The sequence below is a fragment of the Aulonocara stuartgranti genome, assembly GCF_965226115.1.
Source record: "Aulonocara stuartgranti genome assembly, chromosome: 19".
Lineage (NCBI taxonomy): Eukaryota > Metazoa > Chordata > Actinopteri > Cichliformes > Cichlidae > Aulonocara > Aulonocara stuartgranti.
Window position 1 is genome coordinate 9,241,218 of NC_138955.1, and position 60,948 is coordinate 9,302,165.

The window sequence follows — 60,948 nt, forward strand, 5'->3', positions numbered from 1 at the left end:
TCAGACTCGAGTCATTAATTTTATGACTTTAGACTTGACTTGAAAAAATGTTCTAAGACTTGTGACTTGACTTGGACTTTTACACCAATGACTTGGGACTTGAATTGGACTTGAACCGGTTTACTTGAAAAGACTTGATATTTTACCCCAAATATAAAATTTAACATGCATATTATATAGAGATTGAAAATGTGACGTCATTCACGGGTAGAACCGCAAAGGATTCTGGGAACTCGTGGCAAGCGGTACTAGCGCACGCAGGCTTTCAATTGAAATCAGTTATACAGCAATAAAAAGAAACACAAAAATGTCAAGAAGCTGTTGTATTATTAACTGCAATAGCCGGTCGCATGACAGCCACGAGAAGCTGACGGGTAAAGAGATCGGTTGTTATCGGATTACGTCGTTGAAGAGAAATTGTTCAAGCCATGTTTCCGAAGTAACAAAGAGGCGACGGATGGCCTGGATCGCAGCCATTCAAAGACCAAATATAACGTCCCAGAACACTCCAGCTCACAGGTTAGTCTGCTCCAAGCATTTACACGAAGGTCAGTGTTTTTTAGTAGTTAATACCTCATTTTCATAACATAATTAGTGATATAGGTTACAAGCAAGTCTGGCGCTGAACAGAAATTGTCGCGCTATGCTCCTTTATTTATTGTGCATAAATAGTGAATTGTCCTGACACAATATTGCGTTTCGCTTCTGTTATTATGGTACATTGACAAAAACATATACTTTTATTCACAGGATAAAACAGTTGTTTTGTATCACTAATTGCCCAGTACGATTACAGCATACAATATTATTGTCACTGCTACATTTCTGTGATGCTACCAGAAATTATTTCCACTACTAATTAATTACCGTTGAGCTCAAAGGTCCTATTAATAAACGGTTAAGGAATGTGTATTTATGACGACAATTTGTGAGACTGGTAAACTTATGATACGTACGATGGTCTTTACTTTCTACACGGTGCATTTCAAGGTCCTGTACCCATCCGTCGGTAAACTGTACCTGGGCTTGTTGCAGTGACCTGAAGTTACTAAACTTCATGAGTGTATGCACTCACTCCAAGAACCGTATGATTATAAATATGCATATAAATATGCTAAGATGAGATAGCTGACTTCATCTAACTAGCAAATGTTGTCCAGGCTACGTTGGTGATGCAGTTTTTTTTAATGTGTATGATATTTTTGTCATGCGATTTTAACATGCAGCTTATCTCAGAACTGTCGGTGAAAATTATTCTTGGAGCTAGGTTTAATTGAGCTGCATTTTAAAGAGGTGCAATTTCACAATTTGTGTATATTTTCTAAGTTCACTATTTTGTCATGTGTTGAGAAAAACACAGATTTTAAAATTACATGGTCTAATATTTACATTTAGCATAACTGCAACATTATTTTTTCTTTTTTTTTTTAAAGACTCGAAAGGACTTGAAATTCAAAGTTTCAGACTTGTGACTTGACTCGGACTTTTACACCAGTGACTTGAGACTCGACTCTGACTTGCCTGACATTACTTGAGACTTGACTTGAGACTTGAGGATAAAGACTTGAGACTTACTTGAGACTTGCAAAACAATGACTTGGTCCCACCTCTGGTGCTTTCAGTTACTCTTATATAGTTTCTGTCATTGGAACAAGCTCCCAAATGACCTGAGGTCTATTAGAACTGGGCCTGGATTAAAAAACAAACCTTCTTATTTTTATAAGTTTACATTTAATTATTGTGTGTATTTGTCTGCATGAGTGGCTTATTTCTTTGTAAAGTTTGTTTTGTTTTTATAGCATTAAGACATAAAACACTTACATCGGCTTTTATGTTTTTGTTCTTTAAGGGTAATCAAATGTGCTACATTAATAAAACTGACATTGTTTAGTGATGCAAGAGTGACTGGAAGTGTCATGTATTGTGGAATTGCAGGATGCAGAAACATGAAAGAGTTTAGTAAAACACAAGTTGAGTAAAAAGTTCAATTAGCTTCTTTGACAGCCAGGGGGCACACATGGAGAAGATACTGCTATTTATTTACATGACAGCAGGAGCAGTGGACACGGTGAGATGGCAGGTGAGGTAAACTAAAGTAAAGTAAAACTAAATGCAAAACACAGGCAAATAAGAAACAAAAAAGGACTATACTATAACAAGAGCTAACAGCTCCAAGTGTACCTACTCTATTTAACAACAGCACCAGGCTAAACTGAGCAGGAACTATACAATCAAAGCAAAAAGAAAGGACTCTGTGTAAATAATCTTTACAGCTTTTATAGGAATTAGGAAGATAACTAACAGCCAGGTGCTGATAATCAAATGATCATCACATTGATTCTCAGCAAGTGTGGATACAACTATAAAGGCAGCAGTCTTTTCCAGTTTGCTGGTCTGGAACATTCAGGTGTGTGTTAACAGAAAGCCATAATCTTCCCAGTAGTTAATATTTTATAAAGTCTATCTGTGGGGGACCATCTGTTAACAGTTAAAACTTGGTCAAAGTCAAGGTGTTGCAATTGTCCAGACATCAACCTAATTGAAATACTTTAATGAGTCCTTTAGAGAGATGTGCATAAACAAATGCCTGCAAACAGCAATAAAATTATGCATTGTTCAAACAAAGAGTGGGAGATAAAATCTGCCAACATTAAAAATCAATTCAGTAATGAGCATCAATCTACACTCTAACTAATATAAACAGGTTTTAATATTTTTAATATTAGTAATTACTGCTAATAACAAAAAAATGGTAGAAAATTATCCAGCTCTTCTGTTTTGGACTTCAATTTGCAGTCAGGTGGATTTTGTTTATTTAATTTAATTTAAGTTATTTATTTATTATTGTTTTATTCTTCAGCACACTAGCAAAAAATATTTGAAGCTTAAGAATATATACTTGGAAAAATTGCATAAACTATCCAGATCCAAGTGTGTAAGTCTTGTAGAGGTTTACTCAAAAGACTCAGAATTGTTGTTTCTTTTGTGGTTTTCATGCTGGTGAAGTCTTTGGTTCAAATATAGCACAGAGCAAGCGTAGGTTTTAGGCATGTGTTTCTCCTCAGAAATAGCAGAGCGATCTGTTCTGAAGCTGAACACTCTTAGAAATTGATCGGGATTTTGTTTGGGGCCTCGGAGGTTTAGGCAGCCAAACGAATTTTACATCTCAGGTGGAGCTCCATATTTATCCAGCTGCTCTCATGCTAACAAGTCATGTCATGCTGCGTGCAGCTGTTTACCAAAGTCAGAGGAAAGAATCGGATTAGCAGCTGGCCACTGTGCTTTCACAAAAATTTAATATGTTACTTAACAGATATAATGTTCATTTGAATTTTAAAAACTAAGCAAAATATAAACTAAATGTCCATCTGTGATGTTGGAGAGCTCTGTCTGCGGAGCCAAGAGGTGCAGAGGCTCCTGTGTTCTCTGCAGTTTTGCTCTCTCTGTTTTCTTTTTACCCACGTCTTGTATTTGCATCACTTTTGCATCACTGGCTATTTTAATTCCTGTCTTTTTGTCAACTTTGCTTGCCATACTCAGATGTGTTTTCTGGTTGTTACCTTGTGCATTTATACTCCAGTCCTCTCATTTGGTCTTATGGATCCACAGTTTTTCCCACAATAGTCTGATAGAATCCAAACCTAATGGCTTCATATCTAAGTGAGCACTACTTTTCAATAAAGTTGTGAAGGTAACCTAATAACATTTATTTTTGTAAATGCATATATCTTTTTCTGAGCTAATTATTAAGCCCTGCAGCGACATTCGTGTTTGAGCAGAGGCAGTGATTAGTGCAAATCATGGATTAATTATAAGGTCCGGACAAAGTCTGAGTAATCGAAAATTAATTCTATATTAGTGTAGCAGTCACTTTTCAAATACATGCAACACCGATCAGTGAACACTCATTTGTGATGCTGTAAGCTTTTGCACTGATGGAGTCATATTTGGCATCATGTTGGAAATGATGTGAAGATTTGTGATCAAAGAGGATTGTAGTAAACTTACTTTAAGATTATAAAATGTAGTTTACACTGAATACTTAAAACCAGGCTGCACACAGTCCAAATCAGTTTAATTTATGTTCACACAATAAAATACAGTCATTAAATGAAGTCAAGTTGTCTAAATATTTAGCTTGAAGTTTGAACTCAACTCATTTCCACCACAAATCACCAGTCAGCCATACCGGATGTGATCAGTCTTATACGTCTATAACTAAGCTGTCTTTCCATATTTCTTATCTTAATTTGCCGTCAGATTTTGTTCCAGTTTTTTTTCCAGTTGAAGACTTATTGTTTAGTCTTCCTCTACTCACTTTTTATTTAGCCTCAACATGTTTATTAAAGCTCTTTTTGCTTTACCTGAATGACTCCTGCATTACAGAATGTAAGTTCTTTAAAATATTCATTTAAATGTATACATGTAATGTTTGGGGCATTTTTAACAAATGAACAAGTTTGAGTGCGAATGCTTTGGAGAAGATGGGGAAGTCAACAAAAGATTAAATAGAGTGTGCAATTAGAACTATAATAACTATTTAGCAAAAAGAGGAAAAGGCACACCCATAAAATTCACAGTATTTAAAAACAAACTTTTTTTTTCTTCTTTGGACCTTTGCTGCAGATGTGATTGATTGAGGCAATTTTGGTTGTGAGTTTACTCCTGGGCTCCTGGGCTAGTTCCAGGAGGTGCTGCAGTAAGAAGGCTCGTATTTGCAAAGCTATATGATGATGTATGGACAATCTTGATTCAGTTATCACAGTTATTTTGGAGGGTGCAGGCACAGCAACAAATCATAGACATTAACTGTTGCTGTATTTATGTTTTTCAGAGCGGTAGGAGGCTCTCTCTCTCTCTTTTTTTCATATTCTATTTGTGTGCATGGCATTTTTTTCATTCGTTAGTAGCTGTATGTTTGACCATGGATGGTCATTACTGCAATGTCATAATTTATTTTATTTTATTTAATGTACAATTACAGGTAAATGCACATATTGCTCACTGAGCAGTTGACCTCGAGATAAGAAATCTATCATTTACCTTTATAGACCTTTTGTACATTTTTGCACAGTAGTGCAATGGTTAGCAATTGCTTCACTTGCAAGCTGCTGGGAGGCTTGGCCATGTTTGATGTGGACGTTTGCATGCTTTCCCTTGTTGTTATATGTTTTTCTGCTGCAGTCCAAAGATATGCATGTTAGGTCATCAGTCTGCACGCCTACAGAATCACCCAACTTGGGTGTGTCCCCTCCCACATCTCAGATAAAAGGTTCATAATAGACACCGCATGGAGCAGAGCAAATACACTTCAATGTCCACATTGGATTGAATGATTGCTGCTTTGTTACTAAGCTCTTTGCCTCCTTTTCCATTTGTCCTACTGCTTCCTTTAATCTGCCTCCAACTGCCGAGTGTCATTACTGATATGTTTAAACAGTGCCATGTTAAATTTCCTTTATTGTTCAGAGCAGCCTGTCCTGCTCTTACTGCCAGCATACTAGATTTCGCTGCCAGGCCACAACTCAAGCATGATTTTTGCTTCTTCTGCCCAGAAAATACAATTAATTTGTAAATGTATACTGTTAGCTAAAAACTGCTAAACATGAATATTGAATAAACAATGAGAGGAGACTACTTTTCACTAAAATGTCATCCTTTATTTAACACCGAACCATTACTCATTTGCATTAGTTATTTTTAAGTTAACATAGCTACAAATGTCAGTGAGATTTTAAGCAGTTGTCTGCAAACTTTAACAAAGTCAATATGTTTTTATCTTGTCTTTCTTTCCCTTTTCTTTTCTTGGCTTGTCTCTGTTCTCTTGTTCACTATAGGAACTGATGGGTCCCTCTAACCTAGAGGTTTTTATAACCTCAGTTCTGTTTAGCTGTTTCTTGAGATTATCCAGGGTATGAAGGTCCTACATTAAGATTGGCTCTAGAATAAAAAAGTCGGCACTCTCAGAAGAACCACGTTGTTGATCTATTGATAACTGAGATGAAACGGCATCCCAAGAGTTGGGAGGTCGCCTTGTAATCGGAAGGTTGCCGGTTCGAGCCCCGGCTTGGACAGTCTTGGTCGTTGTGTCCTTGGGCAAGACACTTCACCCGTTGCCTACTGGTGGTGGTCAGAGGGCCCGGTGGCGCCAGTGTCTGGCAGCCTCGCCTCTGTCAGTGCGCCCCAGGGTGGCTGTGGCTACATTGTAGCTTGCCATCACCAGTGTGTGAATGTGTGTGTGAATGGGTGGATGACAGGTTGTGTAAAGCGCTTTGGGGTCCTTAGGGACTAGAAAAGCGCTATACAAATACAGGCCATTTACCATATAAGTAACAGATAACACTTGTGAGACAAAAACAAACTGCCTCTGCTTTTGCTTACAAGAAGTTGAGAAAGTCCAGCCTTCCAGTCATCTCAGCCAGATCTCAGAGCCTACAGTGTCCCTCTGCTTTGATGTTTCTTTGTATTAACAAAGAGAAACTTGACTTGAGATGTTCTGAGTGTTTGTGTTCTTAATCCAATAAGATAAGATAACTCTTTATTGTCATTGCACAACCATACATAGTACAATAGTACAATGAAATTGGAATACTGAGTTATGATTATGATTACCTTCTAGTTCCTCATTGTTTAGTATTTGCAGTGTTTCCTAATATAGTTATTTGTGTTTCTAGTTCTTAGTCTCTTGTCTTAGTTCCCTCTCATGTCTTTTTCATTTTAGTCTTGTCTCTGTATGTGCTTCTTAGCATCTCCTATGTAGTCTGTCATGTCTCTGTTTGTTTACCTTTTTTCCATGTCCATCTATGTTAATGCTTCCTGTTTTATTTTGGTAAGCTTGTGTTTCTGGTCCGCTATTGTGACTTTTGCTTCCTATGTTGTGATTCTGTCCTGTTTTATTCTGCCCTGCTGTCTTCACTTCCCCTAATCGCCCTGCATGTATATATTGTCTTAGTTTACCCACGTCCTTTGTCAGAGTATATGCCATGTTCCTTTTCTTGTTCTCCATTCTTAGTGATCCTTAGTCCTATTGTGTTTCCTCGTTTTTAAGTTCTAGTCTAGTATTCAGTTCTCCTTTTTAAACGTTACCTGTTTATTTATTTAATAAACAGACCACTTTTTGTTAAATGTATTTCGCCTCTAAACATCTGCATTTGCATCCAGCTTACAACTGATAATCTGCATACCCCACACACACATAAGGGGATGTTGATGAGAAGCAGGTCAGAATTCAGTAATCTACAAACAAGAAAATGATTTATTATGAGCAGTAGAATTTTCCCCGGGGATGTGCATTGTCGTGTTTGTTGTTTGCATATATCTCCTTTTAAATGCGACCTTTTAGCTTCAACCCTGATATCAATCATTGGTTTTTGCTTTGATAATTGTTCTCCTTCCAGATGCAAATGCCGATGCATCTTGTAATTCATTCAAGAGAGCAGCATATTTTAAATTCTTGAAAGCAGCTGTAATAATAAAAATGTGTCAGAGCTCACTGTTTAGCTCTGCAGCCCACAGCCCACTTTAATGTTTTTTTTAGTTTTCACCTCGTAAAAGCCGAAGTGGGAAGCAAGCACAGTTGTTCAATAACTTGTTAATACCACAGCTGTTATGTAAAATGTTACTGATTTTAAGAAAGCTTGAAAAAGTTGCCTTAAATGGAGCTCAGTTCAGTACAAGCAACAATTTCTATGAGAGTTTTCTTGTAAATGGACAAAACCAATAGCTCTGCCTAATATTCAGTCTCAATTATCACGTGACTTTGTTAATCATGACACTTATGGGCGAGCTTATGAATTACTTATGAATTACACTACACTACAGTACTACCCAGTACTGCTAGTACTGCAGTACTAGCGATGTGTACCTTATAAAGATATACTGCACTTTATAAGGCATACATACTTGTACTGAGCTGGATTTCCTCTTTGCCTTCAGAACCGTCTTAATTCGTCATGTCGTAGATTCAACAAAGTGCTGGAACCATTCCTCAGAGATTTTGGTCCATACAGACATGACAGCATCACACAGGATCACATATCCATGAAGCAAATCTCCCATTCATTTACACGCAGCAGGGAAGGGAATGGGAGATTTTGCTCTATTGGATTGAAATCTAGTGACTGTGGAGGCCATTTAAGTACAATAAACCCACTGTCATGTTAAAGAAAACACTTTGAGATGATTGGAGATTTGTGACATGGGGCATTATTGAGCTGGAAGTAACCATCATAACATGGATAAACTGGTAATAAAGGAATGGACATGGACAGGAATAATACTCAGGCAGACTGATAGAACATAGGATAGATCCATGCCGTTACGTTGATTACATTCCCTTCTGATCGCATCATCTGAGCGTCACAATATAAACAGACACTCATCAGACCAGACCAGGAATGATTATTCCAATCTTCTCTTGTCCAGTTTTGCTGAGCCTGTATGACAGGAGCTGCACTCAGTGTGATTATACTGCTGTACTGAAGCCCATCTGTTTCAAGGTTTGAAGTGTTGTGTTGTGAATTCAGAGATTTTCTTTTGCCTATCTTAGTTGTAGAAGGTAATTATTTGAGTAACTGTTGCCTTCCTATCAGCACAAAACAGTCTGGCTATTCTTCTCCTCCCTCTACCATCAACAGGACATTTTCACCTATCCACCTTCCACTCACTGGATAAATTAGTTTCTTCAGAAAGTTCTCTATAAACCCTAGCTGTGTGGGGAAATCCCAGTAGATCAGAATTTTATGAAGTGCTGAGAGCTCCCGGTCACAACCATGTCACATTCAAAGGCACTTAATTCACCTTTTTTCCTCATTCTGAATCTTGATTTAAGTGTCAGCATGTCTTCTTGAATTTCTAAATGCATCAAATTGCTGCCAAGTAAGTAAAGATCATTTTTTATAGTACTTTTGACAGACATAAAAGTCACAAAGCTCTGGGAAATACTATATCAAAAGAGAAACATATTAAAACAGAACAAAAATAACTGATTAAACAGAAAAGTTTGTAACTATTTTTTCAAAGGAGTCCACAGGGTCAGCTAAATCAAGCTGGATTAAATATCTGCAATATCAAGCAGTCGAACAGTTGTACCTAACAAACTGGCCAGTGAGGCTTACATGTGATTCCTAGAGTTATAAAAGTAGAATGGCAGAAGGCCTGATAGCAGGGCATTGTGCTATCAGGCATCTCTGAACCATACCTTAGTTATGTTGCAACAGGCTTCTTTTTCACTCTCATACTCACTACAGAGGAGTTTAGATGAACTCCAACCTGCTGCTGACCTTCTACCGCTCGTCCATTGAGAGCCTGCTAACCTACTGCATCACGGTATGGTACAGCAGATGCACCAAGGCGGATAGAGTGAGGCTTCAGAGTGTGGTCAAGACAGCACAAAAGATCATCGGCTGCCCTCTCCCCTCCCTGATGGACATTTATTCCTCCCGCTGCCTCAGCAGAGCAGCAAACATTATCGAGGACAGCTCCCACCCTGGTTTCAACATGTTCAGCTACAGTTTCATCAACACAAAAACCCACAGACTCAAAAACAGTTTCTTCCCCAAAGCCATAACCACCCTGAACTCACACATGCACCGATAACACAGCCCCCCCCCCCCCCCCCCCTTCTTTTTTTCTTTTCCTTTTCTTCCCACTTCCTCTATGGACCACCACTGTGCAATACCAATTCTATGTGCAATAACCCAACTGTATATATACAACACTATTTATTACATATTACTTTTTTTTAAACCGGCTTGTATATTTGTACATTTTATATATATATATATATATATATATATATATATATATATATATATATATCTCTTTTCCCTCCGTTAATACTATCCATATGTATATAGCGCTGCAGAACTGTGCCCCCCCCCCCCAGCATGTTTGCACTGAGTAGGAGATGCTCTGTATCTCATTGTACAACTGTATAGTGACAATAAAGGCATTCTATTCTATTCTATTCTATTTATTGCAGAGTCCACCCACTTCGTGTCGCCAGGATTTTTTTCATCTGTAGTCACTTGAATCTTCCTTTTATGGTCTCTTGTCACCACTCTGTTGTGAAACACTAACTCATTGTAGCATGTTAAACGAATGCGTTTACTCATTACTAATGAGTAAACTCTGTCCTGCCTTGCTACTCATTAGTAATGAGTAAACTCTGGCTCACTTTCCATAGTTTGCCTTTTGTCTGTCTGCTCTTTCTTCTCTTGCCCCTCACCCCCAGCTGGTCACAGCGGATGGCTGCCCTCCACTGAGCCTGTGTCGGCCTGAGCATTTCCTTATCATTGTTGCCAAGTTCTTGCTCATAGGGGGGCGTGTGAATGTTGGGATTTCTTTAAAATGCCACAAGGCAGCTATTATTGTGAATTGGTGATATATCCTTCTGAAACCCAGCCTGTTAATTTATATCATCTTTAACATCTTTAAATATTAGCGACCCTAATACCCTCTTTTAGCTCCAAAGAGGCAGGACATCACAAAAACATTTAACCTGAAAGATGCTTGTTTCCTCAGTTCTTAAGAGGATGATTTGAATTGCCTGCATGGTACACAGATCTGTCATCCACTGTACAATGAAGCGATGTGTTTTTCATTTTTCATACAATACTGCTGAGTATGTTGTAAAACATACAGCATGCATCTGATTTTGTAGGACAGATGTACCTGTGTAATAATTAACCTCAGCCTGACGTCTGTGAAGGTTCTCAGTCATCCAGGTCATCGTAGTCAAAGGAGCTTGCAAAGAAAAGCGTCTGGACTTCTTTAAGTTGCTTGAAGACGTTTCACCTCTCATCCGAGAAGCTTCTTCAGTTCTAAGGTCAAATGGTGGAGAGTCCCAGATTTAAACCTAGTGGGAGTAACCCCCCACAGAGGGACAAAAGGACCCCCTGATGATCCTCTAATCGCCTGAGCCAAGGTGTGAAACTGGGTGTGGGTCCCAATCAGCCAGAGTTTCGGGTGAGTTCATTGTGAAACCTGGCCCCACCTTATCATGCGAATTCCTGAGATCAGCTGGCCCAGGATGTGAGTGGGCGTTAAGGCGTCTGGGAAGGGATCTCAAAACTGGATTATAGATGGCAGAGAGTTGGTGTCGTAAACCACCAGCTCTGTTCAAAGATGGTCGCTCACAGTGGACATAGATGGCTTCTTTCACTCCTCTTTCAAACCATCTGTCCTCTCTGTCCAAAATGTGAACATTGGCATCCTCGAAAAAGTGTCCTTTATCCTTAAGATGCAGATGGACTGCTGAGTCTTGTCCTGTGGAGGTGGCTCTTCTGTGTTGTGCCATGCGCTTGTGAAGTGGCTGTTTGGTCTCTCCAATGTACAGGTCTGAGCATTCCTCGCTGCACTCCATTTCAGACCCAGCAACACGCTCAGACAAAAACTGGTTCACCCGAAAGACAAAACGCCAAAACACAAACTTAACAATGTGGTGTATGCTGTACAGTGCAGCGAGGAATGTATGTATGTATGTAAATGTATGTAAATGTATGTAAATGTAAATGTAAATGTAGCCCAGCACCACGTTGATTACAAGCAGCATTTCACTCTCTGGCTGTATCCCAATTCAGGGTCTGCAGCCTTAAAGTACACATTTCAAGGCCGATTACGTCACAGCGGCGCGCCGAAGGCTGTCCCAATTCAAAGGCTGCTCCTTCATTTCTGTCAAACAAAGCTATGACACGTTTCCAGTGGTTAGTATCATGGTTGCTAGGCAACCTGGGGCCCGTTCTTCGTACGTCGCTTACTACATCCAAGATCAAATGACACATCCAAGATCAAATCATCGCGCTAACCGTGAGCTCGCTAATCCGGTTCCCCGAACACACCTGCTGTTGACGATTACTACAGCTGGACGCAGGAATGTGACATCACTGGGTGTCGTAAAAGGGGCTACGCATCGATAGTAGAAACATTGATCGGCAACCCGCTGATTGGTCGGCGAAAATGTCCAAGGGGCGTGCTCGGTATTTTCCGGCAGCAGAGCAAGAACTCATGAGTGAGGGATTTCAGGAGTTTCAGAGTTTAATTAAAACGCAAGAGAACACTGCAAAGGCTGCAAAAGCAAGGAGAGAGGGCTGGCAGAAAGTTGCTGACAAATTAAACTCGTAGGTAATTTAATAATAATAATAATAATGGATTGGGTTTATATAGCGCTTTCCAAGGCACCCAAAGCGCTTTACGATACCACTATTCATTCACTCCCACATTCACACACTGGTGGAGGCAGCTACGGTTGTAGCCAGGCTGCCATATCGCGCCATCGGCCCCTCTGGCCAACACCAGTAGGCGGTAGGGTAGATCTATCATATGACACTATATTGTCCAATATCATATGGCATTATATTATATTATAATATGTTATATTATATCCCCTTTCACATTAGAGCCACAACAGGACCCACAAGAACATGGGAACAAGTAAAAGTGGAATACAGGAGTATTCTACAGAATGGTAATATTCATCTCTTAGATTGCTTTGCGTCTCTTGGCAAGGTAATACTGACCTGTAATACTCTGTTAGTTTGTTCATAACAGCAACCAAGAAAAGGGCAGAGGAAAAAAAGACAGGTGGTGGTCCTGCACCCCCTCGTCAACAAGTTGGTTAAGTAAATAATACCCTCACGGGAAAATCGATATCTCTCTATGAGCACACTGTCGCGCTGAGCTAAAGGATCCTGTCTGTCCCGCAATATACGCTGAATTCTGAGGACTCTCCTTATCAATCTTGCACCTTCCGCAATGGGTTGGTCGCGTATACGGACAGGACATGGCTGCGACAGGCTTCCCAAATCCACCTTCGCTTTTATAGCCGTGGTCTCTCATCTTGATTACATGAAGTAATTTACAATTACTACTCTGAAATATGAATTACATCTGTAATAATCACATACATGTAATAGAATGTTAATAGTTCATTTCCCTTTTTTAGGAAATGACCTGTATGTATCTGTGTGACATCAATAAAAGGATCAAGTGCTGCATTATCTTTAGTTACATTGATAATATTTATTTATGGTGAAACAGTGGAAAAATATCGCTGTTGCTTTCGTATAAATGAAGCGGACATACCTGCGTGGCCGCGATCTAATCCTGTTTACATAAAGTAAACCTGCTCCCGAGCAGGTTTACGCTTACGGCTCTGTTGCTATGACAGCAAGTCCCGGATGAGCTTCGGGGAACCGACTGATCCAGGATCACGCGAAATCGTCAACAATCTAATCCGGCTAACCTACTTAGCGAGGTACGAAGAACGGGCCCCTGGGCAGCGCAACGGAGGCTTTTTTTTTTAAACTATTGACAAACAACAGTATCAGCGCAACGGAGGCTAGACCGTCCCATTACACAAGCCTCGCACTTCCGGCCTTAGCGGTCTTTGAGTACGCGGCCCTTGAGGATCGTTGGGGCTGCGTACTTTAAGGCTGCAGACCCTGAATTGGGAGACAGCCTCTGTCTCTCTCAGCTCGCCTGTCTCCATTAGCGATGGTAAATGCGATTCTTTTTACTGAATCGAGCTTTAATGAGTCACTCACCAAAGTGAATCGGGTTTCTTCAGTCATTTGAGTCACTGAGTCAGGTGACCAGAGAGTGCAAAAATGTACATTTTCACTCAAACTTAATTTGTTTCTCTTTTAATGTAAATCCTACTGCTGAGATGAATGATTGTAAAAGAAAACAACTATTTTATAGAGCAAAAAAGATCCCAAAAGTTCTAAAGGGAACATTTATTTATTTTTATTTTATTAGTATTTTCCTTAAATGTGTCAAATATATTTTCTCATCTAAATGTCCACTGAGCTGTGAGCCAGGGGGCGGTAATGCACCTTAACATTGGTTGCCAACCAAGAAGAAGAAGAAGCTGTGAGCCAGGAGGGAGTGAGTGATTCGTACTTGCTATGATTCAGCAAAAACCCAAATCCTGAATACAAAAAACAAAATCAAAAACTAGACACTAGAAACAAGGAACAGAAACTGAGAAACTAGGAAAAGGCACAGCAGTGCACACGGGGGATACACAGCAACAGGGGAGTTGTACGACACGACAACAAACAGGGGAAGACTGAGGACTAAAGTACACAGGAAGGTTAACAAGAGGATGGGGAACAGGTGGAAACACAGCTGGGACTAATCAGACATAATGAGACAAAGCAAAACTCAAACCACTGAACACAGGACACGAGACTATCAAAGTAAGACAGGAAACACAAGAGACATCCACAAAGACACAGACCTGACACTGAAACATGACTGACTGGGGAGGCACAGGGAACAAGGAACACAATTACAATAGTTAATACATATTGACCTTCACTAATAATCTACCAAGGCAAATTAGTGCCAGACCTCACCATAGTTAAGCTATTATCCATGTGACTGGCTGAAATTATGTCAAGAATGTGGAGATCCTTTGAACCTTCATGTGGGGTCTCACTGGAGAAATAAAGTCCCCCAACTTAACTCTTAATAGTTTGAAAAAGGATATATTTTGAGCTGGATAATTTATGAATGGGTGGGCTTTTAATTTGGTCTGATCTTTGTTTAAAAAAAAAAAAAGAAGAGGAACATTTTTACTGGTGTTTCTTGTTTACAAAAGTGGAAACCTGAAACTACACAGCAAAAACACGTTTTGGTAACGTATCATGCACATTTTGTAGTTTATTTGAAATGAATGAATATACCTCATCATTGACAAGGAAAGGTGATTAGACAAAGAGAATTTTTGAGAAGACAAAACCCCCACTCGGCAGTACCAAGTGTCTTATGACAGCTTACACAGAGCAACGAATGAGGCATTTGGATATGCATGTTTCTGGCATATTTAGAAGGCTCCATCGAGTCCCTCCGCCACCTTTACTGCTGTGCAGGTTATTTAAATAAAACAATTCCAGGTACAATTTTACACTACAGATAACTCTGGCTTTCCCTTTGTTACGATGGATGTCAGACAAACAAAGAGTGCATTTGACCATGCATAACTTCCAATGAAAAACAAAAAGGAACAATGGACAAATAGTCAGTTGTTCTCCTTATAGTGTTAGTAAATATGCTTGTAAATAGTAATATACCTAGTCACTAGTCAATGTTCCTTTAATGCAACTACCCTTATAACTATCTACTAGTGTAGGGCCTTGGAGAGAGTGAGACTACCCTTTTGTGCTCATGCAAATCTAAGAGTGCCAGGACTCGTGGATGACTGGCTGCTGGGAGTCCTGTGCCAGTCTTCTTTTATGCAGATCACAGTGTGCCAGACCTCGCGGACGATTGGCTGCCTGGAGATCCCATGACCACTCCATGACCAATTGACTGGCTGATTGTCTGCACCTGGGAGTATAAAAAGGCTGAAGATCCTTCACACTATGGGGAATTGCTGCGCTGAAGTGAACATGCAGTGTCCTCCTCGTCTGCTTTGCATGTGAAGCTTGTTTGTTAAAGCTGTTTGCTGTGTTGCTCTTTGTTTAAACCTGGTATACAGCTGAACTTAGTTTCATTAGAGTTTTGTGATGCTGGCTGGCTGTTACTCTTGCCTGTTCTTTTCATTGTGTATTAATTGTTTCCCCGGTGGTCTGTTGAACAGCCCTGTCGGTTTTCAGTTTAATGTTTGTAATAAAACCCCTTAGTTACTCAGATTTCGTGAGAGGGCTTGTGTATGTTTCTCCCCTCCTGTCGCCTAGCAGAGGGGGTCGTAACACTAGTCACACAAACATACTGCAACAGTAAGACTCAGTGATTAGACACAGGGGTTACAGGTGGGTCCCCAACAGTCAGCAAAACAAGTCATAAAAAACAATAAAGGTTGTTTTCTTAACAAGAGCATCCGAGGACACACACCCTAACGTTCACATAGAAAGGTGCACACCCCTAACTGTACCCCTATAGTTTCCACCTTTTTCTTTATCTCTGCATGTCAGAGGTCAACTGAAACAAAGTCCACTTATATAAAATCACCCCATCAGACACACGGTATTTTCCTCGTCATTTCACAACTGCCGCAAGGTATATCGTTTTAACTTTTTTTGTCGGACCCCAGACACAGTGGTGTGAGGTAGTTAGCACAAAATTTGGCCATGTAGAAAGCATCGTTTGTTTGGAACGCATCATCACTGTTCATAAGAGTTGAACCCTGGCTCTGGACATTTTCATGACAAGTGACAGCGCAGACATTTGCTAACACTGTGATGTGAAGCATCGTTAAAGTGTCACTTCAGTAATGTTGACTCATGTTTTTTAATAGATGACTTTAAAACACTAAACTCTAATTTCAGTGGTTTATTTTAAGTTTACATAATATAACATGTGATAAGACGATGAGTTTTACTTCTCACGGGCCGTGTTATGTGTATCTATTTATCATGTATGCTACTTTGCTCTGTGGACTGTAAAATGTTTCATTGTGTTCATGAAATAAACCAGACTTTCACTGTCTGCATCTTTTACTGTTTTTCTGTTTGTGTTCACTCCAAATTGACAAAACCTACAGATATCCAGAGTTGACTCACTAACAATGTGGAGCAGTCTCAATGTATTTAGCTGCTTTTTCCCTGAACACAACCAACTGAGAGAAATGTCTGCAGTCCTCACTTTGGTCGTTGCGAATGTTGAAGGAGATTTGTTCCATAGACACATTATACTAGTGTTTCCTACACTTAATCCAACACCACTATGTTCCATTTAAATCCAGGTTCCTTTTATAGTTTGCAGTGAAATTTGTTAAACCATTGCTTAATGGGACAGAAGTACAAGTCACTCTTTACTAACACATTTGTAGATACGTTTATTGCTGAACAACACAGCTAGCAGTCTCACACACTCTTTAGATTTTTTAAGTTTTGTGCGTAATGGTTTAGTCTCTTAAACCTTACCCTTTTCTCCTCAGTATCACAACAGTATGACTCCCAAAGTACGGCTCAGTAAAAAACCAATGATTCTAAAGCCGTAACACAAAATACAGTTGGAAGATGAATGATTGCGATTTTATGATGCATAGTAAAACTACCCCTTCTTCTTCTTCTCTGAGTTGCTGTTGCTCTTGTGTGTGTGTGTATGCCTTAGAAGTCATATAATACATTAGCAATACCTGAAGGGCAAGCTTTACTTACACAGCCTCACACACAGTAGGTTTTTAAAGTTTTTGGGTACAATGGTTTAGCCACAGATGTAACTTCTACTTTTGATAAAGATCACTCCATCTGCATATTTCTTAAGAAATGAAGCATCTTTATTAAGCTCTTATAAATGTTTACACAATAATAGACACCGTGTGCTCTGTGACATTATAGTCTTCTACTTCTGCTTCCATTGGTTTGCATTTTAAACTCCCAACCTTTCAGGTTGTTATGAACGACTTATATTTCTACCATTTTGTGATATAAAAGTGAACCATGTGGCTTTTTTATTTTCTGTGTGATGGAATGACTTAAGACACGAGTTATTTAAACAATTCTAAATGACAGTGTGATGGCCATGGTACTTTATGTAGGGCAAATATGTTAAGGATAATGTTTATCAATGTAAAATTGCAAAGAACCTTTGAATAGATTATAACATCTTGTAAACAGTTACCTCAGAACCTGTACTGTCAGACCTATGTATGTAAGGTAAAACTTTCCACAGTACTTCCCCTTAAGTAAGTAACTAAACACATAAAGTCACCCTTACCAATATTCAACTGCTCCTTGAAAAAAGTAGCACAAACAGACAACTGACTCAGCAATGATAAGAAGAAAATTAAAAGTTTTGGTTTTTGTGGCTCGAAAAATTAAAGAAAGTGTGTTTAATAATTCAACAAGACCCGCACCTTCAACACATGTACATTCAGATTTTGGATCAGACTTACATTGCTGTTGTTCAATAGTTTTTAGCCTCTCTCAAAATTTATTTTATGACCTTTACGTTTCCAGCCGATAAGGACAATTACTGCATTTCAAATGCACATCCAAAGGCTTTAAACATCCGCTTTGTCTGTAACGACAGCATCAAACTACAGAGCGTTGTTTTTACTAAAATTCAACATTTTCAGATTAAAATTTGGTTGCTTTTTTTTTTCCACTGTAACACCCCCCTCAATTTTTGTGATATTCTTAGAGATTTCATTTTTTATATTTATGCTTTTGGTGTGAGGGTATCTAATATACAACGTTGTCACTGTGTTTTTGTACTACCAGCTGTGAGGGCTCTGCTTTTGCTTTGAGCAGTCTGTATGTATGTGCTCTGCTATAGAAGTCAGCAGTCTAACCAGGTTATGGGCAGAAATCTGTGCCATCAGAAACTGAATTTGATATGCTTAAATTTGAATTTGAATTGCTCAGATTGAATCTGAATTGCAACTTGAATAAATGCTTTTAAAAACTGCATATGAATTAGCCTAATTTGAAATTCAATTTATTGGTTTGAAAATGATCATGAGTAAATTGAAATTGAATTTTATATTTTGAAAATGAATTCATTTGCTTTGAAACTGTATTCAGTTTTTTGGGACTTACATCCGGTTACGGTTCAAGAGTAATGAGCACAGATTAATAGAACTACGCTTTACTAGCGGACCGAAAGTGTTACTGATGGGAATCTACAGCATCTTGAGTTGAATTAAGACTTCAGAAGTCATTCGTCATGTCGAGTGACCAGCGGATAAAATTTTCATTTTTTTCCACATCTGTTTTTTGGAAAGTTCAGCTTTTTCACCTCTTTTCAGCACAAATTTGAGCTTCTTCATCTCTTTTTAGCAGAATTTTCAGTTTCTTCACCTCTTTTCAGCAGCTATTTCTACTTCTTCGGCTGTTTTCAGCAGATTCCACTACACAGCATTCATACTGCATTTTCACGGCCAATAGTGTTTCCTAGGGAAACACTATTGGCTTACAAAAGCTTTATATTGTGGTCTGTGACAAATTGGTTATGCTTGAACTCATTTAATACTTGTCCCCTGATAATTTATTCCTTGTTATTTTACAGTTGACCATAATGCTTTAATTTAGACATTGCTGGTGTAACCTTGCTTAACATACTATCCCAGGTTTCTTTGTGGTACCATTAGTTACATCCATGCATATGTTTTAAAGCAAAAATACTACTAATAGTCAGGTCATTTGAATTTTCTTCTGTTCACAGGTAAATTTCTAATAAATTATGTTTCTTTGTACTTACTTCCTGTTTATACAGGGTCATGAGGTCATGGATTGCATCATTGGGTACAACCAAATGAAGGGTTTTTCATTTTGTACAGTATTGTTTATTTTCTTTAAAGTAACCTTTTGAGTTGTATTGTATGCAGTGTTTTACTTTTCAAACCATTTATCTGAGTATGAGTTTGTCATTTGGATCCATAATCTTAATCCTGTTTTTTTGTTTAAAATCGTATTGTTTGGTCTAACCTATTTTTCAATGGTAGACACCAAAGAGGTGTGTGAAGTCCTGTATAAAGCAAGTGAGATTTTGCCTACCAGGTTTGTTTGGTTTTTTTTTGTTTTTTTTTATAACTTTTTATTTTGTACTTTTTCCAATTTTATAGTACATGCAAACAAAAACACGAAAAAAAGAACACAAAAGAAACAAACCAAAAAAAAGAAGAAAGGACACCCAATCTGTGGAAGAGGGGAAAAGGGAAGAAAAAAAAGAAAAAAAACAACAACAAGGAGAGGTCCCTGCCCTATGGGGCTGAGTGAGTCTTATAGGCTATCCATTTTGTCCACTGTTTTCGGTGTTTATCAGATTTCAGTCTCAAAGTGTAGGTCATTTTCTCCATTATATATACAGTGGGGCAAAAAAGTATTTAGTCAGCTACCGATTGTGCAAGTTCCCCCACTTAAAATGATGACAGAGGTCAGTAATTTGCACCAGAGGTACACTTCAACTGTGAGAGACAGAATGTGAAAAAAAAATCCATGAATCCACATGGTAGGATTTGTAAAGAATTTATTCGTAAATTAGGGTGGAAAATAAGTATTTGGTCACCTCAAACAAGGAAAATCTCTGGCTCTCACAGACCTGTAACGTCTTCTGTAAGACGCTTTTCTGTCCCCCACTCGTTACCTGTATGAATGGCACCTGTTTGAACTCATCATCTGTATAAAAGACACCTGTCCACAGTCTCAAACAGTCAGACTCCAAACGCCGCCATGGCCAAGACCAAAGAGCTTTCGAAGGACACCAGGAAAAGTAATGTAGACCTGCACCAGACTGGGAAGAGTGAATCTACAATAGGCAAGCAGCTTGGTGTGAAAAAATCAACTGTGGGAGCAATCATCAGAAAATGGAAGACATACAAGACCACTGATAATCTCCCTCGATCTGGGGCTCCACGCAAGATCTCATCCCGTGGGGTCAAAATGATCATGAGACCGGTGAGCAAAGATCCCAGAACCACACGGGGGGACCTGGTGAATGACCTGCAGAGAGCTGGGACCAAAGTAACAAAGGTCACCATCAGTAACACACTACAACGGCAGGGAATCAAATCCCGCAGTGCCAGACGTGTTCCACTGCTGAAGCCAGTGCATGTCCAGGCCCGTCTGAAGTTTGCCAGAGAGCACATGGATGATACAGCAGAGGATTGGGAGAATGTCATGTGGTCAGATGAAACCAAAGTAGAACTTTTTGGTATAAACTCAACTCGTCGTGTTTGGAGGTAGAAGAATACTGAGTTGCATCCCAAGAACACCATACCTACTGTGAAGCATGGGGGTGGAAACATAATGCTATGGGGCTGTTTTTCTGCCAAGGGGACAGGACGACTGATCCGTGTTAAGGACAGAATGAATGGGGCCATGTATCGTGAGATTTTGAGCCAAAACCTCCTTCCATCAGTGAGAACTTTGAAGATGAAACGAGGCTGGGTCTTCCAACATGACAATGATCCAAAACACACCGCCCGGGCAACAAAGGAGTGGCTCCGTAAGAAGCATTTGAAAGTCCTGGAGTGGCCTAGCCAGTCTCCAGACCTCAACCCCATAGAAAATCTGTGGCGGGAGTTGAAAGTCCGTGTTGCTCGGCGACAGCCCCAAAACATCACTGCTCTCGAGAAGATCTGCATGGAGGAATGGGCCAAAATACCAGCTACTGTGTGTGCAAACCTGGTAAAGACCTATAGTAAACGTTTGACCTCTGTTATTGCCAACAAAGGTTATGTTACAAAGTATTGAGTTGTATTTTTGTTATTGACCAAATACTTATTTTCCACCCTGATTTACGAATAAATTCTTTACAAATCCTACCATGTGGATTCATGGATTTTTTTTTCACATTCTGTCTCTCACAGTTGAAGTGTACCTCTGGTGCAAATTACTGACCTCTGTCATCATTTTAAGTGGGGGAACTTGCACAATCGGTGGCTGACTAAATACTTTTTTGCCCCACTGTATGTCCTCGATTACATCAGTCCATTCTTCCAATTTTAAAGGGTCACTTTTCAGCCAGTTTTTTGTTATTACCTTTTTGCTTGACAACAACATAATTTTAAACAATTAATGGTCCTCCTTTCTTACATTTTCCCATATTCCAAAATACATTACTTGTGCCTCACACAGCACGTCATACTGTCACGTGAGCCGTGTGGTGTAGGAGGAAAAGGACCCAAAATGCAGGCAGTTGACTGGTGATGAGAATGAAGTTTTATTTGCAGAAGTGGAGCGACTGAACAGGTAGTGAGACAAGACGAAAGACTGAAAAAACCTAGACTGGGAAAACTAAATAACAAACCTAAGCATGAAACGGGGAGCGGAGAATGCAGAGAGACGTAGTTACACCGAGAAACACAGACGATCCAACGATGAACAGAAGCCAACACACACTATAAATACACACTAGGTAATGAGGAGATGACATGCAGGGGTGGACACAGCTGACACTAATGGACATGATGAGAGGCAGACCTACAAAGTAAAACCGGAAACACCCAGACTGTTTTGCAACAAAAACACAGGGACCTGAACGGAGCACGGAGGGGAGACACAGGTAGGGATAATAAACACGACAACCAACCCAAAGAATTAATACAGAATCAGAATAAACACCAAACACAAGATGAACCCAAAAAGAAACACAAAACGCTGGGTCAACGACCCAGGATCACGACACATACCCCAGCACTTTCGTCATTGTTACCGCAATGCTTTCCCAGTAAGGTTTAATATTTTTACACTTCCAAAACACATGAGAATGACTGGCGTCCCAGTCTCCACATAATCTCCAGCATTGTTGGGGTGTTTTCAGCTGCTTGCTTTTGATATAAGGAGTAATAAAGAACCTAATCACATTTTTCCAGCCATATTCTCTCCATTGTCTAGAGCTAGTGGAATTATGCTGTGTGAGACATACGGATCGCCAGTCATCCTCTGACAACTCAAGATGTAATTCCGATTCCCACTTTTGTTTGATATATAATGTTTCATTCCTATTCAAATTTTGCAGGCCATTATATAATTTGGATAAAATTCTTGATGGAGGATTTTTATATGCACCTGTTATTATTTCTATTATATGGCTTCCTTCTCTCAAGAACGTCTTCCTAATTTCTGTATTGTAAAAATGTCTTAATTGAAAATACCTAAATAAATCTGATTTATCCAGTCCAAATTGTCTCTGTAGATTCTCGAAGGATTTGAATGTTGTCCCATCTATTAATGTACACATTGCTGTAATTCCTTTATTGACCCATCTTAAAAATGTACTATCCCATTGTCCACTTTGGAATTTTCGAGAATATGCAGGCCAAATCAGCAATTTACAGGCTTCTATAATTCTATATTTCTTCACTATAATCCACCAGAGTTTAATAGTGAATTCAGTAATGAGATTTGTGTTCGTAGACTGGATAGTTTCTTCTCCCAATCTTGCTTGTGGATGACATGATAAGCAATAATTTATCTCCATATGCTTCCATTTTGAGGTGTAATCCGGTGAACACCAGTAAACAATATATCTCAGCTGAGCTGCATAGAAATATTCCTTGAAATTCGGGAGGGCAAGTCCTCCTTTTTCTTTTCTTAATTGGAGTATTTTAAATCTTATTCTTGGCTTTGTCCCTTTCCAAATAAATCTACTAACTAATTTATCCCATCTACCAAAATGTTCATCTGGTATATGGATTGGCAATGAAGTGAATAGATACAGTAGTCGAGGAAGCACATTCATTTTTATTACCTCTATTCTTGAGCTAAGCGGAGCCCATTTAATCAAATCTTTTTGGATTGTATTACTAATCTTTACATAATTTGCCTAGTGAAATAAGTACATGTACTTATTTCACTAGTTAGATAGGTTTGTTTTTTAAATGCCATAATGGAGATGCCAGAAATAAAGGACAGTTAAAAAAAACTTGACTATGCTGATGCTGTCTATTTATCACCTTCTTTGCCACTTGGTCTACAGCACCTCACATGGTCCAAACTCCAACATGATACTACTTCATGATCTCTTGCAGTTGCAGTGCCAAGAAGAAAAGAACTTGAATTACATATAAATTGAATATGTGATTCCAGATTTCCCTGGCACACATTAACACCTGAATGTAACACAGCTGTGTTATCCCATGTTAATAGTTTATTTCAGCCCTGCCGTGTCATTAAATTATGTAAATTTATTTATGATGATAAAAAGCAATAACAACAGTCACCAAAAACCACAATTCCACAGTAGTGATCAATCCTGATCCCAGGTGCCAGTGATTCTTCTTCCAGAGACTGCTGTCCACTTTAGCTCACCTGCTATTCACAGTTGCTCACCACACTCCCCACACCTCTTATTCACAGACTCCTACACACGAGAAAGAGCAAGTAAGTTCATCGCAGGCAAACAAGATATATGACAATCACTAAAGTCTGAGTCATTCAACAACCAAATGCCAGCAGGTGTACGGAACTGAAAAAGTTTTGTGGGAAATTCCACTGTACTGCAGATACACACGCACACATGTAAAACACACAAACAAGGAAAAACAGGACTGAGGCAGAGAGGATGAAGTGGAGAGAAAGGCAGAAACAGGGAGGTCAGCAAGGTGAGGATGGGGATCATGACATGTCTTTAGTCTCTTCTATGAGTTTTGATTTATTTTCCTTTTGTTCCTTATACTTTTTTTTTAAGCTATAAGAAGACAGCATGTATGCGACACAGACTACATGAAACACAGAGACTAAATACACATAAGGGATGATCAGGGGAAGTGGCCACACATGGGAGCACAGCTGACACACATGAACCTAACGACAGGACAGGAGAGGTGAAACTAAATACACTGACATTGAATGCAGACTTTCAAAGTAAAACAGGAAACATGGAGATTAGACATGACATGAACTAAACATAACCACGCAGACATGACGCATGAACCAGGGAGACTTAGTACAGGGGGAGATGACATAAACAACTAAGGAACAAGACTAAAGAGCAATCTAGAAATTAACTAGGTGAGCTAAACTAGGGCACAAATGAATACAAAAGATACATATAAGAACTCAAACACTGGGTCACAGACCTAGCCCATGACAGCGTCGGTCAATCTGAATAAGCATCCAATTAAGTTATTGTACCTCCTGTTACAAAACCACAGTTACAGTTGAAAAATAGGAATATTATGCACATGATTATGTGATTTGAGTGGATTTTTGTTTTTTTAAACATTCAGTTATATAAGACGATCTTTGCCTGACTTCTGCTGATCTGTTCAAAACAGTTCAAAATCTTACCACAGATATGTAAAATGTCATTTTTGTAATGCACTGCACTATGAGAACACAGTTACAATGGACTGACACAATTTAAATGCACTAGAATCCACTCAAATATATTATAAACGTCATCAAAATCTACCCAGAAGTGTGGAGTAAAATATAAAATATTCGTGTAAAATGAAAGTAGTTACTGCCTGAAAAGATATCGCGAAGGAAACGAGTGCGACGTGATACACAGAACACCACAAGCCATTATTTCTGGTTTTTTTTTTTTCCGTCTACGCGTTGCGGGCGAGGTAGTAAAATCAGTTACTAGGCGCAGTAGGAAATAAACGGAGATGCATCTGTCGTCTCTCGAACAACAGCAGGAGGAACGCCCTGACTACACCGCTTCCTCAAGTTAATTAACGGTAAATATAATATTTCAATGGAGTATTAAAACTAATACAAACGTTCTTATAATGCGTGTCCGATTTCTGTTAGAGCTAAGTTTCTACTCATTGCCTTAATTCGATGCTTTAAACTGGATCTATTTCCGAGTCGATACCACTTAAATCTCTATTCGACTCTTCTTTACTGTTTAACACTTTATTTTTCACTGCACAGTCTTTGCCCTTACTCCCAGCAAATGGGCGATAAACCAATCGGTGCCTATGCCATTCCCAATATGCGCTGGCTGACGTCGGGGCAGCATGAGTACGAGCATTTTTTTTTTGTCGATGCCCGTGATGCCGCCCCCCACCACGATGCCGCCCCGGGCAACCGCAGGTGTCGCCCGTATCTAAAACCGCTACTGGTCCTGAGGGTCGCTGTTGATCATCTTAGTCATAATGTGGGGAAAAGAAGAAAAGGCATTGCTCTTGTGGCATCATAACCTGGGCCTGGGGATAAGGATGCAACTGTTTTTGGTTCTTTGTCAGACTGGTTTGAATGTTTTGCCCTCAGGATTAATCATTTTTTGTCTGAGGATAAACTGTAAGGACAAAACTCAGTGACCATTGCTGTTTCGCTAGCTAGGCCCACGTCCTCATTTTATATTTGACAGTGTTTTTATCGATAAAGGCAAAAGGCTTAAACATGAATTGAGCTGCGGTTTGGGGAAGGCCTCAGAGTGGACTGGTGGCAACTCTTGGGCCATGTACTAATAAGAAGTGAAAGAATTAAAAAAGGGAAGGGAGTGTGGTCCACAAAAAGTTCAGTTATGTTTATTTGAACTGAGTTAACTATGGAGTTGAGTTTCTTATTTATTTTTGTCAATATTGTTTGGTCACAAAAATGGTAAATAAATCGCTCACTACACTGGACAGGATCTGTCTCCTGCCCTTCTTTAGCCACTTAGGTCAAGTTCTACCACAGGGTCCCTTGATTTTGTAAAGGAGCGTCTAGTATGGGTTGTCTACAGAAAACTGAAGGGGGATTCAAAATGGAAGTTAAAGTGAATCTTATTGATATTTGGTGCTGCAAAAGAACTCAATAAGTCAAACAATATCAGGTCATATTCCATTTTCTTAAACTAACTTGTTTAATAGGATTTACGTTTTTTCTTTCTTTCTTCAAGGACACTCTTTAGCTCTATAATGTTGTGGTTTACATGTTTTGTAAAAAAGTTAACTTTTGTGTAAAAATCTGCCAAATCAATTATATGGTGAACTTGCAAATAAAGAAATGGGTATCTTGATGCATGCTCAATCATCCAGGTAAGTATATCCCAAAAGGTTGATTCTGTTGATCTGGACGTAGTGCTTTCAGTGGGAGAATCGTCACTCATCCAAGTGACTTCTTTAGTCTCAGCTGACTGCAGGTTTCCCCAACCTTATAAACAGTACATTTGCACAATGACTGAAACTAGTCCACTGAATGAACAATAAGCTGTGAGGTCAGTTCCTTGATCATTAATATGCAAATTGTCATGACCATTGATCAACTAGCACTAATCAAAGCCCATTGATTAATGACCATTCAGTGGGCTGTGCTGGTCAAATGAGTGCCAGTGATACATTGGGCAATAATTTTTACCATCTGGTTTAGTGTTATTTAACCATCTGTGGTAAAATTGTTGTACTACACTGGTATGCCGTTGGTGAGAATGCTCTCAATAGTACAGTGGTTGACATTGACTAGTATCCTGGGACACAGGTGAGCTTTCTAAAGGCCTTTTTTAATGGGAGAACAATCAGGCAGAATTCAGTTATTACATAAAATGAGCCTGGAGTTTGGGTCTTACATCTATCAAGAATATTTCAGTAAAGACACCTGTAGAGGTTAAGCCTACGCTTGAAGCCACTGAGGTGTTTGTTATCACTTCCTGTTCCTGCTCAAACACAGTGGTGTTTCTGAGGAGCTTATTTGCTTAGCAAATTAAAAACTTTTAAATACATTCTTTTTTCATAGTACAATCTTCTCGTGCTTCATCCGAAGCACACTTTCTGTTATGCTGCAATAGGCTTCCGGGGATTCCCATGATGCATTGAATTTTTCCTTTCCAGTCACCTTTCTCACTCACTATGTGTTAATAGACCTCTCTGCATTGAATCATATCTGTTATTAATCTCTGTCTCTCTTCCACAGCATATCTTTATCCTGTTTTCCTTCTCTCACCCCAACCCGTCGCAGCAGATGGCCCCGCCCCTCCCTGAGCCTGGTTCTGCCAGAGGTTTCTTCCTGTTAAAAGGGAGTTTTTCCTTCCCACTGTCGCCAAAGTGCTTGATCATAGGGGGTCATATGATTGTTGGGCTTTTCTCTGCATCTACTGTACAATATAAAGCGCCTTGAGGCGACTTTTGTTGTGATTTGGCGCTATATAAATAAAATTGAATTGAATTGAATTAACGGGGGTGACGCGATTTCACTGGTATGCATGAATTAATTAAACAGTCCAATAACTCCAGCAGTACTTATCTTGTCCTTTTGGTCTTTATTCCAACATCATTTTAACATAACAGCGCAGTGGTCATAAACTGTGTGCCTTCTTACGATTAACAACACACCTGATGCTGATTATGTGCGTCTACCTTAAATACCTTTACATGAACCAACCATACGAAAACAAAGAAAGGTGACCTTTAGCGGCAACATAAGGTATTAACCCAAAAATGGCTCCTACAACATCAAAGTGGCTACTTAAATGAAATATAAAGTTTGAAAACAGGTTTGTTGATGTTCCACAAACATCGCAGCAAGAAAATTTCTAAGGAATTTTTACATTTCTCTTTGTAATTGTGATTCTACACCTTCTCCTCAGGTTGGAAATTAGCTTCATCTGCGCTGGCTGGATGGATGCAGCAACATCTCTCAAAAAGAAGCTGGCTCTCCTCTTGATTGTTGCATTAATCTTCATTCTTCTATTCAATGTGAATATGCCAAACAACAACAACAAATCCATCCCAAAACCATCTGGGCCTGCGGGTGTTTGCTCCTTGGGAATATCTGAGCAGACCATCACCCCGCTCAAAAATACCAAGCACTTACTGGTGTCAGCATACGTGGACCAGAGAGTGAAGGATTTGGATATACGCATCATTGGCATATTTAAGAGAGACTCCATACAGCCCCTTCACTGCGTTTTTTGCTGCACAAATGTTTTAAGTAAAACCACTCCAGCAACAATTTTACAACATTCTGATCACTTTGGTTTTCCCTTCGCCACTACGGACGTCATGTGTCAGATTCCTCAGAACTGCAAAGCTACACGTGTCACTCTCTTGACTACACCAGACAAAGAAAGTGCATCTGACTCTACCTGGCTTCCTATAAGAAACCAAAAGAGCAACAGGCAAAAGGAAGAAAACATGAAGTTTGACTTCACAGTCTGCATCTCTAATCTGTTTGGCGACTACAACAATGTGCTTCAGTTTGCAGAGACTCTGGAAATGTACAGGTGAGTACAGTAACAGCACTACAAGCTACAGAGTGAAACCTATGCAGCAAAACCTCTGTGTAACGGTTGCTGTTAATTGTAAAGCTCCTGGATTTCTTCAGTGGTGTTTCTACTTCTGTATTCAAGAGCGGAGGAAAAGGTTGGCTTGACTTCAGAGTCTTTGACATTCTCACCAAAGTGAATATTTCCAGTATTAGAAGTTTTGAAATGTAGCAGGTGCTGATAGATATTTAAATGTGCATCTGCACATGTAAGTGTGGAGCATAGACTGTATAAAAACGATGGAGTTTTCCCCACCCATGTTTTTTTTTTCTTTTTCTTTTTCTGCTGCCAGCATTAATCTCGTTAAAATGACGTTAACGCCATACCCACATTAATGGGGCAAATCTCCATTAGCCAGTTAACGTGGCTCACCTCGTGCGTGGGGCTGCATGGTGTCAACGTGTTAGCGTGGTTAGCTTGTTAACACGTTAGCGCTGTCCAGGCTCTCCTGACTAATGGAGATTTGCCCCATTAATGTGGGTATGGCGTTAACGTCATTTTAATGAGATTAACGCTGACAGCACAACTTTCTTTATTTTTGTTTTGTTTTTTGTTTGTCTTTTTTATCCAAATGTGGCCACATTTGACTGAGGCCACACAAAACATCCTAACCCCTAAATCTACCAGTATCTAAACCCTCCATAAAGGAGGGTTTAGATACTGTATCATGTATCAGGATATAGACTTCCTTATAATGTTGTGTAAATGTTTTCCTTTCGAAGCTGGCCCCATAAACCTAACTGGCTTTTCTGTGGCTTTAAAGTCAAATGTCGTCTCAAACAAAAAATCTCTGCATTTCCAGTTATTTGTTATATGTATACTTCTTAACTCCTCTGTGTAATATGAATGCATTTTTGTAAGCTAAATGCAATAAATAACAAAGGCATGAGCAAACTAATGAAATATATAAATGTAAGCCTTTAAACCTGTTACTTTGTCCCAGGTTGCTGGGTGTGAACAGAGTGGTGATCTATAACACCAGCTGTGGTCCAGAGCTCGACCGCCTGTTGCAGAATTATAGCCAGGAGGGCTTTGTGGAAATGGTTCCTTGGCCCATTGACAAGCATCTGAATCCATCTCGTGGCTGGCTTCACTCAGAGCACGGAGGAGACGTGCACTACTTTGGCCAGCTGACCACACTTAATGAGTGCATTTACAGATCAATGGAGCGTTCCCGCTACGTCCTGTTGAATGACATTGATGAGATTATAATGCCATACCAGCACGATGACCTGATGTCTTTGATGAACACGCTCCAAAATCAGAATCCAAATGTAACATTTTTTTCTAAGCATTTCTAAAAAAAAATTTCAAATGTCCTTCCTGCACCTGTCAAACCTAAACTGTTCTTCTACAGACAGGAGTATTTCTCATTGAGAACCATACCTATCCCAAGAAGACTTTTAATCAAAGTAAATGGGGACCCCTGCCTCAATGGAATGGGGTGCCAGGCTTTGATATTATGGTGCATATCTACAGAGAGGAGCCCAACAGAAATATTTACCATCCACACAAGTTAATAGTTCAGCCAAGGTGGGTTATAATGGGAAAAATGGTTGAGTGTTCGGCACTAGCATTCATTTAACCCTGAGGCATTGTGTGATTGTACATGTATTTATGCACCTACAGAGCAGTGCAGCAGACCTCAGTGCATGATGTGCTTATGAAGTCTGCAACAAAGTTCAAGGTTCCACCAGACGTCTGTCGGATCATTCACTCGCCAATCAGGACTCCGACCGATCCACCACTTGATCGGCTTCATGTGGACACTCGACTGTGGGACTTTAAAGACAAACTGCTCCCCAATGTGATCAAGGTGCTGCGGAGAGCAGAACTGCTGAGATCAGAGACGCAAAACTGATAGATGATGGACAGAAACACAAATACTGAAGTTTTAGGAGAAAAAAGCTGGTCAACAAAACACAGGCTGACCTACAGGGGTGGCATGTGCCAGCCTAAAATAATGTCTTTCCATCCCAAGTCCACTCTATTTTTGCTTATCACAGTGCTGCATATTAAAATTAGCCAGCATTAACACTCTGAGTCTGGCTACAAGTAACATTAAATATCAATATAATTATAAAGCAAACGGTTTTATTTCTTGTTGTCAGTAGCAATCAATGCTTATGATTGTGTGCCAGAGCACACAATCATAAGCATTTTCAACACATTGGCTATTTTCCGATTTCAACACAGGTGGTTGATTGCTCCACTCTAGAACTGGAATGAAGGCGAGTGTTATTAACCCTCTGGGTTGACGGACAGCCACACCTTCAAATCACATGACCAATTTAAGCTGATATAGCTACAAGCTGCAGTCACGCATCTTCTAGCATCAGGGTCTCTATTTCAGCTTGTGTTGAAAGTCCAGACTTTAAACTATATGCCAGTTTTTACATTTTATTGATAAGCCACTAACACCGGAGTTATGATAAGTGAAAAGAAACGGTAAAAATGGCATTTGGACAGCGCAAATAAGGGAAAAAAATGCCACCCTTTCCTATTGGTGGAATAGTGTACCATGTCCACCGATAAAAATGATATGACAACACGTGGGATTTGGTGATTTAGGAACAGGGAAAATTTGGGGAAGTGGCGGTGGCTAAAGAGAGAGCGATATCGACTAGTTTTAGTTTTTAGTTTTAGTTTTTAGTATTCGTGGTGGTTGCAATATTAGGTAAATGGTTGTATTAACTTAATTGTTTCCAAAGTTTGTACACAGGTTTTTAAAATTTACAATTTATATTTGCATTTCAGGTTATGAAAATAATTCACTAAACGTGTTTGTGGTTTTTACAGTAAACTTTTTCCGTACTCGGTTTTTATCAGGGTTTTGTGTGTGTGTGTGATTTCAGATTTCAGATATTTTATAGATATATGTTTTATATCTATTTTAACCACATATAATACATATTACAGGATGTAAGAACTGGATATGTGTAGGGTGGCCACCCTAAGAAAATTTCTCTTGTCCACCCCACAACAAAATAGTCATTATGAGAGCAGTGAGAAACATGAAACATGAGACAGGCCAGGTGCACCACCTTTGAACATGTACACTTTCAATAATTTACATAAGTTGTGATAGAAGAGGCCCTGGGGTGCCATAAGAAGCTAACTTCCTGAAAGACACGTTACAAACATGCTTGGATTGTTTAATTAAGAACTTCTGTTGTCAAACTCATGGTAAACTTCCTCGTTATACTAGTCGCAGATTGGTTTCTTACGACATTCTTTTCATTCTTATATCACTGTTCTTTGCTTCATGCACTGTACTGAATTATCAGGATAAATAAGATTTTGTCGCCTCAATGCAAAAAGTTGAATAACATTTTGTAATCATTTCCTTGTTAGTCGGCAGAGAGTGATAGTGGGAAACTCAAAAATAGAGCAAACGCATCTAGTGAATTTTGTGGCCACAGTAGTGTGTGTGAGATTGCTGAGAGATAGAGATGCCTTCCAGAGAAAAGCAAGCTTGCTTGTCAAGCATCAGAAACTACAAAGACATGATGAAAATAAATGCATGCAGAGGATAAGCACACACCAGGGAGCACAAGAAAAAAAATGGGAACAAGAACATCACGACAGGCACAAGCTTGACTAATGCAGTAAAGTAATGCATGCGATAAAAAGGACGTTGAATGCCACTTCCTGACTGGTTTCACAGCCGCAGACTTTCAAATTGCATTCTTCTTGTACAAACTGGGTTAAATGCTAACATCATGAAAAAGAGTTATCCCTTATGATGAAAGAACAGCCAATGATGGGGGGAATTGCTGTTTTCTTGATTGGTTGTCACAGATTTTGAGATATGGATACAAAACTTAGATAAAAGAAACCACTTGATGCAAAAGCAAATTATGAACCCAACACTGACATGTTACCTCTTACACTCATGTGACAACTGTAGCAGTTTACAAAAAGAGATGACTGGTGCTTTTCAGTGTAGCTGGAAGAAGTACAAAAAAACGAAGTCCAGGAAATCTTGCTAAATATTCTGAGTAAGTTGTTACGGTTCGGCGTTGGCAGTGTATTGTTTTAGGCGTTTTGTTTTGGCGTGACTGTTATGTGTTTCCTGTTTTACTTTGAAAGTCTGTGTTATCTTAGTGTTCAGTTTACGTTTCCTTGTCTCGTCAGGTCTAATTTGCCCCAGCTGTGTTTCCCTCCTGTGGTCCATTCCCTAATTGCTCCTTCTATGTATTTAAGCCCTGTGTTTCTGTATGTCATGGTTGCGATCTCCCCCCCCCGTTGTAAATAGTTTGGCGCCTTGTGTTTGGTGATGTAAATAAATGTCGTATCTTGCTTTAAATCTCGTCTTGGGATTATTTTTGTGGAAGCCCGTATTAGTTTTTCTCGTGTGTTTTTGCCTTATTTTTAATTTTCCTGCGTTGCACCCCGGTTGCCTAGGCCGGGGTGTAACATATGGGGGCTCGTCCAATCGCTGAGGGGTCCGAGGACCGCTTCAGCCGTCCGCCGTCGCTGGAGGAGCCGAGGGACCGCCCCAGCCTTCGTCGTCTGCTGGAGGGTCCGAGGGACTGCTCCAGCCTCCATCCGCCTTCGCTGGAGGGTCCGGGGAACCGCTCCAGCCTTCTGCAGCTGGTGGGCTGCGTGTCCGTGTTTGCGGCAGAAAACACCTGAGACACCGTGGGCTCTCTCCGGTTTCTAGAGCTTCCTGCCACAGTCCAAAGACATTAGCCTACCACAGCGATGCAGGCCTCGCCCTACGACAGCGGGTATAGGCTCCAGCACACCTGCAACCCTGATAAGGATAAGCGGAAGAAAATGGATGGATGGTACTGTTTACATTTCCTCTGCTATGTGTTAGTCACTTTGATAACAAATTAACCCAAGGGGGGGGGGGGGGGGTTAGCCTTATGGAGTATCAAAGCAACATTAAGAAAAAAAATGATCGACGATCTAGAGATTAAAGTCGTAATTCTATTCTGAGAAAAACGGTCGAAATGAGCATTCTGAGTTTGTGGAATCGTACCTCAGAGTCAGTTTTAGCAAAAAGGACAGGAAAGTCTTTCTCTTTCAGCCCATAAACACAGTGTGGTAATGGTGCAGAACGCTCTATCTGGCCAGAGAAAAACACACAAATGTGGAAGTGGATTTGCACAAAAGGAAATAGCCTGTAACTGACAGATTTCGACTTTATTCTCAAAATGATCAGCAATATGTTTTCTTAATGTGCCCCTAATACTACGTCGCAGTTAGCTGTGTGTAGTTGGCATTGCGCGATAAAGCTTAGACCACGATCAGAAGCGAGTGCGTCTATAGTGCACAACGCAAAACAAACAAACAAATAAAACAAAACAAAAAAAGCCCAGTTCTCCAAAACGTTTTGTGCGATTTTACGAATTCGTTTTTTCCTATTGACTCGTTTCTTCCCCCCGGATAATTCTGACGTATGACAATGACTTGGTCACGCCCGGATAGAGCAGGAGAGAAGAAGACTCCGAGTGCACTTGCAGACCTACCAATTCAAAGTTTAACTCTTTCTCGACTGGTGGGCACAACCGGGGGAACATACTGACCACAGTTCAGCCTCGAGTGAGTTACCTGCTGAATGGTGAATAGTGGCTTTAAGTTGATGTTTAAGTTAATACAAATATTCTAATTCGACCACTCCGAGTATTTATCTTCTACTCCGATTTCGATGTAACTTAAATAGCGTTTTCTTGTGCTTAAGGAATAAAGTATGTCAGTAAGAATTAAGCCATTTTTATGCTCAATGCCTGCCCCTGTCAGGTGGTGGTGCATGCTAAAAATGAGGGTGCAATTTGTGGTGTGTGCTGTCATTTTGAAAGCGATTTTTGCAACCTGGAGCATTGCGCAATGGCTGCCCCAGTTGGGTTGATGACATGAGTATGATTGCATCACTTATCACCATTTTAATCATATTCTAGTACAGAAGCCCTGAGCTATATAGCTATACAGAGGGAGATTTTGCAGCAATCTTTTTTAAAAAGTGACTTTCTGGAATAACTTTGCAAAAAAAAACTTGCCAAAGTCTTATCTTCTGGTTTTGACTTCTTCTCTTCCTATATCAGTGATACTTTCTTGGGATAAAGGCGGATTTACGTTGACAAAGTGGTAAATTGCACCCTGTTGCAAAATATCCCAGATGAGCAAAGGGCTAAAGACTTGAAGGATCTAAATCTTGACAGAGAGAAACTGTGAATAGAGCTTTGGATTTAAAGTGGTGTTTTGAAACTGTTTCATTTAACCTAAAAAATAGATGTGCCAAAAAAAACCCTGTACTAGACATGGAATGTGATCAATATTTATTCTTTTTTTTTTTTGGGGGGGGTTGCACCAGTTCTGCTGCCTGACAAAATTAAAGAAAGAGCTTTGCAAAACAAAATTTGGATGGGATGAAGTAATACTAGAAAGCATGTTTAAAGTAAAGTAAAATTTTATTTATCACCTTTCAAGATAAAATCACAAAGTGCTTTACAAAGGCAGAAAACGGACATTAAAATCTAAAACAAAACAAAATCAACCAAAATCAAGTTTAAACAGATACATTTTTAACTGCTTTTTAAAAGACATGACTGAGTCCACAGATCTCAAACTCAAAGGGAGCGAGTTCCATAGTCTGGGAGCCACTGATACAAACGCTCTGTCACCTTTTGTTTTTAACCTTGTATGCTGGACAGCCAGCAACCCCTGGTCACAGGACCTCAGGGACCTGCTGGGGTGATAAGGAAGAAGAAGATCACATATGTAAGTTGGAGCTACACCGTGCAGGGCCCTATAAGTCATGGTTATGATCTTAAAATGGACACTGAACTTGACAGGGAGCCAATGCAGATGAATCAGCAGGGCAGTGGCATGGGAGTATTTGTGGTGCTTTATCAGAAGCCTAGCAGCAGCATTTTGAACACCCTGCAGTCGTTCCAGGGAGGCATTACTTAAGCAATTAACAAGGAATTACAATAGTCTAAGCGAGAGGAAACAAAAACATGAATAATCATTTCCAATTCGGAACGTGACACAAAGGGACTCAGCTTAGCGATATTTCTTAAATGGCAAAAACAAGAGCGAACCAAGGATTTAACGTGTGTGTCCAGCGTCAGAGCTGGATCAAATGTAACACCAAGGTTCCTAATGGAGGATTTAATATAAGAAGCAAGAGGGCCTAGATTTTTAACCATGAGGGGAACAAATTTCTCAGTAGCAAAGACAATGACTTTCGTTTTATCAGCATTTAGTTGAAGGTAATTACCAGCCATCCAATCTCTAACGGAAAGCAGGACTGCAAGATTTGGAGCTTAGAAACATCAGGTGGCTTAAAAGAGATATATAGCTGAATATCATCTGCATAACAATGATATGAAATATCAGAGAAAGAGCTAAGAAGTTGCAGAAGAGGGAGTAAATACAACAAAAACAATAACGGTCCCAAGACAGAGCCCTGAGGCACCCCATAGGCAAGAGAGCTGATGGAGGATCTGAACTTAGAGGTAGCCACAGAGAAAGATCGATTTATCCAGGGCGAGGGTTTTGTAACAGGGGCTAGTCTAGTTTTAAAAGGGCAAATATTATCGATAATAGAAAGACAATAATTATTAAAAAGATTTGTTAATAAATCAACATCATTTGAAGCAGGTAGAACCTAATTAAAAACGTCAGGAAAAAGTAGCAGCAGTAGAAGAATCTAAGCTAAAAGCACGACTCTCAGGAGGAGGAGGCAAATAAAAAGACAAATTAAATATAATACAATGATGGTCCGAAATAAAAATATCCTCAGAACGAATACAGTCAATGGTTAAGCCAATAGTAAAAACAAGGTCCAGGGTGTGCGCTTTGGTGTGGATGGGGCCAGATACATGCTGTGTGAAGTGAAAAGAGTCCATGATGCTAAGAAAACCTCTGGCAAAGAGGTCAGAGTCATCATCAATGTGCATATTAAAATCGCCAATTATTAGCAATCTGGACAACTTCAAGATGGAAGATAAAAAGTTACTGAATTCCTTTAAAAATTGACCGTTAGGTCCATGTGGATGATAGACTACACCACAGTAACACGGATCTTTATTTCCAATTTTAACCAGCTGTAGTTCAAACGTTGACATTTTTTCAACCATCAATGAGCGACAGTGAAACCAGTTTCGATACACCACAGCCAGTCCTCCGCCACGACCAGAGGTCCGCGGCCGACTGACAAAGGAGTAGGGGAGACCAGGGACAGTTGTAACGTGGGTCAGTTGTAACACTTCCAATTTCTCCAATCAGGGCTAAGTTTCAAATGATGTGATTCATCCTGTGCATGCCCAATTCAGTTCTGCTATCACATGTAAAAAATCAGCACATTTTGTCAAACACAGACAATTTACACGAAAAACAAAAGTAATTTGTATGCCAAAAAGTAAGCTTTTCTACTTTATTTCAATTTCTAATAGCATTATCTGCTTTGCAGTTAAACTCATCAAACTTAAATTATGTTATTTGTATGCCTATGGGGATATATTCTGTGTAGGTCTTTAGTGCTAATGTTTTAGCCGTTGGCTGTAATGTTAGCTAGTTCATGGCTATAGGAGTCTGGGTCAGTTGTAACAGCAACAGTCTGGGTTAGTTGTAACAATAATGCAGATGTTACAACTTACCACACTATTACTTATATTAAACAACTTGGGGCAACAACATCAGCAGAGAGAGGTTCACTGGTCACATTTGTATATGAGGTTAATGACATTGGCAACACAATTCCTCCACTGTTTGTGTTCCCACACATACATTATGCAGACCACTGTGTCAGAGATGGACCAGTAGGAAGTATTGGTAGTGGAAATCAGGATGGGTGCAAGAAACAGATTTCCTCATCTTTCTGAAGCACTTTGCAAACCACACCAAGGTAAGCCATGAAAAAAAGTAATGGAATTGCGATGCTGGTGCACAACTAAATTTTTTCAGCTTCATTGTTATGTTCAAAAGTTGGTGCAAGAGTTGTAGGTAGGTTATAATGCCCACTGAGCCAATGAGGCCAAACTCAAGGAAGACCAACCAAAATTAATGAAATATTCAGTTGCAGAAAATTCCATAATTTGTCTTTTTTGGGGGGTTGGAATATGTTCAAAAGCTAAATTTCTGCATTCTGTTACACACACACGTAGCTAAATAAATGGCTCTAAGTACATTCATGTGTTGAATAAAAAAGATTACATGTTAATGTTTTGTCAGTACCCTTATTTCATTGTGTTCCATTTCACCCCAGACTATGGGGTTAATTGTAACATTTCACTCTTTGTGTTTGAGACCATACCATCCAATGGGTAATTGTGCTGCAGAGACAATAGCTGCACTATTTAATAGCAGAGACATGTAAATACTTTGAACTGATAAGAAAATGAGCTGTAGGTAGCGCAAAATCCTGATATGAGGAAAGGAACAGAAAGGACCTACAGCCCACCAAAAAAAAAAAAAAAAAAAAAATGCGGAAGGGGGAGTGAGGTTGTATATGTGGCCCGGTCATGGGGAATGAGACAGGACACAGGAAATACTCTTTTGTGGGCTTTTTTATTCTCCGACTGTACTCGGAGGAGCACAGTTTTAATTCTGTAGTTTTGAGTGAAACGGCAAAATTTAACTATTCCACTGGCTCAGCCTAAACTGCCTTTCAGGGTCTGAGACAACAGTAACTATCATATGTACATGTTAAATCCAAACAGTATAGACAACAGTAGTGACCTGTCAAGAAACAAATACAACAAAAAAAAGAGAAAACAAAACAAATAAACACATTGTTTACATCCCACAACTTCGCAGGTCAACTGGCAATAAAGTGCACTGTAAACTCTCTTTTAAACATACATTTCTATGGGAGAACATCATGAACTCACTTCGGTTTCTCCACACAGCTACTGTGCTAGGACAAGTACACACGCAGGAATCACACAGCAAGTGATCTCCCCTCTGAATCAAACAGAAACATACAGAGTTATGCAAAGTGAGTAAAAGTATAAACTTAACAACTTTGAAATCTGTTAGGACACTGTAACTACTCACGCCAACCCGCTCTTCAGTCCCTTTCACAGCACGTGACCATTAAACATGCACCCGTCGCGCGTTAAGAACTGTACAGAAATGGTCACAAACATGGAGTCATTGCTAAAGAAACTTAGCTAATTACAGTCTACTACAACACTGGTGACAATATTTTGCAGTATGCTACACTTTTTAGCACATTTACCTCGTGTGTAGCTAGCCACAGAATCTTTTGCAGTCTCTAACTCTCCAGTGCTCCCGCTCACAGCGCTCAGTGTGACACAAACTTGAGTGCATGCGCGCTCTGGCTTACGGCGGCTCTTAAAGGGACAGTATACCCCCAAAACGCGAGGTCTAGTCATCACCATGACAACCCTACAACAGACCTCCGGTAGACAGGCAACCAGTCAAAAACACAATTCCCTCTTTTTAAACCCTTTCCATGCGTAGTATTAGTTCACTTGGCTACATTCTCCCCTGCTACGAGTCAACGTCCTCGGTGACCCCCTGCTCATCCACCATTCCCCTGAGTTTGGTGGTGTAGAGAACCATACCGGCTAACACCTGGGAGAGTACATCTGGACTGAAGGATACTGCATTGCATGCTGACCTAGGTAGATTAAATGGGTTTGTGTGGACCCCTGCAGTTTCTCTCCTACTCCTGCGTGTAGCAGGTGTGGGTGGACCGGCCTCCGCTTTCTCTTTCTTTCCTTTCCTAGGAGCTGGAACAGGTTTTGCCACCGGTTCTTCACTGGAGAATCCAATGCTTCCTGGCCCAGGTGGAAGGTAAGCTGCTGGCTCCACCTCGAGGTCATCAGGGTTGTCGCTGCTCTCTTGCCCTAGCAGATCCTCACCCATATTTTCAGTTCCATTCTCCAATTGGTTTCCAGGCTCGTTGACCGTCGGAACCAAGTTCCCAGGTCCCTGAGCCACTGGCAGCTCCATTGGGTACTGGACCTCCTCCATCAAGGCAAACTCTGGATGCTCAAGCTCCGTATCAGACACTTGGTGCTCATCTGCAGAACTGACTTCCTGGTCACGTAGCCTTGGGTTGGGTGCAGGTATAGATCCCATGCATGGCCTCAAGTTAGATCTGTGGACTCTTTTCACCGGCCCTCCTTCCAGTGGCACTACTGTGTATGTTGTCCCTTGGATATCAACCACTTTGTACACAGGGGCTGCCCAGGCATCTTGAATTTTATTCCTTCCTGGTGGTCGGTAACGGAGATACACAAACTGTCCGATGTCAACAGGTGGACAGAACACCTTTCCTTGCTGCTGAACCACTCTCTCTGCAGCCTTCCGTTCGGCAAATTCTCTGGCTCTGGCATGTGCATCCTGGAGACGCTCCTGGTGCACTGCTAACCAGTCCAGTTTGTCATCCTTCACTTCCTCCCGGCCCAACAATGCATCAACGGGTAGATGTGGGTGGACCCCAAACAGCAGGTAATGGGGAGAATACCCTGTCGTTGAGTGCGGCGTGACATTGTAAGCATACACCAGCTCTGACAGATGCTCGGGCCAGCGCCGCTTCTTCTCAGGGGGAAGCGTACGCAAGAGGTTGTGTAAAGTCCTGTTGAACCTCTCACAATGTGGGTTACCCTGAGGGTGGTGGGGTGTTGTACGCGTTTTCTTCACTCCATACAGTTTGCATAGCTCAGCAATCACTGCGCTTTCAAAATTCCTGCCCTGGTCTGAGTGCAGGCGCTCTGGTACCCCATACTTCAGGAACCACTCTTTCAGGATAACCTTAGCTGTGGTATCTGCTTTTTGATCTCGTGTGGCAAATGCCTGACTGAACTTGGTGAACACGTCAGTCATTACAAGAACGTTTTCACGACCATCTGTAGCCCGCTCAAGGGTGGTATAATCAACAGCAACAACTTCAAGTGGGCGGGTAGCCAAAAATGGAGCGTGGGGTGCCTGAACTTTGGGTTGAGGCATCTTTGTTAACACACACCTCTGACATTTCTTCACCCAGTGCTCAACATCTTCAAACATGCCTCCCCAGAAACATCTTTGTTTCAACAATCCCAGTGTGCGTTCGATTCCCTGGTGTCCCATGTGATCATGCACACTCCTGAGCACTTTTTCTTTAAGACAGGCAGGTAGTAGCAGCTGATGGCACTGTCCAAGGTGAGCATCTTCAATTACACGGTATAGCAGTCCATCCTTTTCTCTGATCCGAGGCCACTGCTTCAGTAGAGAACGTACCGGTTTAGACAGACCCCCTCTCTCTCTGTAGGTGGGTCTCTTCTGTCTGCTCCAAAACTCTCTCAAGACACCAATTGTTGGGTCTGACACTTGGAAGCGATAGAGTTCTGCATTGGAATAACCAGGCATCGTTGGGGTGTTGCCCAGCACAGCCTCACTGACTGCTTCCCCATCTGGTTCGGAGGCCTGCAGCAGTCTGATCCTACAAGTCTCAACTCCAGCCATGACAAGATCTGAGCCTAGACTTGTACCTGCCCTTAGCACATTACATATGGCTATAGAGCCATCATATTCTGCATCCTCGCTGTCAGGTTCTGCCGTGTCAACTGTTGGTTGCCGAGAGAGGGCATCAGCGGCAGTGTTGCAGCGGCCAGGGCGATACTTAACATCGAAGTCAAACACAGACAGCTGAGCTACCCACCTCTGTTGAATGGCTCCTAAATTAGCAGTGGGCAGGTGGCACAAGGGATTGTTATCCGTTATGATTGTGAACTTGGACCCCAGCAGATAACTCCTAAATTTTTCGGTGACTGCCCACTTTAACGCTAGGAGTTCGAGCTTCATGCTGCTAAAGTTTTGATCATTCTTCTCAGCCCCTCTGAGCCTCCTACTAGCATAAGCTATGACTTTATTCCTTCCCCCCTGCTTCTGAGACAGGACAGCGCCTAATCCAAGACTGCTAGCATCCGTTTCCAGCGTGAAAGGGAGACTGAAGTCAGCATAGCCTAGAACAGGGGCACTAGTCAACTTTCCCTTAAGCAACTCAAAAGCTTGTAAGCATTGCGGTGTCCAGGCTGAAGCAAAAAGCTGTTTAGCCCTGACAGGACTTATCTCCTTAACACAGACATTCACCACATCATGGAGTGGCCCCGCAGTTTGGGAAAAGCCCTCAATGAATCTCCTATAGTAGCTGCAAAATCCTAAAAAGGACCTTAGCTCTTTCACAGTACTAGGGATGGGCCATTTTGCCACAGCGCTTATCTTGTCAGGATCTGTGCTTATTCCCTGAGCCGACACTTCATGACCGAGAAACTTGACCTTGGGCTGGAGGAAATGGCACTTCTCAACCTTAACCTTCAGCCCCGTATCCCTCAGCCTTTTCAAAACAGTCTCCAGTCTCACAATGTGATCCTGGAATGTTGATGAAAACACAAGCAGATCATCCAAGTAGATCAATACAATCTGAAAGACCAAATCACTCATTGTGGCCTGCATAAGACGTTGAAACGTCGCGGGGGCATTACATAACCCAAAAGGCATCCTTAAGTATTCATACAGGCCAAATGGTGTGGTAAAGGCTGTTTTGTCTCTGTCTTTCTCATGTACCGCTACCTGATGGTAGCCACTGGCAAGATCTATGGTTGAGAAGAACTCTGCACCACTCAAGGCATCCAGGCTCTCCTCAATGCGAGGGAGTGGAAACGCATCACGCCTGGTCTTCGCGTTTAGTCTGCGGTAGTCTACACACAGTCTAAGACTCCCATCTGACTTGCGTACCAGAACAACTGGTGAAGCATAGGAACTCGAACTCTCCTGAATCACCCCCTTTCTCAACAGTTCAGAAATGTGCTCCCTGACCTCTTTGTACTGATTTGGTGGAATGCGCCTGTATGGCTGAGAAACAGGGGCTTCATCTACAACAGGAATTTCATGCTTCACACGATCAGTGTACCCCAAATCCTCATCATGAAGTGCAAAAACATCCGCATACCTTTTCAAAAGAGTTCTGACCTCGGCCTGTTGTCCTGGTGTGCCACCTATGTGTAATCTTCCCAATAAGTCCTGTACGCAGCTGTTGGCCCCCCTGACAGTCCTTTTGGTTAAGAGTCACCTCCTCGTGGTTGGCAGATATGCGCTCAAATTTCACCTCGCATGGGTCACCCTCAATGCAGCGGCCAGGACTAATAATGCCTAGTCTAGCCTTAGGTGGAAGCCAGACATCCTCTTGTGAGATGTTCATCACCTGTACTGGGAATACCAGGCTGTTAGTTGACACTAGAGTTGGGATCACCAATAAGCCACCTGGGAGCTGAACATTCCCTGGTTCAACCAATGCACTACCAAACTGCTTGCCATGGCCCCTTGCATAGACAGTGGTCAGGGATGAGGCAGGCACCCGCACTTTGTGTTTGCTTGCAACACGGGCAGTAGACACCTTTTCCACAAGCTCAGCAGCTTGTACGCAGTGGCAGGCCTTCCTCCAGCTGGACTCCAGCTCTCCCCCTAGAGTGGTGTCAAACTCTGAGAGTACTAACTGTCTACATCGTTTTGCAATGTTCATCCCTATAATGCCATGGGGTGACAAATCCAACCATTTGGGATTGTCTCTTTCTGTTTTATCATCTTTGATTATAAGAAAACCACATTCAGGTATAGTGAGCCCCATGACCTGTACATCTAACTCTACATAGCCTAAATAGGGCAGCGGCAACTGGTTGGCTGCTGTGATTTTAAGCCACTTGGCAGTACAGTGCATATCTTCATCCTCTCCCTGGAGATGATTTCTGAAAAAGCTTTCTGTCAAAGTGCTTACATTACTTCCTGTGTCAAGCAGACATCTAAGGGATACACCACCTATCTGGATATCTACTTCAGGGCACTGACCAACAGCATGTTCTAGAAAATGTTCCTTGGTTAGAGCTTCCTTTGAGCCTTCTGACTTGCCTCGCATTGCCCGGCTCATAGCAATGGAGGGTTCCCGTTTCCCGTTAGCGAGGAACTGGACATGGTTGCAGACTGGCTCGTAGGTTGTTGGGGTGCATTACAGTGTCTGGCCATATGTCCCACCCCTTCACATCGGAGACAAATAGGCTGGCCCTCTCTAGTGTACTTAGGCTTGGGCTTAGCTTTAACACCTCTACTGTCTTCAGAACTGGCAGTCTGTGTTGTGAGCTCCCTCACTGCATTAGTTAACTCCCCTATGGCTTTACCCTGTTGTGTGATTATTTTAACCATCTCTTGCAGAGCCATGGTAAAGTCTGTCTGTACATCACTGGTGGAGGTTGTCTTTTCACAGCTTTCATCTGGCCTGTCACTCACTATATTTCTATGTCTGGCCACATTAGTGCTGCGTGGACGATCTTCCATAGTCCACATGATTGCCTCCTCTCTAACATCAAAGAGACTACACTCAGGCTTGTCCCTAGTGAGCCTACGTAGTTCACGCCGAAGATTTGGGGCATGCACACCTTCAATGAATTGATCCCGAAGTGCCAGCTGTGTGTTGGGTACTACATTAGGGGACTGCTGTATTGCAGCATTGAGCAACTGAGAGAGTGCATGTGAATAATCTCGCAGGTCTTCCCCATCTAGTTGGCGGCGTGCATAGAAAGCATGCAAGAGCTGTGGTGTGGTGCGCTTCTCTCTAAATGCCTCCCTCAAATATGAAAAGAGATCACTCGGTTGCTTCACCTGGCCTGCCATACGTAACTTAACTTCCTCTAGGGCAGACCCTTTCAGCTGTGAGAGGATAAAGTCGGTTTGATCCTCTCCACGCAGACCCCTAGTTCTTATTGCTCTTTCCATCTCTTCTATGAATTCATCAACAGTGTAAGCATCTTTAGCTGGTTCCCCACTAAAAGGTACAATCACCTTTTCTCTTGGAATGTACATGACAGATCTGGTTGGAACATTACCCATGTTAGCAATACTAGACATAACAGCATCATGTTTCCTACTCAGTTCGTTAATCTTTGTTTGTAGCTCCACCAACGGGTTACCTGCACTGTCAAACAACGAGGCAGCTTGACTGTCTTCAGTGGGGATAGCTCCGGCCCCCGAAGGACCTTCCCCTTCGTCCTCTTGCGACATACTGCAATGTCTCTGAGTCTTTACTGCAGCAGATTCCCACAGTCACTTGTAGATGAGATTCAACAGTCCAAAATCTGTGTCAGGCGCCCTCCTCGTCCAATGGCTGAAGCAGGCTCCTGTTGTACCAACTGCCACTGCACCGAACCACCTCAGGACGTCCACACTGCGATTGCCGCCCTCTGGGAAGGACTGGGATCTTCTAAGCCACTACTGTTGTCTATAAAGCCCCACTCACTGTGTCTCTCTATACTGAAACTCAAAACTAACCTGAGAATCCCACTTCTGACACCAAACTATGTGGCCCGGTCATGGGGAATGAGACAGGACACAGGAAATACTCTTTTGTGGGCTTTTTTATTCTCCGACTGTACTCGGAGGAGCACAGTTTTAATTCTGTAGTTTTGAGTGAAACGGCAAAATTTAACTATTCCACTGGCTCAGCCTAAACTGCCTTTCAGGGTCTGAGACAACAGTAACTATCATATGTACATGTTAAATCCAAACAGTATAGACAACAGTAGTGACCTGTCAAGAAACAAATACAACAAAAAAAAGAGAAAACAAAACAAATAAACACATTGTTTACATCCCACAACTTCGCAGGTCAACTGGCAATAAAGTGCACTGTAAACTCTCTTTTAAACATACATTTCTATGGGAGAACATCATGAACTCACTTCGGTTTCTCCACACAGCTACTGTGCTAGGACAAGTACACACGCAGGAATCACACAGCAAGTGATCTCCCCTCTGAATCAAACAGAAACATACAGAGTTATGCAAAGTGAGTAAAAGTATAAACTTAACAACTTTGAAATCTGTTAGGACACTGTAACTACTCACGCCAACCCGCTCTTCAGTCCCTTTCACAGCACGTGACCATTAAACATGCACCCGTCGCGCGTTAAGAACTGTACAGAAATGGTCACAAACATGGAGTCATTGCTAAAGAAACTTAGCTAATTACAGTCTACTACAACACTGGTGACAATATTTTGCAGTATGCTACACTTTTTAGCACATTTACCTCGTGTGTAGCTAGCCACAGAATCTTTTGCAGTCTCTAACTCTCCAGTGCTCCCGCTCACAGCGCTCAGTGTGACACAAACTTGAGTGCATGCGCGCTCTGGCTTACGGCGGCTCTTAAAGGGACAGTATACCCCCAAAACGCGAGGTCTAGTCATCACCATGACAACCCTACAACAGACCTCCGGTAGACAGGCAACCAGTCAAAAACACAATTCCCTCTTTTTAAACCCTTTCCATGCGTAGTATTAGTTCACTTGGCTACATATAGAAGCACAGGGCTGACTCTGGGCGCAGGTCCAAGAATTTGGAAATGGGGAAAATCACACTGCCAAAGAGGAAATACAAGGAGAACAAACAAGGTAAGGAATGGTTTTGAGAACAGGCAACGACGAAAGTCGAGTAAAAAAAAAAAAAAAAAAACATGCGGATAGTATTTGAGGAGCAAGATTTAGGAAGCTCATAAACATTTACAGTATTACTACTATTTCATTTAGATTGCTACTTTCTTTAGATATTTATGTTCACTTTTTTCTTTTTAATTGGGTTCTTTTTCTTTCTAATAAAGGCGTATAGGGCCACGTGAGGAAAAACATTGTAACGTTGAAATTTGAAGTCGTAATTCTATTTCCAGAAAAACGGTTTTAGTACCAAGTAAGGAAATAATTTCTCTTTCAGCACACAAACGAACCACCTCTCCGATCTGATTTATTTTTGCGCGTTTTTCTGTTTGCAAACCGTTTTATTCGATTTTTTTTCCCCGAATGATTTCCGCTAGTATTCTGACGTATGACAATGACTTGGTCACTTCCAGACAGCAAAATCAAGTAGAAAAAGAGCAGCAGAGGAGAAGGCTCCGAGTGCACTTGCAGACGCACGGATTCAAACTCTATTTCTCGACTGGTGGGCACACTTCAGCCTCGAGTGAGTTACCTGCGGAATGGTAGTGGCTTTAAGCTGATGTTTGAATTAATACAAATATTCTAATTCGAACATCAGCTCAATGTTTATCTTCTATTCGGGGAGATTTATATAGCGTTTTCTTGTGTCCTAGCGTTTATACCATACACACATTTGTAACTTCATTGTATTTGCATTATAATTTCGCCGAGCTATTTTGCACCACAGAATACCGTTCTTATTTTATTGTATTTATTTTTTCTCGGGACATTATGTAGTTCACCTATGAATTGCAAGAAACATATTATGGCAGTAACATGAAGTCTGCATTCACTGCTGAAGTTCAGCAGTTTGTGAGACAATATGCTGACGGTACTTAGTTCAGTTTAAAAACTTTACCAGCCCTGGCCTCATAGTTTTTGCTTTTATTACACCATAATGGCCCCTCTGTCAATTCTTACTTATGTTTTTTATTGCTCCACCCTTCAACTTTCCTGCTCCTTTGGTGTCGCACCCGACTGCTGTACTTTTCCTCTCCTCTTGTTTCATCTCTCCTGGTTATAAGAAGAATGCCGTCATGTCTCGATCAAGCTTCATCGAAATGTATAATGTGTAATTTGATGTGATTATTAGGTATTTAAGACATGCACCAACTTAATTAATGTATAAAATTAGCATCTATTATTTAACTTCTTTATGGAATGTTTTGAAAAACAAAATGACATCAGTGGCACAGTGCACACATCATTTTCTATTGAATCATGGCCTTGTAAAAAATACGTCAGTGTTTTAAAGGTTGCTATAGTAATGCACACTATTTACACATGGTGCAAATCCACAAAAATGTGGCAAAGATCATGTTCACTAAGAAAACCTACTGAAGCTCACATCAGAAATTACTATGAGGTGTGATTTATTTCTTTTTATCCCCCTATGCTGAGCCATGTACTATTGTATACTGAAAAAATAAAATAGTAAATTAGTTTATGATATTGTAAGTTTAAAACTCTACAGTAATACACCAAAGGTTCAGTATAACTGGCCTTTTTTGGAAACTCACCAGGTTGGAAAAGAAAATGAAGAGACTCTATGCCATGTTTTCTTTCTCTTTTTTTTAATAACTTTCCAACTTTCCAAAACTATTGTTTATATTTCCCACAATATTTGTGTGACCAGCAGGATGTAGTCAAAGGATTGCTCATATGCAGGTTTTCACTATGATGCTTGCTCTGCAAAACTATGTAAACTGTTCAGGTTTCAGGCTCATAAAAGGGGGTAAAAACACAGCAACACTTTAAAAGGTATAAAATTGGTCATAGAGCAATGCAGGCTGGAAGGAAAAGATAAAGAAATGAGGAGTGGCTCACAGTACAGTATATCTTTAATGGGAACTCTGCTCTTGTTAGGTTTATGTATTACATCTGTGGATGTCCTGCTATGACAGTTCAAAATTTCTGCCATGATAAAGGTTTATACCATTATATATAACTTTATACCTGTGCTGAGCATGGAAAGGTATCCCATTCACCTCTACTCTGGTCATCTTGGTCTCCAGAAGGCTGATAACTTCTTGATCCTCTAGGGATCTAGTTACCTGGTTCTCACGGCGGTAAGTTGCCATAACTTTTCCACATTTCTCTTAAGATCTAACGCCACAGGGCTAATGAAGAGGAAACATTGTTGAAATGCATGATGAGTTTGCATAAGCTGAGTTGGCCCTTGTGACACCTGAGTGTCCTAATATGGTTGTCATTGTGCAGAAAGAGCTAGATCAGCTTTAGTTCCATTGCTTGTATGTGTGCTGATTAAAATACTAATGTACCTTGTGCAGACAGAATTCAGCCACGACGTTAAAATTTTCCATTATAGCTTTAGAAACCATTAAATGTTCCATTAAAGTGCAAGATTTCACACCTTTTAAATGATCATTTGAGATATGACCTATTGCAAGTTCCTGTTTTTATAGTTTAGCAAAACGCTCACTTCTGCTGTTTCAGCATGATACACATTAGTTTATGAAAAGTCACACTCTGTATGAGGGCGACTGGAGAGATCGATATCATGCTTAAAATTGTCACGTGGTTAACTAAATTATGTGTAACTTCTGTTGTCAATAAAACAGTTGCTTGGACAGGCGAGTGCAAGCACTGCCCTCCTTGAAACCCTTGCGAGTGAAACGTGCACTGGTGTCTGTGTGGTTGCTTACAGTAACAGTTTCTGCTTACCAGCAGGATTGACTTGAACCCAACAACACCCATCCTAGGCGAGTCTTAGTGGCAGCTAGACCCCCGGGGTTCCAGGACAAACTGGTGCTGTAGATAAGGTCAGTGTGATCAGCAACAATGAGCACTAATGGATGTGCTTGTTCAAATGATTACAATGGAAGATCTTTGAGGTACTTATGTTTTGTCAGAATGAATGCAGGAAAGGTCAGTCGGGTCAAGGCATTTAGCAGTGAGTGCTGCACTAATATCAAAGGTCATTTGAGGAGGCTGCAGGTGACCAATAATGATATAGGAGAGCCACTGATGGTTTGTAGACCTTGGCGGTTTTCGTCAAGTTCTTATCTGTGCCTTAGATACTAAGTGGCATGGCAGGGTTAGATAGGAGAATGGTATGCTACAACTCATCATCAAGTGCTGCATAAATTTTGAGTCTGACTTGTCTGTAATCTGTATAGGATTTCTGTTGCTGAGCTCAGCAGGCTGGAATAATCCCAAAAGTGGTGCATTGACTGAAGTAGTGATCATCTTTGTTTTAATAGGGACGAAGGACCTTAAATGATTCTGTATTGGGATAAGGAAGGATTTGCGCTGACAAAGTGGTAAATCCCACCCTGCCGCAAAATATCCCACATCATAACAGTCCCTATATTGAAGGAACAAAGGTTTTGCAGAAGCCGGAAAGTGATTCCCCTCCAGTCTAATGGAAAGCTCCATAGAACCACTTGACCCTGAAGTCAAAAGTGAGTCCACAGTAAATTTTACTAAAGTAAAAGACTTGCCAGATGCTACATGTTGATTGATGACATACTTTTCAGGCTCCCGTTGAGTCTGAGAGGAGGCTGTTGCTTAGTTCCTTAAACTGAAAACAATCCTTCGTGAAGTAGGATGTAAGAGAAGAAGGCTGGAACCCTACTTAAATAATCAACTCTGTATAAATCCTACAAAAGAAAAGGAGGTAAAGAAAACTTGTATGTGTGACCTTTCTTGGCTCTTGACAGAGGCGGTTGCTTATTTTCCTTTCCCCTCTCCCTCCCTTGTCTTTCCTGCTTGGCTTCTCATGTCTTTTGGATTGTTTTTTTGTTTGTTTGTTTGGTTTTTTTATGATTTTATGGCTTGCCGACGTGATAGATGATGGCAGGGCTGTGAGTACTCAGACTGGTGGCATTTCATATGGTCAGAAAGATTTTGAGATCAGTTCTTCAGCAACAACAGTTCAACAACAATGGATTAAATACAGTTCTGTGTGAAGTTGAAGCAATTGTAATTGATCAACCCATAACAAAGCTGCCTGATGATCCAAAAGACCTAGAGTCATTTACTCCAAATCACATCCTCCTGATACGTGAATACCTGCCTTTGTTACACAAGAGACAAAAAGACAACCAAAAGAGGAAAAATCTAAAACCAGGGTATATAGTTATTTTAATGGGTTCTTCTGTCCCCCGAGATTCTTGGCCCCTTAGACGTGTTCGTGAAACCATTCATGATAAAAATGGACTTTAAAGACAAAGACCAACATTCTTGAAATCCCTGTAACTAAACTTTGTCTTTTACATTAGACTGTAGTTTAAAAGTGTATTTAAGTGCTTTTATTTTATTTTATTTTTTGTGTGTGTGTCTAAAATGGAAGTACTTTATTTTTAATTTGGCTCCTTATTTGCTTTATAATTAGAATTGTCATGTCTGACAGCCATTGCACTTAGGGCCTGGTGTGTAGGAGCCATTTTTGTGTTTTGCTTATTACCTTATGTGTGCCTCTAGGTGTCACTTTTTTGTATTTGTAAATGATTGTATGGAAGGTAGAACATTTAATTAGGGTCAGGTGTTGCTGGTTGGAAGGACCAAACAGTTTGTGACTGCGGTGATTTATGTTGGATGATGTTGGATCTTACGATCAACTGTGAAATATCAAATGCAATCAACGGTGATTGCTTAGACTGCTTAAACTGACAAGGTAAATACAGCTGGAGTTATTGACTGGACTTTCTTGTCAAGTTCACCAGTCATACACCTCAGTGGCTTCAAGCGTAGGCTTAGCTTGTACACCTGTTATATGGTTGACTGTATATATATTTGACTATCACATTAAGGGGTTTTGGGGTGAAAAAGTTAATGTTCATCCTCAATCTTCGTTCTGCAAATTTGTTTGTATTATCTTAACCATAGCTCTGTAGCTAGCCATTCTATGCCAGCTAGCCCAACTTCATAAACCATACAAACACTGGTGCTGTTTAATTTAGTGTTTTTAGAAATCCGTCAGTCAGAAGGATGATCTGATATCGTAGTGTTGGTGTTGTTCCCAGATCATCATGAAAATGTTGTTCCAGGTTATTCTTTTGCGCACCAAGCCATTCATGTATTTATGAAATTCCAATGTTGCAAGGACAATATCAGTTCTGCTTACCATTTATTAAAGGGTCAGGGTCAGGGTCCGTTGATCGGTGGACAGAGGCGGTTTCTTGCAGCTTAAGTATAGTTTTTTGTTTTACGGCGGTTTTTCTCGAAGTCGCAAAAGTATGACGTCACAACATTGATTGGTCACTTGCAATGTTGATCCTGGAACAACATTTAGTATGATGATCTGGGAACAACACCAACACGACGATATCAGATCGTGCCAGTCGGATCATGGAATTTCATCTTTAGATGGAAACTGGCAAACTAACTTCCTGCTAACTTCAAACTCTCTTTCATGCATGCCTGGATGTTAATGTTACTGTAACAGCTGGGAGGCAGCCTCACTGATCATTTTATTGAAGATGAAATCATTTGGGCCACTTTTAACTCAGTGATACCACAGTGTTTGTTTTGGCTATGGAAATCAAAGAAGAGTGGACCCAGGAATGGATAATGATGTTGTTTTTATGCTTGCTGTGCAACCTGTGTCATGGGTGTCGCTCGCTGATTTTGATATCACATCATGAGGCATTTGTCACAATATTTGCGGCCGATTGTGTGGCTCTCGATTTCTCGTAACGTGGCGGGTTGTGTCACAGCTGGGTTGAAGACACAAATGTTTGAGTGTGTTCGTTTTTAATGATATTCCAGTACAGAAACTCGGATACAGTTATACAGAGGACAATGTTGCAGCTGTTTAAAAATTGGAGACTTTGTTAAAAACACTTTGGAAAAACTATTTGCTTCTGGTTTTGATTTCTTCTCTTCCTACATCGGTACATTTGTGCCCAGCACCTATCATTCAGGAGAATACTGCAGCAGGTTACCACACCTTAATAGTGGCATTAATATAAGTGACTGCATGATGATGTTGTGGCAGTAAGCAGAGTGATCAATGCGGAGGGTATGCTGGTGCCCGTAAGAGGCAAATTTAAAAAAAAAAAAAAAGGTTAAAATATAATACATCACAAGCCCACGTGGGGGTTTTGAAAGAAATTTAACACTGCCAGCTTTGCACAGATCCACAGATGTAAGCTACATTCATGTCTGTGTTTTTCCTCCATATTCCCGTGGGCATTTTTTTTCTAAATAAATTTAACAGCTCGTTACCTCTCTACTAGAAAATGTACACTACCAGTCAAAAGTTTGGACAAACCTTCTCATTAATGTTTTTACTTTATTTTTACTATTTTCGACATGAAAAGTATAAAGCAAGATTTATGGAATTATGCAGCATAGGAAAAATTGATAACTTTAAATATCTCTTATACAGTCCCGTTCAAAAGATTAAAACATCTTGAAAAATGGCAAAAAACAATCGTATTTTGCATGATTGGATCTTAACAAGGTTCCAAGTAGAGCTTCAACATGCAATGAGAAGAAATGGGAGTGAGACAAAACATTTTTTGATGCAATTAAAACAATTAAACTGAAACAGGCGGTTTTACAGCTGATCAAAAGTTTAGGATCACACCTCCAAAAAAGCCCCCCCTCCTAAACTGAAGTCAAAGTTCCAAACATGAAGTCAGTAATGAGCAGAGGTGGGACCAAGTCATTGTTTTGCAAGTCTCAAGTAAGTCTCAAGTCTTTATCCTCAAGTCTCAAGTCAAGTCTCAAGTAATGTCAGGCAAGTCAGAGTCGAGTCTCAAGTCACTGGTGTAAAAGTCCGAGTCAAGTCACAAGTCTGAAACTTTGAATTTCAAGTCCTTTCGAGTCTTTAAAAAAAAAAACGAAAAAATAATGTTGCAGTTATGCTAAATGTAAATATTAGACCATGTAATTTTTTAATCTGTGTTTTTCTCAACACATGACAAAATAGTGAACTTAGAAAATATACACAAATTGTGAAATTGCACCTCTTTAAAATGCAGCTCAATTAAACCTAGCTCCAAGAATAATTTTCACCGACAGTTCTGAGATAAGCTGCATGTTATTCTTGGATGCGGTTGTAGGACCGGCTTTAAAATCGCATGACAAAAATATCATACATATTAAAAAAAACTGCATCACCAACGTAGCCTGGAAAACATTTGCTAGTTAGATGAAGTCAGCTATCTCATCTTAGCATATTTATATGCATATTTATAATCATACGGTTCTTGGAGTGAGTGCATACACTCATGAAGTTTAGTAACTTCCGGTCACTGCAACAAGCCCAGGTACAGTTTACCGACGGATGGGTGCAGGACCTTGAAATGCACCGTGTAGAAAGTAAAGACCATCGTACGTATCATAAGTTTACCAGTCTCACAAATTGTCGTCATAAATACACATTCCTTAACCGTTTATTAATAGGACCTTTGAGCTCAACGGTAATTAATTAGTAGTGGAAATAATTTCTGGTACGCATCACAGAAATGTAGCAGTGACAATAATACTGTATGCTGTAATCGTACTGGACAATTGGTGATACAAAAAACCTGTTTTATCCTGTGAATAAAAGTATGTGTTTTTGTCAATGTACCATAATAACAGAAGCAAAACGCAATATTGTGTCAGGACAATTCACTATTTATGCACAATAAATAAAGGAGCATAGCGCGACCATTTCTGTTCAGCGCCAGACTTGCTTGTAACCTATATCACCAATTATGTTATGAAAATGACGTATTAAGTACTAAAAGACACTGACCTTCGTGTAAATGCTTGGAGCAGACTAACCTGTGAGCTGGAGTGTTCTGGGACGTTATATTTGATCTTTGAATGGCTGCAATCCAGACCATCCGTGCGTCTTTGTTACTTCGGAAACATGGCTCGAACAATTTCTCTTCAACGACGTAATCCGATAACAACCGATCTCTTTACCCGTCGGCTTCCCGTGGCTGTCATGCGACCGGCTATTGCAGTTAATAATACAACAGCTTCTTGCCATTTTTGTGTTTCTTTTTATCGCTGTGTGACTGATTTCAATTGAAAGCCTGCGTGCGCTAGTACCGCTTGCCACGAGTTCCCAGAATCCTTTGCGGTTCTACCCGTGAATGACGTCACATTTTCAATCTCTATATAATATGCATGTTAAATTTTATATTTGGGGTAAAATATCAAGTCTTTTCAAGTAAACCGGTTCAAGTCCAATTCAAGTCCCAAGTCATTGGTGTAAAAGTCCAAGTCAAGTCACAAGTCTTACAACATTTTTTCAAGTCAAGTCTAAAGTCATAAAATTAATGACTCGAGTCTGACTCGAGTCCAAGTCATGTGACTCGAGTCCACACCTCTGGTAATGAGTAGTTCCACGATTATTTTTGATCACTTCAAAAATTTGTTGCTGCATGCTTGATTGCAAGCCTTTCCTTGAGGCGACTGAAAACATTTCTCCAAGTGGTGAAGATGCCTTGAACTTTTGTCCATTTTTGTAAACTTCCCTTGTCATCCATCCCCAAGGTTCTCAATTGGATTTAGATCAGGGGAACACGCGGGATAGTTCAGAAGAGTGATGTTATTCTCCTGGAAGTAGTCCCTTGTTCTGCGGGCATTGTGTACTGTAGCGTTGTCCTGTTGAAAAACCCAGTTGTTACCACAAAGACGAGGGCCCTCAGTAATAACGGATCCTCTCGTCAACATCTGGACATAGCCAGCGGCCGTTTGACGCCCCTGCAACTCCCGAAGCTCCATTAGGAAGTTGCCTTGCAACTCTGCATTTCTGTCCATTTGATTTCCAACTACACACAAGAACAGTTAATGTGATTAAATGAACAGATGAGACAGTTGTTGATGACAAACAATAGTATAAAATGATTAGGAGAGGCTAAATCAGTGCACTAATATACTCAGTTTAGGTGTGCTTGATCCCCCGTCTGAGCTCATCTCATATGTTCTCCAAAGGTTGTTGGTTTTCCATTATTCCCATCAGCAATTCATCCAACTGCTCCGTGTCCTTATTTGCAGGTCTTCCGCCAGTCTTAAACCACTCTTTTCTGGCTTCTGCAACAGTCTTTTTAACTTTTTTTAAATATATATTTTTAAGATAAGATAATGCTTTATTGTCAGAGTCATACCTAGTACAATAGTACAAACGAAATTGGAAATTGTCCCACATCAGCACTATGCACACCTGAACACAACACAGTAACTTAAAGTGGGGTTTTTTTTAAAGTGCAAAAAAGGTATGAGCAAAAGAAAAATGAATGACTTAATAAATATATAAATGAATGGGTGAATGTTCATTGCACGTGATGGCCAATCAGGTCAGCTGTTAGCATTGCTTAGGGCTATTGCCCTGTTGTAAAAGCTGTCCTTGAGTCTGTTTATCCACATACCAGTACCCTGAATCTCCTGCCAGACAGCAGCAGCTTAAACACCCGGTGCCCTGGGTGTGTGCAATCCTGTAGGATGCTGCCTGCCCTCGTGAGACAGTGAGTGCTGGACAGGTCCTTCAAGGAGGGAAGAGGATGTCCAATGACTTTTTTTTTTTTTTGGCCCATATTAATCACCCTCTGTCGTGCCATGGTGCAGCTGGACAACCATACACACCACTAGTCGTAGGTGTATTAACTGTTATTAAACATTTCTTAATTGCATGGATCAAACAAAGGAAAAAAGCATGGACATACTTTTTCTTTTTAATGTACTGCTCACAGCATGTATTAGTTGTAATGTTGTGGTTCTTTCTTTTTGTTTCTATTTGCACATTTTTAAGCAAATACCATCACAAGAGCTCATTCATTTCAGTTTAAAAAATTTTTTTCTAATGCCAAATCACAACTAAAGTCACCTCAAGGCACTCGAGTTTTGGACAAAATTTGACTTTTCTGCCAAACATTTCTAGACAGCCACCTTTGCATTGAGACGATTTTTGTTGAGGCTTCACTGAACAGTAGGTCGATCAACTGGAGGATTAGATGTATCTCAGCTCCTGTGCCAGGTCTTTGCTGGATTTTTTTGTTTGTTTATTTGTTTGCCTTTTAATAGATACTGTTCATCTGCTGTAGATAGTTTTTTTTTTTTTAGGCCTGCCACTTCTTCTTTTGCCCTCCATTTGTCCAGTTTCCTCATATTGTTAAGGATACACTGCACAGCATGCTGAGATATGACAAGGTTTTGGTTAATATTTCTTCAGGAATGACCTTGTTGGTGTAGATTCAGCTGAATCAGGCTGCATGTAACAAGGTGCTTTAACATAAAATTTATGATTGATTGTTTGCTAAGTTGTCTGTGTAGACACAACACTGGCTCATTCTTGATTTAAGTGCCTTTTCATGTTTGAATGATTGACAGGTCAGTGTTAAGGGATTTAATAAACAACCCAAGAAAATATCCCACTGAAAATGTTTAGGGTTTCCTTTTTGAAAGCCTGGTGAAGTATTGCTCATGAACAAAACTAGTTTTGAAACTAACCACAATTCTGTGTTCTGGTACAGGTTGGGAACTGGTTTCATCTCCACTGGCTGGATGGAGCTGTTAAAGCATTTTAAAAAGAAGTTGGTTCTCGTCTTCATCACTGCACTCTTCCTCTTTTTGGTCTTCACTGTGAAAACGCCCAGCACATACAACTCAATCCCAAAACCATCTGGGCCGCCAAGTGCTTGCTCCATGAGGATATCCGAGCAGACCATCATGCCGCTTAACAATACCAAGCACTTACTGGTGTCAGCCTACATGGACCAAAGAGTGAAGGATTTTGATATACGCATCATTGGCATATTTAGGAGAGACTCCATCCAACCCCTTCACTGCTTTTTCTGCTGTACTGGTTATTTGAGTAAAACCACTCCAGCAACAATTTTACAGCATCCAGATAACTTTGGTTTTCCCTTTGTCACTACGGATGTCATGTGTCAGATTCCTCAGAATTGCAATGCGACACATGTCACTCTCTTGACTACACCAGACAAAGAGAGTCCATCTACTGATCAATGGCTCCCAATAAGAAACAAAGACACAGTTGGACAGAAGGAAGAAAACATGCAGTTTGACTTCACAGTCTGCATCTCTAACCTCTTTGGTGACTACAACAATGTGCTTCAGTTTGCACAGACTCTGGAGATGTACAAGTGAGTACTGCAACTCCACCACAAGCTACAAAGTCAAAAATGTGCAACAGCAGCTGGTCCTGACACAGAATGAAACCTAACAAGCTCTGCAAAGGCTCCTCTTCAATGCAGTGTCTGGATTGTATCACATTGCACAGTTGTGTCTGTTACTCCTGTTGCTGCCAGAGTTTTTTTTGTTTTTGTTTTTTTTTTAAAGTGTAGTTGGACAGTGTCTTACCACTCAGACGTCTATCACTTGGTGTTAAACATTTACAGTAGCACTGTTTAAATTTCTGCAGGAGCTGTACGTCTTTTCAGACACTGTAGGAAAATGGATTTTTAGCCCTGTAAACTGTGGATTTCCAGCTGTTCAGAACCAGTTAGGAATAGACAGTGTCCCTCCTACTTGAGAAACACCACAGTCTACTCTTAATGATTATAATATTATTTTTTGTCTGTGTATTTTATCAGTCACATAGCTGCAAGCTATTGTGACAGGTACAGGCTAATACAGTATAAATAGTATAACACAGTATAAATATTATACTAAGGATAGAAAAATGACCAACTGTTTGCTATATAAACCACAATTGTTTTTAGTAATCTGTTTTGTTTGCTGACAACGATGAGCCAATTTGCCTTATTTTGTCCCAGGTTGCTGGGTGTGAACAGAGTGGTGATCTATAACACCAGCTGTGGTCCAGAGCTCAATCGCCTGTTGCAGAGTTACAGCGACGAGGGCTTTGTGGAAATGGTTCCTTGGCCCATTGACAAGCATCTGAATCCATCTCGTGGCTGGCTTCACTCAGAGCATGGAGGGGATTTGCATTACTTTGGCCAGCTGACCACACTTAATGAGTGCATTTACAGATCAATGGAGCGTTCTCGCTACGTCCTGTTGAATGACATTGATGAGATTATAATGCCATACCAGCACGATGACCTGATGTCTTTGATGAACACGCTCCGAAATCAGCATCCAAATGTAGGCTGTTCTTGTAATAAGTTTGAAAAAAATAACACAATTACATTTCATCAAAAATTCAGTATCCCATACAATAAGTTGTATTTGACTTGTTTTTATCTGATTTGAAGGCAGGAGTGTTCCTTATTGAGAATCATATTTTCCCAAAGAAACACTTTGAGCCAAGCGGACGGTTTCACCTGCCTCAGTGGAACGGGGTGCCAGGAATTAATATTCTGGAGCACATCTACAGGGAGGACCCCGCCAGAAACATATACCATCCATACAAGATGATAGTTCGGCCAAGGTAAGCTGAATTTGTCAGATGGAAGATTTACTCTATTTAGGATACAGTTCTTCGGTTTACTCAATAATACATATACTGTATGGCTGCTATTAAAAAAAATAACTACAACTAAATAAAACAGTACCTTAGTTATTGAACTTCTCCAAAACCATGATAAACATACAAGAAACATCAAATGACCGTTTGCTACAATAAGTCTCAAGTACAAAACATATTTAAGAACGTCTGAATAACTTGAGGGTTATTTTTCTCCAATCTTTCCTTAACAATCTCTTAAGTTGAAGTTATTCTGTGAAACTTTCCATATGGAATGTTCTCTGAAAGTTATTGCCAAAAAACCCAGAACAACCTTGAGGGAGCATTCACTATCCCCCAAGGCTGATTTGTGAAACCTTCAGAGAACCTTCAGGGCTCTTCTAAAGAACAGGATCTTCAGTAATCAATGCATTTTAAAACCTTAACTCCAAGCAGTTAACTGTCTTGTGTTTTGTGTCACAGAATGGTGGAGTGGACTTCAGTCCATGAAGTGATCAAGAATTTTGGAGAACGCTACAAGGTTCCACTCGATGTTTGTCGGATCATTCATGTCCGTGTGGCTCTACAGGGATCATTAACCCTGGAGCAGCTTAATGTGGATAAACGACTGTGGGACTTTCAGGAAAAACTCATTCCCAACGTGGACAAAGTGTTGAAGAGGGTGGGGATGCTGAACTTGACATAGAACTAATGGATAAGATGTACAGGCACTACGATGGACACTTTTTAAACACAGTGAATCAGATCGTGAATGTGCATCTTTGAATCAGGGGCATTTGTGAATTCATTGTGTCATTGTTTTCTGAAAACATATTTTGCACCTGGTGCCAGTAAAATCCCTACATTTCAGTGAATACTTCTTAATTGCCATCATTGAATAATTACAAGCTTTTTGAAGGACACATTGGTTCTAATACTGTGTGATATGAGTGTGACCATTTAAATAGTCCTTAATATAAAACTGTTGACTTGAAGAACTGCAAATATTTTAACTGCCCTGCCTGAAGAGAGAAAAAACATTTACTAAATCCACAATATAACATACCATAGAATTTCTCCAGTGGTCAGCTTCGAAGAACAAGAGATGGCGAAAGTGGGGGGGGGGGGGGGTTTCACCTGGGGTGGCTGTAGCTCAAGAGGTAGAGCAGGTCACCTACTAATGGTAAGGTTAGTGGTTTGATCCCGATCGAATCACCGTAATATGTGATATATTATATGGCATGGCACTAACCCCAAGTGTGTCTGTGACGCATACACTGGATTATGAATGTTAGATAGAAAGAGCTTTGGGGAAAAAGGTACTTTTGTTTATGAGGGAAGCTGTGTAAAGAGCTTTGAGTGCTCAGAGTAGTAGCAGCTGCATAAGAACCACTGAATCTACCTTGTTTTTCGATCAGATTTGGACTTTTCAAAATAAAGCTTAAAGACTTTTCTGGGAATAAAGGCAACATCTCAATATAAAGAGACGAGGCCCTGCCTCTCAAGGCCTTGTATATTGTGAAGTTTGAAGATGATCCACAAAAAATGTGGGTAATATAAAGTTCTTATCATTATTAACATTTGGTGTGACCTTGAGCCAATTTTCACCAAAATGAATGTCTCGCGCTGTTATTGGTATTTACTATCACATACAACTTGAAAATGATATCTTAGACTTGTATTAGCATTCCAAGCTTTACATTGACTACATATTTTACATTTAATAACTATCTGAGAACTTGGAGTAGCCAACAGCAGATGATCCTTTAAGTAAATTGGCATCCCACCAAACTGAACTGCTGACATGATGATGGCACTAGTTAGAGGATCACCAAAGCATATGTCCAGCTTTGAGGTTTTTGGTAACTCGTGATCTTCTGTGATTTCACATACATCAGTATGGATCACATAGCATATGATGACCGTTTTGGCCACCTGGTATTCTCTGGGAATCCAACCTTCTTGTCGTTGTGTGTATTATTTAAATATTTTTGTCATTTTTTTCCCAGCCACCATGAATCACGAAGGTCCAGGGAATTTCTTGACTCTTACAGCTGGGTATGTTTTAAGTCAAACTGCTGTGCTAATACTGTACTTTTCTCTGAGGAAATTCTTGATATTTTTATTATTAAGTTTGACTTTTCAACAGGTATGTTTTTTGTGTCTTTGGGGGGAGCAGGTTTAAGTTATAATGGCAATAATTGTTACTGTCTGCAGCTTGGATGATGCCTACAGTTTAAAGGTCATGATCCGAATGTTGCCTGTTAAATGTAAAAGTTCGATTATATTATGATATTATAGATGTTTTTGTTTCACTTCCTCAGGTATACCTTCCTAGCATGAGATTGGACCCATTGCCTTCAGATTTACCTTAATTGTTTTGAGGCATTAATTACGGTTAAACTGGATCCATGTGGTTATTTGGTGTTGGGTTGAGAGGATTTGCAGTTTGTGAAGTGTGTTATCCTGTTGAAAGCAACCATCAGACGGTGATTTTGATCATAAAGGGATAGACATGGTGAGCAACAATGATCAGGGTGG

The 60,948-nt window shown here is 40.4% G+C and overlaps 2 protein-coding genes across 13 annotated transcripts; both read left to right on the forward strand.

Moving 5' to 3' along the window:
- The first annotated feature begins 24,932 nt into the window (after window positions 1-24,932).
- On the forward strand, window positions 24,933-32,899 carry LOC309695055 (beta-1,4-galactosyltransferase galt-1-like). Of its 2 annotated transcripts, none has more exons than XM_082515452.1 (5): window positions 24,933-25,081; window positions 27,240-28,548; window positions 29,534-29,864; window positions 29,948-30,123; window positions 30,220-32,899. In XM_082515452.1, exons 2-5 carry the CDS (start codon window positions 27,944-27,946, stop codon window positions 30,449-30,451), a joined length of 1,344 nt encoding a protein of 447 aa, XP_082371578.1. In that variant the 5' UTR covers window positions 24,933-25,081; window positions 27,240-27,943; the 3' UTR covers window positions 30,452-32,899. The 2 variants fall into 2 exon arrangements, with proteins under 2 accessions (XP_082371578.1, XP_082371577.1); XM_082515451.1 differs by having other exon boundaries at window positions 27,913-28,548.
- On the forward strand, window positions 32,422-60,705 carry LOC309695052 (uncharacterized protein). 11 transcript variants are annotated; one of them, XM_082515436.1, is made up of 8 exons: window positions 45,903-45,992; window positions 48,762-48,853; window positions 49,295-49,495; window positions 49,571-49,710; window positions 56,510-57,142; window positions 57,776-58,106; window positions 58,217-58,392; window positions 58,891-60,705. In XM_082515436.1, exons 5-8 carry the CDS (start codon window positions 56,541-56,543, stop codon window positions 59,111-59,113), a joined length of 1,332 nt encoding a protein of 443 aa, XP_082371562.1. In that variant the 5' UTR covers window positions 45,903-45,992; window positions 48,762-48,853; window positions 49,295-49,495; window positions 49,571-49,710; window positions 56,510-56,540; the 3' UTR covers window positions 59,114-60,705. The 11 variants fall into 11 exon arrangements, with proteins under 11 accessions (XP_082371559.1, XP_082371560.1, XP_082371563.1 ...); XM_082515441.1 differs by lacking the exon at window positions 48,762-48,853 and having other exon boundaries at window positions 45,908-45,992; XM_082515439.1 differs by lacking the exons at window positions 45,903-45,992; window positions 49,571-49,710 and having other exon boundaries at window positions 48,759-48,853.
- The last annotated feature ends 243 nt before the right edge of the window (window positions 60,706-60,948 follow it).

Excerpts from the sequence above, each read along its gene's own strand:
- LOC309695055 (XM_082515452.1), top strand. The coding sequence starts at position 27,944 with ATGGATGCAGCAACATCTCTCAAAAAGAAGCTGGCTCTCCTCTTGATT. Across the intron at positions 28,549-29,533 it reads GAGACTCTGGAAATGTACAG|GTTGCTGGGTGTGAACAGAG; the intron begins GTGAGTACAGTA and ends ACTTTGTCCCAG. Across the intron at positions 29,865-29,947 it reads TCCAAAATCAGAATCCAAAT|ACAGGAGTATTTCTCATTGA; the intron begins GTAACATTTTTT and ends GTTCTTCTACAG.
- LOC309695052 (XM_082515433.1), top strand. The coding sequence starts at position 33,298 with ATGCAGGCCTCGCCCTACGACAGCGGGTATAGGCTCCAGCACACCTGC. Across the intron at positions 57,143-57,775 it reads CAGACTCTGGAGATGTACAA|GTTGCTGGGTGTGAACAGAG; the intron begins GTGAGTACTGCA and ends ATTTTGTCCCAG. Across the intron at positions 58,393-58,890 it reads AAGATGATAGTTCGGCCAAG|AATGGTGGAGTGGACTTCAG; the intron begins GTAAGCTGAATT and ends TTTGTGTCACAG.